This window comes from Panicum virgatum, chromosome 9K (genome assembly GCF_016808335.1).
Source record: "Panicum virgatum strain AP13 chromosome 9K, P.virgatum_v5, whole genome shotgun sequence".
Taxonomy (NCBI): Eukaryota; Viridiplantae; Streptophyta; class Magnoliopsida; order Poales; family Poaceae; genus Panicum; species Panicum virgatum.
The window spans coordinates 10,263,822-10,324,769 of NC_053144.1; the positions used below are offsets into that span (position 1 = coordinate 10,263,822).

General features: G+C 44.8%; 5 protein-coding genes and 2 long non-coding RNA genes across 9 annotated transcripts; 6 read left to right on the forward strand and 1 right to left on the reverse strand.

The window, feature by feature from the left end:
* Positions 1-2,971: 2,971 nt before the first annotated feature.
* Positions 2,972-4,645, forward strand: LOC120650027. The gene is made up of 4 exons (XR_005665444.1): positions 2,972-3,064; positions 3,776-3,862; positions 3,946-3,977; positions 4,505-4,645. It is a non-coding gene; the product is annotated as an uncharacterized LOC120650027 (long non-coding RNA).
* Positions 4,646-4,662: 17 nt separating this feature from the next.
* Positions 4,663-6,760, forward strand: LOC120650026. Of its 2 annotated transcripts, XR_005665443.1 has the most exons (4): positions 4,663-4,914; positions 5,000-5,205; positions 5,468-5,681; positions 6,295-6,760. It is a non-coding gene; the product is annotated as an uncharacterized LOC120650026 (long non-coding RNA). The 2 variants fall into 2 exon arrangements; XR_005665442.1 differs by having other exon boundaries at positions 4,670-5,205.
* A 21,031-nt stretch (positions 6,761-27,791) lies between these two features.
* LOC120650029 (microsomal glutathione S-transferase 3-like) lies at positions 27,792-30,227 on the forward strand. Its single transcript, XM_039926987.1, has 4 exons — positions 27,792-27,983; positions 28,090-28,165; positions 28,291-28,463; positions 29,840-30,227. Exons 1-4 carry the CDS (start codon positions 27,871-27,873, stop codon positions 29,922-29,924), a joined length of 447 nt encoding a protein of 148 aa, XP_039782921.1. The 5' UTR covers positions 27,792-27,870; the 3' UTR covers positions 29,925-30,227.
* A 142-nt stretch (positions 30,228-30,369) lies between these two features.
* Positions 30,370-32,519, forward strand: LOC120650030 (microsomal glutathione S-transferase 3-like). Its single transcript, XM_039926988.1, has 3 exons — positions 30,370-31,047; positions 31,143-31,303; positions 32,235-32,519. The coding sequence occupies exons 1-3, from the start codon at positions 30,859-30,861 to the stop codon at positions 32,320-32,322; spliced, it is 438 nt and encodes a 145-aa protein (XP_039782922.1). The 5' UTR covers positions 30,370-30,858; the 3' UTR covers positions 32,323-32,519.
* On the reverse strand, positions 32,510-37,442 carry LOC120650028 (zinc finger protein VAR3, chloroplastic-like). The gene is made up of 6 exons (XM_039926986.1): positions 36,918-37,442; positions 36,202-36,319; positions 35,685-36,055; positions 33,661-33,777; positions 33,234-33,332; positions 32,510-33,157 (listed from the first exon to the last, which is right to left on the reverse strand). The coding sequence occupies exons 1-6, from the start codon at positions 37,355-37,357 to the stop codon at positions 32,857-32,859; spliced, it is 1,446 nt and encodes a 481-aa protein (XP_039782920.1). The 5' UTR covers positions 37,358-37,442; the 3' UTR covers positions 32,510-32,856.
* A 2,417-nt stretch (positions 37,443-39,859) lies between these two features.
* LOC120650031 (probable transcription factor At4g00390) lies at positions 39,860-41,477 on the forward strand. Its single transcript, XM_039926989.1, has one exon. It carries the CDS (start codon positions 40,000-40,002, stop codon positions 41,098-41,100), a length of 1,101 nt encoding a protein of 366 aa, XP_039782923.1. The 5' UTR covers positions 39,860-39,999; the 3' UTR covers positions 41,101-41,477.
* Positions 41,478-47,662: 6,185 nt separating this feature from the next.
* On the forward strand, positions 47,663-52,769 carry LOC120650033 (myosin-binding protein 2-like). 2 transcript variants are annotated; one of them, XM_039926990.1, is made up of 4 exons: positions 47,663-49,226; positions 49,738-50,265; positions 50,381-51,734; positions 52,037-52,769. In XM_039926990.1, the coding sequence occupies exons 1-3, from the start codon at positions 48,215-48,217 to the stop codon at positions 51,730-51,732; spliced, it is 2,892 nt and encodes a 963-aa protein (XP_039782924.1). In that variant the 5' UTR covers positions 47,663-48,214; the 3' UTR covers positions 51,733-51,734; positions 52,037-52,769. The 2 variants fall into 2 exon arrangements, with proteins under 2 accessions (XP_039782924.1, XP_039782925.1); XM_039926991.1 differs by having other exon boundaries at positions 52,042-52,769.
* Positions 52,770-60,948: the final 8,179 nt, after the last annotated feature.

Genomic DNA, 60,948 nt, shown 5'->3' on the forward strand with positions numbered 1-60,948 from the left:
CGGTCTGCCTACGGCTGCGCCCGCCTCCCCGCCGCTTGGCCGCGGCAGCACGCACGAGCCGCTGCTGGGCCACGCGCGCGGCTCCCCGGCGAGAGAACCTTGATGTCACCTGCTAGGGATGAAGAGGCGCGTCGCGGCGCACGCAGGCAGCAGCCAACGAGCGGGAGAAGCCTCCGCGACGCGGTGGCGCTCCGGCGAGCCAGCCGAGGCCGTGTGCTTGTTGCAACGACAGGGGGTGGACGGTATTTCAAACACCGTCCACCCCCTCAGCCTTATCTGACCGTCGGATGGAATATATGCGGACGAGATTGGCCTGCCGCGCGTATCTCTATCTCTATATACAAATCCTGGATCAAGCCGCGGGCGCCCGATAAGGCCACGTAGCCTGTTAACCTGATAGCCGTCAGATCCAGCCAAGACACGATGTGGATCGTCCGATCGGGTTCGTAGCGGGTGTCACACCCGTTAAGCCATGGTTGCGAATTCTCTCGAACCCGCTCGTGGCCCGCACCTCCTTCCTCCCGGTGCGGGCATCGCCGCCGCAGGCGCTGCGTTCCCAGCCATCCCGGCGTGACCACGCTGGTGACAGCCCAACGGCCCCTGGCGACCTCGGCGTAGACAGGGTGCGGGCGCGGCGAACCCGGCCGCTCCAGTCCCGGCCATCCTGGCGCGCGGGTGGGGCGGGGGCCCATCGGCCACTGCGACCTTGGCGCGGCCGACGGTGCGGGCGTGCTCGACCTCCACAGCTTTCCCCAACTGTGCTGCAGGTTCAGCTACCTTGCTGTTGGCCAGACCCTGCGACTCGCTCGCCAATCTTCGACCTCCACCCAGCATGAAGCCCATGGGTGTTGAGGAGCATCAGATGGCGTTGCCTCTCCCTGTTTATTTCTATATCTTTATTTGCGCACCGCTCCGCGGCCTCCCAGACCGTCCACGATAGCAAAAATAATTTGGACCGATGGATGGGCATCGCGTAGTGCGCGACGCATCCTACCGATGTCTCTCTTTTGCTGCTGGAAACTTTTGGATCCCATGCACGCGTGAGCTCTCTCCTTCCTCTGCTCTTCTGCTTCCTCTGGCTGCCCTTCCCCTCTCGCCCCCTTTTCCCTTGTCGTCTTGGTCATCATCGATCCCTTCTCTGCGCCTGGCGCTTGTCATCTGCCGCGTCGCCGTCATTGCTGTTGCTACGCTTTCTTCCTACGCTTTCTCCCTCCTCCACCTCAGGCCGAACCGAGCTCTCCCTTCGCCGGTCGATTTCGGGCATCTCTGACAGCCCCTCCTCAATTCCCTCCGCGAGCACCTTCCTCACCACCCCCTCCATCTTCCCCTGCCCCTCGCCGAGCTCCTCCCAGGCCGAATCGGCCGTAATAAACCCTGCGACCGCCGGCCGCCATTACAGCTTCGCCCGGAGCTCCGGCCTTCCATCGATGACCCTCTTCTGGTGCTCCTCCTCGCCCTCCGACCTGCAAAATCGAATCCCCAGTGAGCCCTCGATCCGTCCGTCCTGTTTCCCCTCCATTTCGCGCATCACCGGCGCTGGAACGCGGCTGCGCCGGCGCGGCCGTCCCGCCGCCGTGGCGCGCTCGTCGGGGGCTTCGAGTATGCAGCGCCGTGCCGAGCCGCCGAGCGCGCCGACCTCTCCCAGTCTTGCTGGCCGCAGGCCTACCCTGCCCTACCCCGCCGCCGGCCACCGGCTCGCCCTGCCCTGCAACCGGCCGTGGCCATGGCATGGTCCGGGACTACTCCCTCCTGAACAGCGGGTCCCTGCAGTCAGTCTCTAGTTAGGATTTAGGGATTTGTGAATTTGTTTGTTCCAGCCAATGAGAATGACACTAGCAGGCAATTGAAATCTCCTCGTAAAAAAAATGAAACCTGAATTCCTTATTCAGCTTGAGAATGACACTAACTGAAGCACATGATTCTGCAAGCATCTGGAGAGCAATATCATCTGTCATTAGATGCGCTTTACAGATTTTCCCGCCCACGTACTGTCATCGGAACAGTTAAGTCATGTTTCTATTTTTCATGCATTTAGATGAATCTCCAGTGTGCAGCATCTTTTGATGACTCTAGCATTTGCTTGTATTGTTTTCCCTTGTCTCTTTATTGATCCATGACATTTTCTAGTTTAAGTAGGCATTAAGCATAGTCTCATTTTCCCTTCTAGCTATCTAGAGCTTTTCTGATATATCCCCTTTGTTACTCACTGATTTGCTGGAGGTAGTAAAACTTTGAACATCGCTCTCCTTGTACAAATAAAAAAAAAGTATGGTTTCATTTTGCTGCATTTGTTCTCTTCATAGGCAGTGGTAGCAGCTCTTTTCATGAACATTTATATTGTTGGACTGAACCAGTTATTCGGCATTGAGACAGACTAGGTATTTTGAATTCACTGTAACCTTCATTATAGTAAATGCCTTCTACTACCTTATTTACTGCTGGATTTTTTTTTGACAGCCTAGGCTAACAAGCCAACTCTTCCAATGACATCTGGGGAATATACCTCTGCAACTGGGGTTGCAATAGTATCGGTCTTTGCTGCTATGATAACTATGCTCTTTCAGTATGGAAGAAATTGGAACTTCAGTCATGTTTTATTTTCACTATCCTTTTGCAGGTTAGATAGATCCTAAACCTGAAATATCTAAAAGTGGTGTCCCAAACTAAGTGATATCCCCTTTGGGGTATTCTTGTTAAAGTCTTGAGTATTAGTCTTTTGATTATTGGTGCTCAGTCTCAGCTAGTGAGATTGAGCAAACTTCGACTTCTAATGAATTACGAATATGTATCGTAAAACTGTAGTTCCAGGATCTCCATTTAGTAACTTATATAAAACTATAAGATGTGATCATTTATGCTAATGGGTTTGTAGATTTCTGGTAATATCGATCAGGACCTTTATTAAATAATTATTATTCTGAATTTCATCGGTTATAGTCTATCAGGCTGACAGCATGTGCAATTTATATTACAGACCTGTGGCCTTGGATAGGCTGTTGGATCACAACCTCTGTTTTGGGCTCTTTTCATAAGCTTTGTTCTGGGAACTGCATACTCAATCAATGTAAGAGTCCATATCTCTGGACTTGGGCCTGGTACTACCATTTCAAATTTAACTAGGGCTTTTAGAATAAGTTCAAATCCCTAGGCTCATTTATGAAATTTGCTAATGTAGTTAGTGGTTCTCTTCTGCATTGCAAAGGTTTTCATTGTGTAATTTGCAACTTCATTAGCAGGCCATGACTTCCAGATAAGTCTAAAGGGGGTTTTCTTTTAGTTACAGTGTTGGCTAACTCAGATGCAAACAGGCAAATTCTCGCAGCATGATTAGATCATTATTGTCTGAAAGATGCGCACTACTCTATTTACACTCTTGTGAACTATTTGATTTGAACTGAAAGAAAATTAAAACCTGCAAGTGATTTTGCACTTGCAGTTCTTCCATTTTTGATACGTAACGATTTTGCTTCCTCTGGTTGTTGGTCAAGCCATTGGGGGCCCTTTACTTTCATCTGTAATTTTGTTTTCTAAGTTTATACTTGCATTATGACACTTTACTCTTGTCTATGTATATGTATGCAAAAATGCAACGTGATAGTATATTTGTATATGGAAATAGGAATCTCAACCCTCTTTTTTTTTTTGAGATACTCTTTGCTACTTTGCATGCTACATCATTGCCTATCACCTATAATCCAACCCAATGTAATTTGGATGTTAGGTGCACATGCTTTTTACAAGACTATAACTATCTTTAGTTCTTCCTTACATGCAGAACATATCGTTGCTTGATAGTTGATCCTTCTGCTATTGGCGGCACAGAACAACATGCGCTGAAGCCAGCAGAGCTAAGGAAATAAAGGTAAATGTAATCATCATGTGATTCAACCAAAATTCAATTTCCTTTTCCCATCATCTCTATTTGCTCTATTAATGCAATTGCAGGACGTGACAGACCCAAATCCAAGAATTACAAGGTACGAGCATCTATTGCAATTAACTCTTCAACTTCCTTATACCAATGCAATTCAAGATCTGGAACTCCCTTCTATTGCAGCATCTCTCGGCAATTGGGATATTTTGTATCAACACTATGCATGTAGCTTGGTGTAATGCACCTGCACTGAAAAACTTTTGATCTCAAACCACAAAGTACTATTCACGGAAAGAATTTGAAACAGCTAAATTACAAGGGATTTCGTCCTATAGTTTCCTTTATTTGAAATCACTTTCTCAAGATGGAACAAAAGTTTTGATCAATCCAATAAATTCTATAGCATCACACATAAATGAGCAGTCCTTACGGTGCGTCTCATTTGAGTCATGCCTTCTTGCTTTAGCACTTCAGGATGTACCTCGATGCATCTTAGAGGTGAATCATTTTGTGTTTATTTAGGATTTTTAAATTCAGCAAGAGGCACAATACTTGCTAAAATATGAATGGTTCATCGTTATATCCATATTCCAACTTTTTCTTTCATGCTAACAAAGTGTTTTGATACAGACTTGCAACTTTTCCTCGTCATTTACAATTGTCAACTTTTTGACCAGAACTGAAAACTTCTTTACTCAGTCTGGAAAAAAATGTTAACATTTTGATAACATGGGGCTCCTAGAGAACCTACTGAGAGGCATCTATGCCTGTGGTATGCCAAAAAATCTATACTTTTTTATGTTCCTTCAATGGTTACAGTTCCGCTCTGCTCTATATACATTTTTTTACTTCATCTGCACCTTTTGAGAATCCATCAGCTCGATGTGAGTCAGCAAGCTCAGTCTAGAATAAAGAAAATAGCTATGTTCTATTTTGGAATTTTACAGAAGCTTGATTATGGATTGGTTGTGTGCCGGACATTGGTTCTTCCTCTAACCCATGAGCCAGTATAGCAAATTGAGAAGGTCATGCGCATCGATGTTTGTTCTTCCCAACACCGTTCTTCCCAAAATTATTTTTGTTCAGGTCTAACCCATGCCTTTCTTCTTTTCATTCTTTAATCAGAGCACATTTGAGTTCTTTGATTGTACCTGTAGTTTGATTTTGAGCTATGCAAGGGCAATATGAGGATTTATATATCTTTGTGGCTTATTTATTCACTTTGTGTCTTGCCACCCTTTTTCCCCTGGAGGATATTCGTACAAATTATTTACTTAGGAAGAAGTCTTCTCGAATTGCTGATCTCTTCCAGAACAACTACCACCTGTTTGGTATGTTACTACTTCTACCGCAACCTATTCTTAATTTACCTTTCAGTATATGTTTCCCTAAGCAGTAGCGGATAGACATTGTAAATTAAAGATGCCTACTGGGGTTGCTTAATGTTCTAGATTGTAGATTAATTCATGCATAAACAGCATTTACAGACCGAAGTCATTACAATTAATTTTAATGTGACCGTGAATGCCATGGTGTTTGTCCTGGCGTTTAATTTGATTTACTAATGAAATTTGTTTACTTAATACTTGGCAGGGCATATTGAAATTGATATTAGTTTTACTGCACATATACACTTTAGCTACAAAAAAAATGCCCTCTGGTTCAGCTTCTGCCTTCCCGGAACAAGAACACAAGGGTCTTCGCCCTATAGTTTTTTTAATTTGAGATCACTGGCTTAAGACGGAAGAAGAATTTTTTGTCAATCGAGTGAATTCTAAAGCATCACAAATAAACGAGCAGACCTTGGGTGAGTCTCATTTCAATCATGCCTTGCTTGTTTTAGACCTTCAGGCTGTAGCCTCATGCATCTCAAAGGTGAATTGTTTTATGTTTATTTAGAATTTTGAGATTCAGCAAGAGCCACGGTACCCATTGGTTCCGCTTGACCAAATTATGAAAGGGACGATGTGAGTTCATGCTACCTGAAGCTAAATGTCAACATAGGATCCTTAACCCTTATAATTTTTTTGATATGCTCTTTGCTACTTTCTGCATGCTACATCATTGCCTATAGCTTAGAATCCAAATCAATGTAATATGGATGCAAGTTATACATACTTTTTACAAAGATTATAACTATCTTGAATTCTTTCATACATGGAGACCATATCACTGCTTGGCAGTTAGTCCTTTTTTCTTTCATACTGAAGCTAACAGAATTATTAACCACTCACTTCCCAATTTGTTTTTCTTATTTTGCAATCCCAACAGGGATTCCTTTCACTGACCTTGAAGCTTCAAATACAAAACATCTCATTAGTGCCTTAGTTTCAATTCCCGCTTGACTGGACTATTTGATTTAGAATAAACATTTAAGAAGTATTACGAAAGTGAAATACCTTGATGCCATTTCTGTGCAGACTATTTTCCAATGAATTCAAGGTCAGATGGAGTACTTCAATGACCTATATCGTCATGCATCTTATTTATCAGGACACTAAGTACCTGACATATTTTGACAGTCAGGTAGGGAACCAACTTATCAGTGCATAAAACAACCTTGCCATGAAGAATCAAAGAACAGCAAGAACTATGAATTTCTAATATGTCTTTGTAAGATTGTAGCTGTGGCCATCAACACTGAAGGTATTGTTAGAGTTCACTTCTTTCTCAAGTTTCATTGTGTGTGGTAGTGTATTCAGAACATTTCGAGCTTCTACCATCTTATCCTAATCCTTTGATGTACAATATATGTCATGCCTTAAGCAATTGACCACTTCTCTTGAAAAAATAATCTGGCAGTGGACGCTGTAGCATTAAGTTCCTCATCTAATCATTATAAGGTTTCAGAGAAATTCCATCAATATAAGGTTTCCCTGCATTTTATTTATGTTTCTCCTATACGTTGTGACCTCTATCATGCTTGCTTCTGAAATACCGTATGTTTCTTCAACCAATAGCAGTAGCAGCAAATGCTTATTGGTGGTAACTTTTAACTAAAATTTAACATTCCTACAACAATAGATTCGTAACATTCAATCTGAATTCCTTATCTGCTTCCTGGTAATTTTTCCACAGATCAATGGTCTTGCGCGATACAGATCGAATTGTTGTGCGTGTAACCTAACATCATCTAGATTTGTTATCTTTTGCATTTCAATTTTTGTTAGATACATTTCCTTGTCAGAGTACTTTTCGCCAACTCCTCTTCGCAAATGTTTTGTTTTGGTCGATCCTTTCCCCATCTATTTTTATTCTTTGGACCTATGTTCGTATCTTTGTTCCGTACCCTTCAATATTCTAGGAATGATCTTCGTACCTGATTACAAACTAATACTAAATATATCATCTCGAGTGACTAACCTTTTACCTCTCTTTCTTCTTCCATATTTTCTGGCTTCCGCCGTTTCTTCCAGAAGAGGTCCCAATTGGTCATTAAGTGCTACGCCAAAGTCGCCGGCGACAACTAAATCCAGCATCCATTTCTTATACACACACTAATTACACGCAAAAGCTATTAAACTTCGCTTACCTCATAAAAAACAACACGAGGGCGCGCCAAGGCGCGCGCAAAGTACTCGTATAAGTACATACGCCGGCACCGCGAGTGGATGTGCATGGCTACCTCAATCACGCTAATGTCTGCTGCGTCACTACCCCAAATGCTTGAACCGACAAGTACAAACAGTGTGCTTAAAGTCTTCAACCCTCCATCTCCATAGATAATTTGTTCCTCCTTCGATTTGTTACAAGGAAATTGCATATACATTATTCCTCTGAATTCCACTATCCAACACTGTCAAAGATTGCTGTTCAGAACTTCAGACGCAGGCATGCAACTGTTGTATTCAGCTTATAAAACAAAATTTGCCTTCCTTTGAAATGTTGAGACCTAAATCTCCTATGCTACAGTAGTACAATAAAATTTCTTATTGTACTGATGGTTTAAGTTATTCATAATGACATATTGTTCCAAACTGCGTTGAGTAAGAAAGAGAGTTCTCATTGTGACATTAAAGAATGTATATTTTGAAGCCAGCTCCTTTAAAATATTTTTAACTTTTAATTTCCATATATTGCTTTAAGAATTAAATTCATATTAACTTCATGTCTTCTAATTTTGATATACTACAAACACATTGACGTTTGAACTATAACAGCAGATATGTGCTTACTCTTGTAAGCATATCTTCATTCCAAAACTTATAACTAGCTAGATAGTGCTTATTCTAAATCACAAACCGAAAGTACATAAACACACTTAGTCCCCGACTGCTTCATGATAAAAAATAAATATATAATACTCGAACATTAAAAAATACAACATCAGGGTCATACTAGGTATTCATTTCTAAACCCTAATTTGCATATCACATTATCATATTGTCAACAAACCTATCCATTACGTACGGGTAAAATAGGAATGATGCCACCTTACCTTGTTACCATGAAAAATCAAACCCATGTTATTTACCATTGAGTTTAATAGCCAGTGATTATCCAACAATATTAGATTGACATGCTGAAACCTCATAACTTCAGGTTTCTGCTCTTCAGGCCTTTTTGATGTTTGGTACAGTTCTAGGTGCTGATATTTCTTGCCTCATGAGAGAGCTTACGAAATCATTTTTCTGCTCTAATTAATAAGATATGCATTCCCCTGCCGACGAGAAATGACGACTATACTTTTTCACATCCAAAAATTAAACACTCAGATTCACTTTGCAATTTGTGTCTACACTCTGCAGTGATAACAAAGCCAATAGAAGATTACAGCTAATTAAATTACCAGTACACAATATGTTTGTTTCCATGTAAAGCTGGCCAGAAACTGACCCAACGCAGGTAGTTCGAGAGTCATGGCATCCGGTCACTCGTCAGGGCGGTCAGGCAGGCGCGGGTAGCTCGGCGGCGGCGCCATGGGCCGGCCCATGTCGGAGGGCCCAGGCCCATTGTACCACGAGACCTGCCGCCGTGGCAGCCCAGCCGGAGTCCGAATGGCATCCGCATGTGGAGAAGCTAAACTCATTGGCTCATTGCCATGGCTCGTCAGGTTAGTGTTGCTTTTCTTTTTTCCAGCATTTGTAAGCTGATAGATCCTACCTTTCATCCAGTTAAACAAATCTTGGTTTTGTATTTGTTTGATCACAATTTTTCTGCAGCCTGCAGAAGCGAAGAAATTGGTTAGCGTACAAACTCAAATGGGGTTCTGGGATCGATTCAGGTACTAGGTAGGAACTCTAGCCTGAATGGCCTTGCGCTGTGGAGACATTACTTGTGTTATTGGATGAATCAGAGGTAATTGCAGAACTAATCTCTTGGAACTACTACTGTTGGATGGGGAGATTACAGATCTGTAAGGGTAGGCATTTACATGGGATGGCAGATGATCAAGTGTGCAGCATCAGATTTAGTTTCAGAATCCTTAACTTCAAAGAGCCCTGTACAGTCTTATTGTTATAAAGAACATGGAACTGGTCTACTGAAATTTGAACCGGCATTTGGGGTACTTGTATACATCAGAAAACATGTTAGAAAAAATACATCATAATTTTTTATCATTAGTTTGATAGGTTAGGATATTTAATAGTAAATTAATAATTGGAGTTCAATATTGTATGAAAAACAATGATGAAAAATTATAAGATTTTTTTAAATGTATTGTGATGTTCACTACTACCCTGCAAAATTTGAAACAAAAATTCAACTTGTGTATAGAGCAACCAAAAGACAAATTGTATTATGGGGTAAATTTTTTGAAATGTCTATTATGAGGTAAAATGAACTAAATGGCATAGTTTAGGGGGGTAAATTGAGTAAGTTATAGTTTATGGGGTAAATTGAGTGAATCCAACAATTATGTTTATGGTTCTGGTAGCATGGACATTAATAAAAACTCAATTTGAGGTATGAAGCTGCTTATGCAAAAGACATTCCAGAGGTGATTAGTAGAGATGCATTTTTAGAGAAATTATGGAGTCACAGTGGCACAGTGACAATTATTGGTTCTAAAAAAAATCTTACGGTATGTTTGGGATTAAGAAATGCAAAACAGAGAAAAGGGAGAAAATATAGGATATGAAAACTTCCGTGTGGGTTACATATCTCCACCAGATTATTTGTTTCATAACTACCAGGTTCGTTTTCCTAAATTTAATCTTTTATGAAGGAACCATTTCAAATCATTGTTCTTTACCTAAAACATGCTGCTATGGCATGCACCGAGTGCCATCCAAAGTTCCAGAACATTCTAATTGCCCCAAGAAACTAAAACCTCTGCAACTAATGTCCGTATTCCCCTCTACTGAAGAATTTATGCAGTACAATATGCTCGGTGATTTTAATCTTGACTTTCTTATAATTCTGTTCTGTACACCTTCAAAACACTGTTAGCAGCAGGCAATACGGATGAATCCGCCAACGAGGTTAACTGTGTAAGTATAAAGTTGAGGAAGTTGTACAAGCATTGAAAAGCATCCGGTGCACCAGGCGATGCATGCACACCCGCCCAGACATGCAACACGTGGATGTTGACATTCGTGACCAAGCCATGTTCACTACTGATAATACCGATTGTTAACAAAAGTACTCAATCAACCAAGGCAGCATGTGCCCACCCTTGAGGGGGGAAGGTTAAGCATGCAGATCGTTAGATGTGTGCCGGCATGCGAGCCATTTTCAAAAACTTTGATTGCGTTCGTATTATTGGTGTCATTTGAACTAATTTTTTTGCTTCTGTGTCCCGCTATTCAAAAGTTTGGCCTGTGTACTATCACATCAACAAAAAAAAAGAGGACAACTGGGAGGGGGGCAATTAGGTTCACATGCGCCTGCAACTGTGCCCTGTGGGTGAATCAGACATCATTGTTGCTTGCAAGGGGAAAAGGAGCTCGCTTTTGAGTATAGTAATTATTATTTATTTGGACCAGTGCAAATTCAGGGTCCCCAAAAATTATTGTCCATGAAAGTAAAAAAGTAATTCGGGAAGCTTAATGTACCACCAGAACTGGCAATATTTGGGAAACAAATTCAACTTTTTTATCTCTTTCTTTTTGAGTTCCACATTCCACCTGTCAGAGTTAAGGCAACAACGAATAATGACCAGTCGTTGCTATTTGCATTAGAACATACTATATTTGTTCTCGAGCAACTTTTTACATGTCCAGTTTCTTTAGTTTTTCTTTTCTCTAGTTGATGTTTCAGAAATCACCCTGACCAAACAATCCAAACGAGATGACTGAAGGTCAACTGCAATTTTAATTTGATCAAATCCCAAAAGATTAAACAGAGGTCAACCGGATATTTTTTTCCTGCGATCTAGAGATAACATTGGGTAAAGAACCCAATATTTGTATGTAGTAAACATTATGTCCATGAAGACCAAGCACATGTTACTCACTTGGTTAGTTTAATTTGCTGCATTACTATGCACGTCTCTCGGTGCCTCCACACTACAAAGGCATATGAGCAGGTCGACAAATTTCATACTATATATAAGCGGAGTGCAAAAGTCTCATACCTTCCAAAAGGTCAAGGATCGCCCATACTCAGCCGGGAAAAAAAATTTGGTGCAGCGACGGTGGCAGGCGCGGCGGCGGAGGCGGTCGGTGTAGCGACGAGGTGCGGTTTGCAATGAGATGCTCAGAAATGGAATTATCAAGAGCCAGCCATTTTCCGAATCTTCTCCCAAATCATTTTTTTACTACAACCTCGGATAATACAATACCACAACCTTAAGTAGTAGGTTGATTACTTAGCAAGACGACACTTCATCTTCTCCTGTGACGGAGCCAGAAAATTTTTATGAGGGGGTGTAGGGTCGAGATGGCGGACTAGAGGAGAGGTGAATATTTCTTTCTAAGGCTAATTGCGCCGGCTAATCGAAACTTATGCGGAATTAAAACTATTCGCTTAGCCAAGACTTTACCCCTCTAACTATGACTCTAAGGCACCTCCAAAAAGATCCTACACAAAATAAATAGAGTGCCAAACTAGCAAGAGCTCTCCTAACAATTCTAATGCCAAGCCACACAAGGCTAAGTACTAGTACTTCACAAACCGGGGGAGCTCATACACAATTCTAATGAGCAAAAGCACAAAGCCAAACCTAAACTCACTAGATGCTCAAGGATAAAGATACACAATCCAAACCCAAGAGTTCAACTTGCTTAGCTACACAATCTAAGCAAGAGCAACTAATTAAGCTACACAAACTAACTAGTTACACTAGGATATCTACTTCTAGCTACACAAGCAAGAAGATGATTAGCAAGCTACACAAGCTAACTAATCACTAGAGAGCAACTACACAAGCACAAGGTATATATGAATATAAATACAAGACTTGTGATTTGGAGAATGCAAACCACTGAGAAGAGATGAACACATTAACACGGTGATTTTTATCCCGAGGTTCACTTAGTTGCCACCAAGCTAATCCCCGTTGAGACAAACTCCAAGGTTGCCGCCGATCCTCTTGCTAGTGGTGACTCTCAAGTCACACTCTCCCACGTGGATTGCTCACACCGAGCTCTATCACATGATCCGGCCGGACCACTTGTTGCTGTTCACGTCTCGCTCAACTAGAGTTGCTCTTCACGGCTCCCGCGGGGTGAGCACAATACCCCTCACAATCTCTTCTCCGAAGCACCGCACAATCTTCTTGCGGGCTTCAACGGAGCCTCTTGCCACCAAGCCGTCTAGGAGGTGGCAACCTCCAAGAGTAACAAGCACAACGGCTTGCAACAGGATCACCTAGTGCCACTCAATGCAATCTCTCAAAGCAATCGCACTAGAATCGCTCTCTCACTCGATCGGATGATTACTATCTGTAACGTCCCGCCTCCCCGAGGCCGGGCCCGCTTACATCTGACAGCTTTCTAGGACATAGACTGCCCTCACAGACCAACACATATCTTTTCTGCACACTTTGTCCTCACTCGTGCGCACCCGGGAATAACTTCCCGGTCGGTCACCCATCCCCAAATTGCTCCGGGCCAAGCAAGCTGAACCTCGGAGTTCTTTGGAAACCGGCTTCCGAAAAAAAAAGTTGCAACTTGTTGGTATGAGTATCCTATTAATCCTATTAAGCCCTGGGCCGGGGTGTCACACTATCAAGTTAGAGTGAGTAGAGAGCTCTCAAGCACTCTCACACAAGGACACCAAGTCCCCAAGGTGCTCAGCTACCTCAAATGGCCGGCCACACCTTCTATTTATAGAGGGAGGCCCCAAACTAGCCGTTAGCTCAAATCCCCGTCGAAACAGAGCACTCGCGGACTGTCCGCCTCACAAAAACCAGACTGTCCGCCATTCAAACCCAACGACTAGATCTGTAATGATTATGTGTCAGAGTCGACTGTTAGAGCCTTTCGCGGACAGTCCGTGCCCTATTGGCGGACCGTCCGCCGTTCAGACACTCCGAACACTCAGAGAGACAGCGTCTCTGGACAAACTTAAAGTTTGAGGGTGAAATGAAATGCCCTACAAATTATACCTTTGCCTTGCGCATTCCATTTCATCTTTGATGCCACACAAGCACCAAACTCCATCAAGTCTTTTGATCATCATCATGAGTCAACACTTAGCTTGATCTTCCTTGAATGATATGATCCACTCCATATCATCACATGACCTCTTTGGTCTATCGATCTTGACCTTGCCCGCTCTTCACCGTTGCCTCGGTCCATCGGTGCCAAGTCTAGCTCAAGCTTCACCTCCACGCGGTCCCTCACTTCAAAGCCTTGACTTGTCCTTCACCATTGCAACCGATTCATCAAGCCAAGTCTTGTCTTGATCTTCTCCACTTTGGTCACATGACTCCATGTCATGTCTCATATGCAATGAGTTCCTTCATCACACTATATGAGCGTAGCATCAACCTTTAGTCATTTCTCCTCCATGGCACATGTTGCTCGTACTAGTGTATTTGTGTGGACTAATCATCTGTGTATCTCAACATAAACACTTATTAGTCCACCTAAGTTGTCACTCAATTACCAAAACCAAATAAGGGCCTTTCAATCTCCTCCTTTTTAGTAATTGATGACAACTCTATAAAGATATGGAAATTAAGCATATTCCAAGCTAGCACTTCACACACGTGTAAAAGCTAACTTGGTTTGGATTTTATGTTTCTTATTCACCATTAAGACCACTTGTGAAAGATTGGATAAGCACCATAAAAATCCGACTTGGTAGTGATAACTCCCCCTATATGTGTGCCCAAGAAATTTGGTATTAAACTCAAACACATGCATAAATATAAAATTTATGGGATTGTTATCACTACTAAGTGATGCTAAGTTATATAGCATAAACCTTTGAAGCGTGATACCAATTTGAGTTGCATCCTTGAAGTTCATTCCTTAGCATCAATGAGTAACTAGACATGCATCAAAAACTCAAGATACCCCATGAGATCAACATTATTAGCAAGGCTCTTGATTCACTTGTAAAAATAACATGTCTAGCTACAATCTATGCATGCTAGTTATGAAATCATCAATCAAATTCTATGACTAGCATACATCACACACGAGCATTGCATATATAAAATTTAAAACTTATGCAAATGCAAGCAAGCACATGAATGTGCACATATCAAATGCAAACAACCAAGTTCATGAGCTTGCTCCCCCTACTTGTGTGCTCCTCTTGTCCAAAAATATCGATCTTCCTCAATATTGCTCCTCTTGTCCAAGAATATCGATCTTCCTCAATATTGCTCCTCTTGATCCATGTCCATGATCGCACTCTCATCTCATTTCCCCCTTTGTCATCCAAGGATAATTCATATATTTGTTCATTCCTCTCCCCTTTGTCATCAATGACCATAAAAAGGGCCAAAACCACATGAAATTTATCATGTGAAGATCAATGGCTACCACTTGAAATTGTACCTCTTGTACTTGTAGGGTTACCACTTGAATACCCCTTGTTGGCAATCATATGAAGCACTAGTGGTTTGATACAAAGAGTTGGACTTGGGTAGATGGTTGAGTCTTGAATCTTCATTTTTGATGGACACTTTCAATTTGATTGGAATTGACACCACTTGTAACAACAACATGTGGAAGCATGAAGACCACCTTAAAATGCCACATGTAGGACACTAGTAGAATCCTTGACCTTGATACTTTGTAGTGGGGTTCCTCCCCCTATGTCAAAGTGTTTGTCAATCCACATGAATCTTGAGCTCTTCTTGGTGAGGGTAGCTTTCTTGATTTGAATTGATCACTTAAAGTTGAGGATCACTTGTGGAACCACCATTGTTGCACTAGATCCACTTGAGTGAATATACCACTTGTATGATCATGTGTACCAAGTGTAGAATATAATACCACTTGTAGGAATGATGATGGACCACTTGATGAATTTGAAAAATATAACCAATTCTTGAATTAGATTATTTTCATGAGCTTCTTTCTCTTTGACTTGATCTAGATTACTTGCCCAAATGATCTAACTCGGTTTGAACCAATGACAAACTTCTTCACGCCTCATTCTTACTATGTTGAGTAGAGGATAGTCATTAGATTCCAATTTAACTCCGCAATAGTAATATGAAGTCCAATTCAATAGCTTGGTGAAGACCAATAAATACCAATATGAATTCCATACTTCACCCATATGAAATGAGAACCACTTATAATCAAGTGCACTTATCTTGTTGTGGTTGGCTTCCTTCATCTTTGATCTTTGCTTTTTTGAGAGAATATCATTTGAATATCACTTGAATTATCATGAATATCTTTCTATTTGGATGTTGCTTTCTTTTCTTGATAAACCCATTAGATGGCTTCAGCTAAGCATCTCCTTGATGTCCTTTAGATAACCACTTCCTTGGAACACATGCATAAAAACCTTCGGCTTCCTGGGCCTGCTTGAAATCTGCTGTGGCGGACTGACCGCGATCCCCTAGCGGACCGTCCACAAGTGTCTTGCTGGCACCTTTTGTTCCACTTACTGCACATCGGAGTAACTGATGCTTATCAGATTGACCGACGCCAGGCGCGGACCGTCCGCGTGACCTAGGCAGACCATCTGCCAGTGCCATGTCGCAGTTAAATCAATGTGCCGATGCCCCTATTCCGGTGTAACCGATCCCATGCGGACCGTCCGCAGATATGGAGAAGACCGTCCGCCTTACATTTCAGCTGCCAACACCGTTTCTGCAGAGCCTCTGACTAAAATTCTTCACACTTGCGGACTGTCCGCCTCTTACCCGCGGACTGTCCGCATTACACTTTCCAGACAGCTCAGAATTCTAGTGAAAGTCCTCGAGTTGAATTTGAATTTAGGATCATAGCTCATAAATACTTTCAAAAATTGCAAAATCAGCATGAACACCATCCATTAAGCAATAAAAACATGTTGTATCAAGAAATTTTGATAAAACACTCAAGATCATTATAAAATCAAAAGTAGCTCAAAAATGCACTAAAAATGCTAGAAATGCAAACCAAAAGATGCATAAGAGAGCCAAATAGCACATGCACTAGATTTCAAGCCACATTTGTGAAGTCAATGACACTTAGCTCATTTCTCAACTTGCAAAACCGATTTTCATCCAAAGGTTTGGTCTTGATCATCAATCTTGAGTACTAAATGTGTTCCAAATATACACCTCAATCAAATGGCATTATACTCATAGGTTGTCATGCTTCTAGCTCAATTCAAAACCAAACATAGGTGCCTCAATCACTTATAATCATGATTCCAACTTGAGGACCGTTTAATTAAAGTGACTCTTGATCAATCCAATAATTTTCACTTATATAGCAGATTTTATACTTTTCAAGGAATAAATCATATCTCCCAAAGTACATATCCAATTGTCATGAAATTTGGTGGAGATGTGTAACACCAAGTCATCCACCAGTCATAAAAATTTGAGCTTCATTGGACTTCTAGATTGCTACCAGATTTCACATCTTTCCACACTATTATATGCTGAAAACTGTTGTACATAGTTGACAAGTTTCACTCCAAAACCGAAGTATCTCTTATCCAATTCTCATGAAATTTTGCACAACCATTATACTATAAGTGTAGATCATGCATACCAAATTTCAAGAAAATCCAAATAGATTTGATCATCTAAATGTGGCTAACTTCTCAGCTCACTCATATTTTCAATAAATGACAGATTTGAGCAATTGAGATATACTTCAACAAATATGAATCAAACTCGATGCTAACTTGTTTGAATACTATCACAAGACATATATCCATTCATACCACATTCTAAATGTCATCTCATGATCATATCCATTCAAACTAACTCAAAATTTGATTGCTAATCATTAAATACATTTAATCATCTCATAGCAAGCAACATGTGTATATTTCCAATTCAATCAACTCATATACACCCAACTGAAATGATCAACACATAATCATACCTTGATAGCTCATGATCATCCAAAAGCAAGATTCAACTCAAATATTTGCAAGCCATCAAATATATCCAATGAATCACCCACAACGAGATAATTGCACTTGTATGTTGAAAGCACTTTGGACTTCATTAGTTTGTCATGGCATTGGGTTGTATATACGCAAAAAGCTTCAATTTCTTGATTCAATCATAAGATAAAAAATATGAATTTTATTTGAATCAAGCCTCCAATGCCTTTGATACCTACACACATTCATCCACGTTTTGATGGTACCCAAACTAGGTTGGGTCCTCTCAAGTTAGAAGTAACATACTTATGCAATGCCTTAGTATGAATAGCGGGATATTTTGCAATAGCAACCAATGAGGTACCATTACCATCCTTTCTAAGCATAATATTTGCATCAATTAAAATTGGCTTAGAATTCTTACCTAGGGGACATGAATTAGCCATGTGTCCCATTTTCCGACATAAGTAGCATCTTCTCTTTTATTGAGCCTTTTCTTCTTTGCTCATTTGATGCTTCTCATTGTTTGTTTGAGCCTTCTTCTCAAACTTGTTTGGGCAACCCGAAGCTAGGTGGCCCAATTTTGCACAACTATGGCACTTGATGTGAGCAACTTCCTTCATCTTTTCTTGAATCTTGTTCTTGCTCATCATCTTGGCATCTTGGATATGCATTTGATGCCTTGCTCTTTTTCCACCCCTTCTCGTTCTCTTCTTCTTCATCTTCAAGTCATCAATTTGATTTTCATGGATGATCTTGACTTGATCTTGGGGTGCCTTCTCTTGCTCAACTTGTGGCTTTGGTTGAGGTTCTTGTTGCTTCACCAATTGCTTGGTTGGGCACATTGAGGTGAGGTGACCCCAAGTTCGGCACTTGAAGCATTTACCATGTTTAAGCTTTTCTTCTTCCTTCTTCAACTTGAGCTTTTCTTTGTTGGGGCAACTATTTGCAAGATGTACCATCTTATGGCATTGAAAGCACATGAAATGAGATAGCTTTATTTTTTCTTGCTTCTTTATCTTCCTATTATATTTATTCTTGCCCCATTTATTGCCTTTGACTTTGCTCTTGTTGGAACCAATGCCACTCATGTCACCGAAGCTTCTTTGATTTTTTATTATACTTTCAAGGGTGACTTTTGATTTTGTTCACCTCTCTATCTTGTTGCTCAAATACTTCACTTCATTTTTAAGTTTATTGTTCTCCTTCAAGAGTTTAGTCTCACAAGACATAGAAGTAGAACAAACATCTAATTGTAAAGAATATGGCATAGATAATAAATCATCACATGAGGTGGATACATGCTTCTTGCCTACATCACAAGGATTAGCAATATTTTGCAATTGATCCTTTGACCCATGTGATGAGCTCTCACTAGTTTTAATTCTTTTACTAGAAAGCTTGTTAGTGAGTAAAGCATGGTCTAATACCAAATTCTCATGAGCAACACTAAACTCCTCATGAGTCAATTTTAACTCCTCATGTGAACAACTTATGACATAAAGTAGATGCTTTTGCTGTTCACATGTGTCTTTGAGAAAGGAGTTTTCTTTTTCTAATTTGATTGTTTTGGCTAACACTTCTCAAATAATTTGGTCATGCTAGCATATCTACTCAAGAGCTCATCATATGAATTAAAATCAATCACATTGCAATTTGATATCTTTGTGTCATCTTGTGACATGAAGCAATGTGGTGATAAAGATGAGCTTGAGGTAGCAATATCATCCATGCATGAACCAACTTGATCATCAAGTGTGATTGGAGTAGAATCATCACTTGCACCACTTGAATTAACATCATCAATCATGTCAAGTGAGCTTGTTGTAGATTGATCATCATCATCATCACTTGACCATGAGGTAGATCGATCTTCCACAACCACCACGTGGTGCATGTGCTCACCATCCTCATGCACTTCCTCATTGGCCTTAAAATCATCATCATCATCATCATCGGAGGCCGCCCCATATTTCTCATTGAGATAACTCCAAATCTCGTGGGCAGTTTTCATATCCATGATTTCACCAAGTATGCAATCATACAAAGATCTAAATAATATATTAGTAGCTTGGATGTCTAGATCTAGGCATTTCTCTTGTGTTTGAGTTAGATTTTCTTCAACCAACACATGAGAAAAATCTACATCCACCATCCACCACATTTGAGGGCAAATAAACTTAAAATTGCATATCATCCAATTTTTCTACCGTGCAAAGTGTGTGCCATAAAAAAATGTGTGGACACTCAATATCTAGCCCATAAGTCGCCATCCTCTCGGGTCGGTAAGGACCCCAAATGAGAGATCTCGGCTCTGATACCACTTGTAGGGTCGAGATGGCGGACTAGAGGGGGGTGAATAGTCTTTCTAAAGCTAATTGCGCCGGCTAACCGAAATTTATGCGGAATTGAAACTATTCGCTTAGTTAAGACTTCCCCCTCTAACTATGACTCTAAGACACCTCCAAAAAGATCCTACACAAAGCAAATGGAGTGCCAAGCTAGTAAGAGCTCTCCTAACAATTCTAATGCCAAGCCTGTCACACCCTGAAATTTTTGGATTTCAGGATGTGATTAAAATTAAAAATAAAACAATAATTTTCTCATAATTTTAAAATTTTCGCAACATTTATGTTCCTTCGCAGGGAATTTAGTAAGAATAAATAAAAATTGGTTGTTTTTCTAAATGTAAATGAGGTTGTTTGTTTGCATTCATGCAGCTTTGCATTATTCTATTGCTTGTGGTTTGATTTGAATTTGAGTTTGTGGGGTTTAAAATTCAAATCGAATTTGTTGAATCTTTTTGCAAAAAAAAAATTTCGGCCCAAACCAGCAGTCCGGCCCTTTTTTTCTCCGCAGCCCGATCCGCGCAGGCCGAGTCCCGCCGTTTTTCTTGACGCGCAAGCCAAAGATCCCCTCTCCACCTCTATATAAACACCGCGCCCCTTTTCTTTTGCATCTGCAGCCGCCGCCGGCCCTGGCCCCCTCCTTTTTCTCCTCTTGGGCGCTGCCTCTGCTCCCTGCGCGCAGCTACCCCTTGCATGCGCCATGTACCGCGCAGGTCTGCCTCCTGCGCCGCCTGCCCCCAGGCGCCCAGGCAGTAGGGCACTACCCCCCTCACCCCCCCCCCCCCGCGCCAGCCCCCACCTGTCCTCTGCCTCTGCATGCAGCGCCCCCTGCTGCTGCCTCCAGCGCATCTGCACCTGCCGCCCTGTGCTGTGCCTGCAGGAGGCTGCCGCCTCCCTGCTGTTCCTGCGCTGCTACGTGGCTGCCGCCGTTTCTTCCGATTTCGATTCCCATCACCACGATTCATCTCTACCTTGGGTAAGCGGTAAAACGGTTTCCCCTCGATCTCACCGTTTTAGGTCTGTTTTCGTTCGTTCTTGTTGCGTTAGTTTTGTTTAAACGTAAGCTATCGTTTAGTAGTGCTTTTATATCGTAGATCTTGTTTTAAAATAAATATAGAATTAATTTGATAAATAACTATTTGAAACTAGTCTTTCTAATTAAAATTAAATTAGAGCTCTATACCGGTTTCCACTAATTAATGTTAATTCGATTAAATATCAACTTAAATGCATCTTTTATATAACTTGTTTAGTTCAAGACCATGTATCATAAAATTTTACACTTAGATGCTCTCACTTATCTTTTATTTGCTAGTTAAATAATTAATTGGTATAAGTTATACATAAACTTTATAAATAAAATTTGATTAAGTGCAACTTCATCTTTCTGATATAAATTCACATGAATTATTTATAATTTGGATATTTCTTTCAAATATCCTTTACATGTGTTTTTCTTAATTAAAATAAATCCAACTTATAGTTTTTTTCTGTTATAATATAAATCTTTCGGTTACTGTACCTTTTCAACGTTAGTTCCGTTTTCCGTGTTTTTTGTGCTCTCGTAATGTAACAGCGAGCCTTATCCTTTAGTACGCTCTTTTTAAAACCTTTCTTTTGTATTGGTGTATTGTTCTTAGTTGTACTTGTTGTTTGCTTTGTATGGTTGCTCGTTGATTGCTCCGAGTAGAAGTATCGATGTTCGAAGATTAAAGATCAAGTTTTCCATGCGAGCAAGAGCTAAAGAGCAGTAAGAGTAGCTTTTCGTTGCAGAAAGGCAAGTGACCCTAACCATACTTCTATCTATGCTTTATTTACAAGAGTACTATGATTTAATTGGAATATGGAGAACCACCCAAGAATACAGTACAACCACAATACTATATGGCTCTGGTCTTGGCTAAGTAACTAGATAATCTATATGTCGTGCTGGGGCGGTGATTGGTGGATTTTTCGGGTTATCGTGCTTTGAGGAGCGGGTGAAGGAAGCTTCGTCTTCTGAGGCACCGCAGAAAAAGGGACCAGTGCGTACATATAGTGATTCTTTGGAAAGGCCTCATAGCGTCCCTATGCAATCACACCTCGGAAGTGTGGTATTGTGCCTAGCTAGCACATTGCGTGGTTGGGTTCAAAGTTCTTCGGAACTTTTACGTGAATTGTGGTGAAAGTGTACTACCTCTGTAGAGTTAAAAATAACCGGTTAGCCATGCTCACGGTCAAGAGCGGCTTGGACCCTCACATGATTAATAAACTTAAAGATGGATATAAATCACATTCTGGTTATTTTTTGTGGCCTTGCTGAGTACCAACCATAAGTGTACTCACCCTTGCTTACTGCTGCTCAGAAGGAGAAGGTGTATAAAGATTTCTGAATATGTTGCTGAGTTCTAGACGTACGCAACCCCCAGTCGATTGCCTGTGAAGTTTGGAGTCTCCGTTTCCAGGATAAGCTGTATAACTCTGATAGTCTTTTATTTGTTGTATTTCTCTTTTTCGTGATATTATTACTGATTATTCACTTATGATGTCTCTATATGTATGAAACTTGATCATGGCATGCATATAGCTATGCATTCGGTTTTGTCCTTAAAATCGGGTGTGACAAAGCCACACAAGCCTAAGCACTAGTACTTCACAAACCGGGGGAGCTCCTATACAATTCTAATGAGCAAAAGCACAAAGACAAACCTAAGCTCACTAGATGCTCAAGGACAAGGATACACAATCCAAACCCAAGAGCTCAACTTGCTTAGCTACACAATTTAAGTAAGAGCAACTAATTAAGCTACACAAGCTAACTAGTTACACTAGGATCTCTACTTCTAGCTACACAAGCAAGAAGATGATTAGCAAGCTACACAAACTAACTAATCACTAGAGAGCAACTACACAAGCACAAGGTATATATGAATGTAAATACAAGGCTTGTGATTTGGAGAATGCAAACCACCGAGAAGAGATGAACACGTTGACACGGTGATTTTTATCCCGATGTTCACTTGGTTGCCACCAAGCTAATCCCCGTTGAGACAAGCTCCAAGGTTGCCGCCGATCACATCATGCAACCCACCAGAAGCGAAAATGTCTCTGGTCATTTTCTCAACTGACCGGCGGGCCGTCCTTACCCTAGGGGCGGACCGTCCGCCCTTCACTCTTAAATCCCACCAGAGACCCAACACGTCTCTGGTCAATTTGTTAAGTGACCTGCGGACCGTCCGCGTCCCTGGGCCGGACCGTCCGCAGTCCAACCTTTCAACTCAATCCAGAGAAACAACCTCTCTGGACGCTTTTTTTTAAAACACCTGCTCCTTTGCAAAAGTGCCAACACCACCAAGTGTACACCACCATGTGCATGTGTGTTAGCATTTTCACAATTATTTTCAAAGGATTTTCACTTGATCTCACCACGCCACTCGATCCTAGCAACATCGCAATGTTAGATCGCTTAAGTGGCACTAGATGACCGATATGCAAACAAGTTTACCCCTCTTGATAGTACGGTCATCTATCCTAAATCCGGTCATGTACTTCTCTACACAACCTTTGATCGGTGAAATGAAATGCCTTACAAGTCATACCTTTGCCTTGCGCATTCCATTTCATCTTTGATGCCACACAAGCACCAAACTCCATCAAACCTTTTGATCATCATCATGAGTCAACACTTGGCTTAATCTTCCTTGAATGATATGATCCACTCCATATCATCACATGACCTCTTTGGTGTATCGATCTTGACCTTGCCCGCTCTTCACCGTTGCCTCGATCCATCGGTGCCAAGTCTAGCTCAAGCTTCACCGCCACACGGTCCCTCGCTTCAAAGTCTTGACTTGCTCTTCACCATTGCAACCGATCCATCAAGCCAAGTCTTGTCTTGATCTTCTCCACTTTGGTCACATGACTCCATGTCATGTCTCATATGCAATGAGTTCCTTCATCACACTATATGAGCATAGCATCAACCTTTAGCCATTTCTCCTCCATGGCACATGTTGCTCATACTAGTGTCTTTGTGTGGACTAATTACCTGTGTATCTCAACATAAATACTTATTAGTCCACCTAAGTTATCACTCAATTACCAAAACCAAATAAGGGCCTTTCAGGGGGCCGAACAAACGTAATGGTATCTAAGAAATCAGAATATATACTATAAAAAAATCTACATAAAACTAATTGTATGCATGCTACTTTTTTCTTATTTACAAATTTAAAACCCGTTTGGGAGGTATTGACTCTATCTTCATATCTTTTACACAATCGAAGCATTGGAGAGTGAAAATCATTTTACAAATTGAGAAAGCAAAGTGAAGCTAAATTCTTTAATTTTACTGATGAATCGGTTTTGGAAGAAACCCTCATTTTGACCCTTTACTAAGGATTTAGATAATAAAAATCTCATAATAGGAGTAAAACCTATAGAGATGAAGATTTCACATGAGAGAATAATCAATAAATAGTTGTACTAGTGCACCCGTACCATGAGATTGGTCGTCCGCATGTAAGCATCCTACAAACGATAGATACTAAACGCAGATAAGTTATAGTCAGTTAACACTCAATTCCTCAATAAATCAATTTTCTTGCGTTTCCAGTGAATTAATTGCTTCTTTAGATCATCCATCTCATACAAATTGACAAAAAATAATTACTGACTCTAAAGACTCTAAGATCTACTGGGTAGCTAGCTATTTTTCTCTCTGAACTTATGTATTTGACTGCACGTTTGCACTTTAAAATTATTATTGCGCTGGAGGATATAAAAAAATTAGGGGGGGGGGGGCAAGGCCCCTGCTAGCCCTCCCATGATCTTCTCCCAACTCATTTTGTTACTACAATCTCGATCCATACAATACCATGACATTAAGTAGCAGTTTGATTTATTTAGCAAGACGACAATGTACTACTCCATCTCGATCACACCTACTCAGAAAAATGCCTCCTCAGCGAGTTGCGCGCAGGACGATTCCACACACTTAATGAAGGCCCCAATGATCACCTGCAGTGCCCAAACGCGGCGGCGGCGGCAGCCTCCAGTTCCCTTCCTCCACCTACGGCAGAGCACCACAACTGCGGCCAATGCAGTCATGGATATCACACCACCGGCACCGCAGAGACCCCCAAGAAGGGTCCCCTTCTTCGTCATGGCTGTCATGCATTGCAGATAGCCCACGAAGGGGTCGCGTGCCCCCCCCACCCTCCCCACCACCACGCCACGCGCACCGGTGGTTTGGGTGGGAAAATGGAAACTTCCCGCCCGTATCACCACTAAGGCGGCCCCGCGTTGTCAGTGACCCGCAGAGCAGAGCCGCGCCAAGCCAAGGCCAATGAAAAAATTTTGGTGCAGGAGGGCTGCAAAGTGCCTTTCGTGCAGCCCCTCCTTGGATGGTTGGCGCGTCGACAGTCCATGTATCTAGCGGCAGACAGAGAAAGCAGCTCCTCCTCCTAGTACGATGCAATCTATGAGGCTCAGTGCACGTGCGCTCGGCTCAACATGTGGGTGCGGCTCGGCTCGGAAGAAGATGCAATCACTCCTTTCTGCTCATTGTCGCCACCGCCTCCGTCGTTTACCACTGTCCCTCTCGCTCACCAACGTGGTTACCTTGTTCTCCACCGCCGTCCCCCTCTCATCCACCGTACCGGCACAGTCTTCTTGTCCAGAGCCATCCCTCTCATCCGCCGGCCATCGGGGCGCAACTTCCCTGGCGCACTGTCTCTGCATGGTGTACGATACCAGAATAAATTAACAAGCCAATAAGGGAGCTAAACTGCTCTTGTGCAGAGAAAAAAATAACTTTGCATACTCAACGCAACTTACAAACATGACAACCCACGACTCCCTGGCGCCACAACGCCGGCTCCATTGATGGCATTGCATGACTGATGAACTGGAACATGATTGATCCACGGACAGCAGAAACCAGAGCGCGCAAGAAGATCCTTTCTCCCGGAGCTTGTGCAGCAGTGCATGAGGAATTGAGCACCACGGAACCGAGGAAGGCGGTGGGGGCGTGGCGGGCGCCGAGCGGCGGCAAGCGTAAGAGGCAGCATCGGCAAATGAGCAAGACAATCCAGAGACCAGAGCCGTCCACAAACATATTGGCTTGCTATGCCTGAAGCCGCGTCAGATACTTCGGGCGAGCTTGAGCTTCGCGTCATCCGAAGAAGCCGCCTCGTCACCAGCGTTGGATGCAAAAAGGTGCCAAGCATCGGCCGTCGAGTCCAGGCTGCACGGAGGGCGCTTTACAGCCCTCCTGCACCAGGGCCATGTTTGGTTACTGCGAAAAAATTTCGCGCACGTTTTTCGAAAAGAGAATCTCGTATGCATATAGTACTAAATGAAGTCTATTTGTAAAACCTTTTCAGGAATGGGTGTAACTTTTCGAGACGAATCTAATAGCGGTAATTAATTGATGATTTGCTACAGTAATACTACAGTAACCATCCTATAATCGCGCGGTCAAAGGCCTCATTAGATTCGTCTCGCGATTTACACGAGGGTTGTGGAGGTGGTTTTGTAATTAGACTTCGTTTGCTACTCTAAATTTTTAGTCAAAAGTGGTACAGTAAATCCACGAAAACTAACCAAACACGGCCCAGATTTTTGTTCCGCTACCGAGTCCCGTGAAACAAATAGGACATTGCACAACGCGACAGGTCCGGTTAGGAACGATCTGCATGCACAACCCTTGTCAATGTCTGGGTGTGTATGTGTCGCCAGGTGCACCGGATGTTTTTCAATTTTTCTTCGCATAATTTTGGGCACAACAGCTACAACGTGTGTGACTTCGGTTGTGTAGGGACATGTTTTCCTCTGAGTTTCGTTAACTTAGGGTGTGTTTAGTTTATTTTGCAAAATTGTGTAAAGATATAAAGAGGGCATTTGAAATACTAAATGAAGTTTATTTGCAAAACTTTTTGCATAGATGGGTTGTAAATCGCGAGACGAATCTAATGATGCTAATTAATTCATGGTTAATCAATAATTAGTGGATGATTACTGTAGCATCACTGTTGCAAATCATGAATTAAGTAGGCTCATTAGAATCATCTCGCGATTTACAGCCCATCCATGCAAAAAAATTTGTAAATAGACTTCATTTAGTACTTCAAATTAACAAGATTTCGTTTCACTTTAATGTATTTACGGTTTTTTTGAAAAAAAACTGTAAAGATCTAAACAGTGCCTTATCAGCGCAGCGTCGTCTTCATCCCCGGCTTCGGGGGCTGCTGCTCCCCCACGCAGCACGCTAGCAGCCAGCGCGATTCGAGGCCTCCGAGTCTGCGCCGCACTGGCCCTGTGTGCGCCTTCCTGATCAGTATGCAGCTGGGGTGTGTTTAGATACCACAAAACTCCAAAATTTCCATCACATCTCCATCACATCAAAACATTAAATATAGCAAATGACTCATGCATGAAGTACTAAATGTAGGTAAATAAAAAAACTAATTGCATAGTTTTGATGTACGTTGCGAGACGAATCTTTTGAAACTAGTTAGGTCATAGTAGAACAATATTTACTACAAACAAACAAAAAATATTACAGTGTGCTAATGAATCTAAACACAGCCCTAATCAATCTCTCTGCCGCTGACAGCGTTTAGGATCAGTAGACTGGCATCATGGATGACGTAAGTAGCTAATGAATCTCTCAACGTTGACTGTAATTAATCAACCCCCCTGCCCTTGAAGTCAAGAAAGAAAAAGAAACGATTCTTTTCTTTGAGCACAGCGGAATACTAAAATAAAGTGGCCCAATGAGAATCCTACGGCCCAGATGATCACGAGCAAGGAATCAGTCAAAGCTTTCTTGGGCCGGAGGGAAGTTTTAGATTCTAGAACCTTCTAGTCGCCGCCTGCAGCACTATAAAGGATATCTATCCAACCAACAGCGATCCGGCTTGTCTGACTTGCTGAAGCAAAGTCAGCAAAAGCTACAGTAAATTGTGTCTGGATGAATAGTAGTCTACCGTTATTTAGCATATTTACTGTGCCGATTTTCACTGTTCATAGAGTACTGTAGCATGACACTGTAGCAATAAATCTCATCCATCTATCTGCAATCAAGCGGCCGGGAACGGATCGAAAAGCACCGCTACAGTGATTCCCTGACTTGCCTTCAGCAAGTCAGGGAATCCCGATTGAACCAACCGATCCGGCTTGGCCTCGCCAAACCATAAGCGCCCCTTGTTTCCCCGACCCGATCTCCATTTCCAAGAGCAAGAACCCGAGGAAGCAGCCATGGCGGTGTCGATCGAGCTCACCAAGGAGTACGGGTACGTCGTGCTGGTGCTGGTGGCCTACGCCTTCCTCAACTTCTGGATGGGCTTCCAGGTCGGCAAGGCCCGCAGAAAGTAAGCCCTCCGGAATCCGAATCGCTCGTCGCCGTGGCTGTTCTTATGCGCCTCCGCCCATTTCGTCTCCGGATGCTTGATGGGTTTCGCGGTGATTCTTCCTTAGGTACAAGGTGTTCTACCCCACCATGTACGCCGTCGAGTCGGAGAACAAGGACGCCAAGCTCTTCAACTGCGTGCAGGTGCGCCCAAGATTCCGCCATCCTCTCCCCGTGTGGTTAATTGCTCTTGTGCGGGGTTGAATTCGTTGGGAGGAAGAGGAGTGGGCTCTGAATTCCTGCCGGTTCGTGTGTCCTTGCGAGTGCAGAGGGGGCATCAGAACTCGCTGGAGATGATGCCCATGTTCTTCGTCATGCTGCTGCTCGGCGGTCTGCAGCACCCGACCATCGCCGCCGGACTGGGCGCCTTCTACACGGTCGCGAGGTTCTTCTACTTCAAGGGATATGCCACCGGTGTCCCGGACAACCGTCTCAAGATTGGGTAAGTTTGCATTCCTAGTGGGGCCAGTGTCAGATGCACAAGATTTCTGATAAAATGATATCAAAGCACGGAATTTTTTTCCCTTTTTTTGTGCACTTGCAGAAAACACAAATCATGTATGGGAGAATTAATAGAGGCTAACTGATTTCTTTTTAAAGAAAAAACTGAGGTTGACTGATTTCTATGCTTTGGTTTGTTAGGACATACTATAACAAAATATAATGTCTGCTTCATTTTTTTTTATGTGGTTCAAAACTTCTGTTGTATTCTATGGATACCTGAATGCTGGTAGGGGGTAGGTAGCCATTGCTCGGTAGTCAGTAGTCAGTATAGCATAGTCCACTTAAAATGACAGAAGTGTGTTTGTTGGTGCTCAGCAACTTGGCGTGGAGTAGGTGTCAAAGAGATTCTTTAACTTGTGCTCATTGTTTAGGATTTTAGATGAACCTTTTGTGCTGAGCCCTGCACAACCGAGTTATTCAAGGCCCTAGCTACTCGCCTGCACAAGTTTTCAAACTTCTCAGTTCAGTGTTCACTTAAGCTGTTACTGTGGGCTAAGAACTTGGCTGGTTGGTTAATTGCAATTCACATTGCATGGGTCATTGCAGATTCGCTATGGCCTATGGCGTTAACTGCTGATAAGCGGGGTCAGTAGGCACGGATAATTGTTTGTCCTATACAAGGTTTTTCTGACCCTAATAAAACATAGTACTCTGAAACGAGTACAAAAAGGGTTGTGTGTTTATACTGAAAGTTGTGGCAGATGCCATTGGTTGGCTCTCAGCTAATGGCGTGGAGTAGCCATAAATATTTGTTGAACATATTGTGCATTTTTTTAGTTGACCATTGTGCTTCTGTTCTCATTTCGGCATTGACCATTTTGAGCTACGCCAACAGCTACCTGCTACTGCTGGACAACTCTGTCCAAATTTTCCAGTGTTCACATAACTAACTGTCATAGGCAGATCTTCAAAAAGACTGTCACAGGCAGATCTCCGGTAGGTGTGGTTTGTTCACATTGTGTATGTCTTAAGGTCGTCTGTTCTGGATGTATTTTTTGACAATTTATAACTAAAGCACTACCAATTTTCTACCCAATCTTTTACAAGCCTACGTCGCCTCCTAAGTTATTATCAAATAGAAAGACCTTCATTGTAAGGTTTGTTCACAATTGCAAGTTGTAGGCAGCCATTGATTGTTAGGTCTTGTGAATCTAATCCCACCTGCCTTTATAAGTGACAATCGAGAAGCCCTTAAACGGCCAGCATGAAGGTCACTTTAACGAGGCTTATCTGCACTTGCAGCTTATGCATCTTTTATTAATAATGATTACGAATTTTTACTTGACTGAGATGCTTGCGGTGTGTGTTCTGTAGGGGGCTCAACTTCCTCGCTGTGTTTGGGCTGATCATCTGCACGGCATCTTTCGGCATCAACCTGGTCATCAGGGAGACGCTCTGAAGTTCAGGTTTACACGTGATCTGCAGACTGGATTAACGGGACAAATTACTTCTTGTGGCCTGGGTAGTGAAACTTTGTGACATGACAGTTATCTAGGTTTGTGTAGTCGTATACTCGCATCTTTCTTTTCATCTTGATATGCAAAGTAGCAGATGTGCGCGTTTGTGTCACTTTTGTTAATGCCGGAATAAGAGATGGAGATGGCTTGAAGCGTGAATCTTACAGTTCATGCTGCTTGCTAGTTGTTACTCTGTTTTCGCCGTAAAGGATTGTCAATGGATTGTGCCTCATTGTTTGCAGTAATTTTTTTATGGAGGTAAAATCGGCTGGCAACAGCTCTGCTTTATCTGAGGGGTTTGTCGATAATATACGAGGCAACTAGCTGGTGACAGTTCTGCATTAGAAAATGCCCTTATGGCCGTATACAGAAAATGCCCTGCGATCAATCTGGCGGTTGTCCATTTCTTACAAAATGCTTGTGCTCGTGATCAGTTCCGATTTTATGCTAAAGAAAAAAACCGTTCATGAGAGCATTACAAACAGTTTCCACTTTCCAAACAAGAAACATGGACCGTTGGACGTCTCTATGCCCATGGAGGCATGGACCATGGTTCCTACGAGCAGAACGAAATTTAGTGCCCAGCAGGCAGATGCGTTCAACGGTGATCTTAAGAGATAGTTTTACGTCAATTATAAACCATCTGGTGGATTCTTAATATTATTATTGGATCAGTAGACAAACATCACGGATGACGTTGTACGAAGTTGTCGAATTTCTCTCATTTTTTTTAATAGTGAATTTCTCTCGTTGACTCTACTGAAGTCTGCATCTCTCCCAGCAAGATAGAATTTTCTCTCTCTGCTTACCAATTCCTCACAGCCTCCGGCGTCAAAAAAAAAATCAGGAAAGAACAGAAGGAGGAAGCAGCTAGCCATGGCGACGTCGATCGAGCTGACCAGGGAGTACGGCTACGTGGTGCTGGTGCTCGTGGCCTACTCCTTCCTCAACCTCTGGATGGGCATCCAGGTCGGCAAGGCCCGCAGGAAGTACAAGGTGCCCTACCCCACCATGTATGCCGTCGAGTCGGAGAACAAGGACGCCAAGCTCTTCAACTGCATCCAGGTACGCGCGCCCGCCCATCCCAAGATCGATCATCCCGCCGCCGCCGCTAACCTTTGGCTCGATCGAATCCCCCTGCCGCCGCTCCGCGAGAGCAGAGAGGGCACCAGAACTCGCTGGAGGTGATGCCGCTCTTCTTCGCCATTCTGCTGCTCGGCGGCCTGCGGCACCCGGCCGCCGCCGCCGGGCTGGGCGCCCTCTACATCTTCTACTTCACCGGGTACGCCACGGGCGTCCCCCGCAACCGCATGAGGATTGGGTACGTCGAGTGAGATTAAATTGTTAGCTTCGGTAGCTGGGCAGGACTGATTGTTCGGGATAGGGATGAAAACGTCGGAAATCGGTGGAAGGCTCCACCACTTTCACTTTTATATTTTTTTATCGGAAACGGTACGATATTATCATAAATAAAAACGACATCAGTAATATGATAATTTCGGAAATAAAAATATACGGTCGAGAACATATCGAAAACGATCGAAACCATCGAAACGATATTTTGAAAAAGATAAATATGCCAAAATATAGAGCACAACACTGACCATATAATTTGACATATTTCATACACAAGTACTAATGGTTAAGATATTAGTCCAAGTATCAGTCAATCCATAACATGTATATGATTTCATAATACTAAAATTTTAGACATTAATCTCATCATCCATGAAACTATACAGTCCCATGAATTCAGGTCGCAAGGTTGTGATTTAGAGTTAGGATAATGAGTCATGACTCCCTAAAAATATAGATATAATATTTTAAAAATATAGATAGCAGGGTGTGCTGACATTGTACGTGAATACGGTATTTCTATCGATAAAATATGGTAGAATACCGCAAAAATACAATATTTCTCGAAAACGACCGGAAGATGCTCAAATCACTTTCGTTTTCATATTTTTTACCATTTTCGTTTTCATTTTTTTTGGTAATTATTTTCATTTTAGTTTAGCCTTAAAAGTCGGTAAAATCTCGAAAACGATCATCGAAAATCAGTAACTACCATTTTCATTTTCATCCCTAGTTCGGGAAGCCTTGACGGCACGCGCGTCCCGTGCATGCAATGCTGCAGGGTGCGGCTCAGCATCGTAAAACGATCATCGAAAATCAGTAACTACCATTTTCATTTTCATCCCTAGTTCGGGAAGCCTTGACGGCACGCGCGTCCCGTGCATGCAATGCTGCAGGGTGCGGCTCAGCATCGTGGCGGGGGTTGGGCTGATCGGCTGCACGGCGTCGTTCGGCGTCAGCCTGGTCGTCAGGAAGACGCCCTGAAGTTCTAAAGCTCCATGGGACTTGTGCTTTGTAGGCATTGGATTATACGTAATCCGTTCTGCCAGACTGCCACACCGAAATTGTACATGATTCTCAGCTGTGAATCCACGGAAATTTCGATGTTGTAAAGCCCCAGAACAATGATCATTGCATGCTACGTCGTACAGAAATGGACACAACGGAAACCTTGTCAACAACCAGCTGAATACTGCTGTGATTTCTATAATAATCTATATAATAACGGTACAAATAAGAACATGTTTTTGTCCCTCGTCTGCGCATAGGCAGAGCGAACGACGTTGTCAAAATTGTTTATAGATTCCAGGCACCCTATTATTTCACGAGTCCTCTACCAAATAGCATGGGTCCCGCGAAATGTTATAAAGCGGAAGCGGAGACACCAAAGCTCCAAGCTGCCGGGTATTCTCACTGGTTTCAGGCAGCTGCGAACTTCTTCGGACTCAGCGTTGCCCTTCTGCTCACACATGCTGGTGCTTCGTATGAAGAGATGTCTTTGTCCTCGTCTTCCTCAGATTATAAGCTTCTAGGCTTGGCAGTGAGGAGACCATCATCCAAATCAACAACGCCTCTCCTCTTGGCAGAGGTTCTCCGGTCTGGTTCCCGCCTCATGCCTGCCACATGTTTGCGGAACCCTTTGTAGGGTGGGGCATCACCATCATTGTCAATGTCCTGATCAATAAAGTCAAAACTTCTACTCTTGCCACCACCTCTCGTGTTCCTCAGTGGCAGCTCGTTATCCTGGGTATCATCCTCAGGGCGGTCCTGGCTGCACTTCTTGCAGATCCTGTTGCGTCGGAAGTTAAGAAAGTTGCATCTGTTAAGGGAGACAATGGCTCATTAGCATGTCAAGAGTTGAGAACATTCATAAATAGTATTAGGTTGGCACATACGAGGGGCATTCCCACTCTCCAGGATTGAGCTGCCTCTTCGGACGAGGTTCTTCACATTTAAAGCATATCTTGTTGCGAGAGAAGTTCATAAAGTGACACCTAGAAAAGAACAGAGTAACGCAATTCAAACAGGGTTGGTGTAGCAAAAGAATAAAAAAGCTACAACCTCTGTTCCTAAACGTTTGACACTGCTGACTTCTAGACACGAAGTTTGACCACTCATCTTATTAGAAAAACTATGTCAGTATCATTTTTTCTTGTTGTAGCATGTTTTATCATTAAAGGTACTTTAAGCATGACTTATATTCTTGAATATTTGCACTAATTTTTTTTAGTAAGATGAATGGTCAAAGGTAGTGACAACAAGTCAATGGTGTCAAACATTTTGAATAATGGAGGGAGTATCATTCACAGGTTAGAGGATTACTGTGTACATATCCAGTCACCCATTTTCATTTCAGTTGTGGCTGCTGCTATCTTCTTCGGTCCATCTGCTTTGCATTCAAGGCATTGTCGATTTCGAGCAAAATTTAAGAAATTGCAACTGCCAAAATAAGGTGTGTTTCAGAACATAACACAATTTAGCAAATGTTCTGTTATGAAGAATAGCAAGAAATAAAAAGCTACCAACCAACACATGCAGATGAACAAATGAAACAATAAAACAATGACGTGAACATGACAAGAGCCCACGAATTTGTATAACCATTTGTAATGCAACTTAGGTAACCAAGGGGTGTATTCCCTCCACCATCAAATATAGATCGCCACAAGATTCTTGCGGTCAAATTTCGGAACATGAACTAATGGTATGATGGTGAAGCCTAAACCCTAAAGTATGTGGAATGACCAAATAAACATGGTCATCATGTCTTGTGGAATTTGACCGCAAGAATCTTGTGGGACCAAATATGTGGAATGACCAAATAAACATGGTCATCATGTCTTGTGGAATTTGACCGCAAGAATCTTGTGGGACCAAATATGTGGAATGACCTAAACCCTAAAAGCAAAAGTATGTGGAATGACCAAATAAACATGGCCATCATGTCTAATGAGCATATACACATCCAGATCTGCATGTTGATTCACACATCCAGATACTTCACATAACATCTTCAAATTATTTAGACATTATGGTTGGAATTTCTAACAACATTAGGTATGGTTACTGGTTCACCTACTTCAAACTTGGACTAATGATATGGCTATATTATTCACCAAGGACAGCTTGAGGAAGACAGGATCTCACCCTCACGCTGGAGGCTCCTGAGATTATCCTGCTACTTCTTGCTTGATTACAAAAAGTACCTGCCGGGTTCTTAAATAAGGATGGCCCTAACAAACCAAACAATATCCCTAACAAATAACCGATTGTTTTAACTAATAACTAACTTAAGAAACGAACTAAAGGATCAAGAATCCTGCTGCTTCTTATGCCTGCACGAGTAAACCACCTTGCCAATATATTGATGACGCTTCTGAACTTTGTTAGAGCTTCTACACATATACTGTTATCGCACAAGCAGATATACCTTGCTAACAGTGAAACTCGAATATCTGAGAATGCTACAGAGGAATGCTTCAGGATTGAAATTACTAAAAGTCTACGAGATGACACAGAAATTACTAAAATCAATATGTAAATGTACATTTTAATTTCACGAAATCAAACACAGAAAATAGATATATTGAAACATACAGGAGCTGACAGAAAGTTTAATAAGAATGCTAAGCTGGAATTTCTGTAGAAAGGTCTATGGAATATCACAGAATGCTACACAGGAATGCTTCAGCATTGAAATTACAAAAATTCTACAAGATAACACAGACATTACTAAAATTAATATGTAAGTGTACATTTTAATTCATGAAATCAAATACAGAAAAGATGTGTATGGAACATACAGGAACCAACATAAAGTTCAATAAGAATGCTAAAAAAATGGGTGTCGCAAAATGAATAGAAGAACTTGTGCACAGAAGAGAATATTGCATTGACTGTGACCATAAGAAATGCCTTACGTAGTTACGGAAACTGAAAATCTAAAGCACGGCAAGTCATGAATAAGCATAGCAACCATGGAATATAGAACTACTACTTTTTTTTGAGGAATAGAACTACTACTTTTAATGCATGTTGATGATGTTCCAGCAGAAATTAGAAATCAATAACCAACATAATAAATGTATAAAACAGCCTTATGTAGAATGATGTGAAGTAAAATGTCATGCTCTTCTAATGGTTGCAAGCACACCTAGCACAATCACACAGCTCAATACAGTTAAATTCATGCAGGAATAACACATGCTAATAACGGTCGCTAGCTTACACTTTCTACAGGTCGAGAGAAATCACGAACAACATAGGACTACAAAACTAACCCTTGATCCCTGCACTCACATGAACATGTCATCAGAGACTCAATTTGCATAGCATAAAGAACTTACTTCGTGCACAGCCAATCACCCATCTTCATTTCAGCTGCGGTTGTTTCTCTCCCCTTCCCAACCGAGCCCCGAGCCCCTTTGCTCTTGTCAGACAGTTTGGTTGATGACTGCTGCTTACTAGAGGTTTGAAATACAGGTTTAGGAACAGATGGATCAATTGCTGTGTCACTTAGTATAATAAGCTTGGAGAGAAGCTTTCTTGCAGATTCTTGCACGCTTTCGCTAACAGAGTTTTCTCCTGAAAGGTTTTTTGTATCCATTGCATACTCTAGCAGTATGCGAACAACATTAACAGTCCTAACTCCTTCCTCGGCCTTTGGAACTAGATAAGCTCTATCACAAGATTCACGAAATTTGCAAACTCCGCATGCCTGGTATTGGGGCACAATACAATGACACTGTTATTGTGTGATCAAATTGAACACTGAAGTGGGAAAGCTATTATATGGTGGAAAAAACAACACAATCATCAAAGGAACTGGAAGAAACAATGTTTAGAAATAACAGCTAAGCTTACATCTTTTTCTTCGACCTGGAGAAACTCTCTCAGCTTTTTCGCAGCATTGACAGGTTTTCTATTGGTATTAGGACAGCCGCACTTGACAATAGCTTGAATATCCTTCTCTGGAAGGGAACTGCAGCGTAAAGGACTCAAATGAAAATCCAGTTTAGCAAGAAAATATACAATACTTGTGGCCAGGTCATAGACATGAACAGACTAAAGACTCGGTTACTGACTGAATCACTGATGACAACCATGACCTAAATGATGATGTTTTAACAAGCATTGTGGTTTCTGTGCATACCAATTAATTGTGTTAACAAAAAATTGGCAAGTAGGAAGGGTTCCATAATTCAAGGCTATCATAATCAGCAACCGCTTTACCAAACATGCTCATATGTAGGGCAGAGATGTAGCGGAAATTCTTCAGCCAAGTAACTAAAATGCAGAAAGACTAACTAAAATGCAGAAAGTAGAACAATGGATGCCATGCAAATGAGGCCTTATTCGATATTTCTGTTTGAATCCTAATTCAGGACGACGCCAAAGCCCCAATAAGCAACGCTGCATTCGCACTAATTCACTGGTAGGACCATTTGTATAGCCTCCAACAAATCGAATTCGACGATATAAATAACGCAGAAACCACGGCTACTAAGCAGAGTGCGCGAAAGAAAGCGAGATGATTTCCATATAGATGCAAAGCACAAAAGATTCGATGTTTCCTCCACCTTAGGAGATCGTAGCGTTCGCGCGCGAATATGAGGCACGCGTTCTTCACCCTGTTGTGCTCCCTGGAAGGATAAGTGGCGACGTTATCTGCAGCAGCCGCTGCTGCGTTATCAGACGCAGTCGCCTCCCCACCTCCGGCGGCGTCCTCGCCAGCGCTCATGCCGGAGGCGGGCACAACTTGCTTGAAGTACCCCTTGGCCCGCAGCTTGTCGAGGAACTCGACCCACTCCGGCCACGGGTGGCCGGCGGATACAGAAGCCACGGTAGGGTCGGCGGCGACAACGACAGCAGCGGGGGCGGCGGAGCAGAGGCGGAAGGAGAGGAGTGGCCCCGGCTGGCAGCGAGAAGCGGTCGGGAGGAGGGAGGAAGAAGTGAGACGGCAGGAGCGGAGGAAAGAGGAGCACAGGGTGCGGCTTAGGAGCTTGGAGGAGGAGGCCATGGCGGACGGGTAGTGGCGGCCGAGGAGGTCAGGCGAGCATGGAGGCTGGGTGGGTGGGGCAGGGGAGAACCGTTCAGCCGGAGAGGGGAATGGGTGGAGGTTAGGGTTTTCAGGGTTTAACCGGTAAGAACATTTTTGTCAGTGTATACGAACAAAACTTTTGGACTGTTTATTAGAACTAGTAGAATGCACCTGCGCCGCACGTGTTTGCATAATAATATTGCGAGAAAATACATACACTAAATTTTGTTTGCAATATGATATAAAAAATATATTATGCAGACAATAAGCAATGAGATTTTTGTTTCCAAATATCAAAACGCCAAGTAGAATTTATGAAAATTACATTGCCTATTAATGCTGAGAACTGGGCAATCAATTGGTTCATCTACTCATTGCCATTCCCATGATCAGCTAAAACATGTATCGCAATTTGCAACAAATGAATAATACCTTTCGGTATTGGTGATTGAATCCAAATGCTCGCACACGTGTTAGGTAGCCCTATGTGTGAAAATCAATGTACGCTTGGGAGATTGCGAAAACATAAAAAAGGAGGCTAACTCACAAGATCAGCTTGGGCGACGCTGCGCCCGCGATGAACGATCAGAGATGGAGACTATGCATGGCCGATCGGAGCTCACGACGATGGCCAGACGATGCTCGCGACGGTGACCTTTTGGAGATTGCGATATGGCCGGAGCGCTCTCGCGACGATGGCTGGACGGCGCTCGCGGTGGTGTCTCTTCGCCGATCTCAATGTGGCCGGATGACCCGGTAGTTGGACGACGCTCGCGAGATAGCCGGACGATGGTACCGATGGTGGCCGGACGACGCTCGCGACGGTTGCCGTTCGGAGATCTCGATGTGCCCGTACGGCACAATGGCTGGACGACACTCGCGATGGTGGTCCCAACGGTGGTCGGATGACGCTCGATGATGGCCGGGCGGAGCTCTCGGGCGACAATGGCCACAGTGCTGGAGAAGACGGGGCGTTCGGCAAAAGATGCAGGAGGTTTTGCAATTGGGTGTGCGTGCTTGACGGGTTTAAGGAAGGAAAGAGCAAGGACTCACTAAATTAAAGGAAGGAAACGTGGTACTGCTTGACGGGCTTAAGGAAGGAAAGAACAAGGGCTACCTAAATTAAAGGAACGAAACGTGCATGGTAAAAAAAGAAACTGACGTGGTTGTCGGGTGAATTCACAACGGGCGGGTACCGTTTTTGGCTGTGAAAAAAGTTCCGCCAAAATTGCAGAAACATTTTGCAGGATGCTGTTTTTTTTCTCCCGTGAAACTTTCTACCACTTCAATGCTGTCAGGTGGGGTCATTGTGAGGAGTAAAGGGATGTTTTTTAGGTGAAAAATATTATCAATTGTTTTGGTTCTTTATAGTGTAGATTTTCTGTTTCCAAGAGACAGGCTCACCATTCTATAAAAGCAAATCATATGTGTACTATGATTTTTTTAGATTGTGATATTGCTTTTAAGTGAACTTTGCATTTCTTAAGTGCGATTGAGTTTAACCTGTTATTTTATAGAAATATGTATATAACATCTTTGTATAAGAAAGTTCTAAAATTAATTTTCTAATCCAATTTAAACAAATTAGTAGATTCAATAATGGATTTAATATTTTATTAGTGCCTTTTTTCTTAAAATTATTATGGTCAATACATATTGTTCGGTATCTAAAATACATCTTAATCGCTCATCAATGCAGATGATATAAAAGTTAAAGAGGGTTGGATAGATGTAGATGTAGAAGTCATTCGCGGATGATTTAGGAGCCATGCGTGATATCGTGATACAATAAAGAAAAATAGTTAAAAGGAAATTAAGAAAGAAGTTGATTCATTTCAAAGCAAAAATAGTATTTTAGATTATACTAAAATTTAATATAAAATTCATCACAAGGTGTTTATTGCACGCTAAAGGTATTGGCCAAGAAATATGACGGAAAGAATAGATATACGAATCTAAGAAAATACTTAACTAGCTAAGAAAATACTATACAGATGCATACAATTGTTACAGGTTTTTGACGGGCACTCCAGAATATAAATCTATATCTTTTTTTTTGCAAATTTCACGCCACGAGAAAAATCGCATGAAAAAACGGCTAAATGAAAGCCAGTCACCACTCACCATCAAGGAGTTTTTTTTTTAAGAATCACCACCAGGGAGTTGCCTGAGTACCTGACCCCGCGTTCTGCACGCCGCAGAAGACACGTCTCTCCCCAAAGACCGAGCCCAACGCGACCCCTCGCACCGCGCCCCACACCCACTGGCCCGCGTGTCAGTCAGCCACCCGAGCACGCTTGCCGGTCTCGCCCACCGGGCCGACGAGGCCAGCCAGAGTCCAGACTCCAGAGGCGACAGAACCCACGGATTCCGGGCGAGCCAACCAATCCGCCCCCAACCTAACCCAATCGACCGCCCCCTTCTCCCCGCCCCGTCCCAGCCGTCTCCATCCCACCACCCCCCCCCCCCCCCCCCCCCCGCCCGTCCGCGTCCGCGTCCGGCCGCGCCGCGCCGTGCGCGACGACCCAATCCACCACGCCACTTCGCCCCCCGTCCCGTCTCGTTCTCGTCGCACCTCGCCTCGGCCTCGCCCCCGCCCGCGCTCGATCCGTGCGCGCGCCATGGCCTCGGGCCAACAGGCCCTCCCGGTCCCTGCCCCCGTCCCGCCCAACCCTAACCCGACCGCACCAGCCGACCCGACCCCGCCCGCCGGGGCGCGCAAGCTCCCCATCAAGCGCCGCTCCCCGCGGCCGTCCTCCTCGCCCCCGTCCTCCTCCTCCCCGGCCTCCTCCGACCCGCTCCGCGCCCCCGGCGGCGGCGGCGCCGGCGCCGGATCCGACCAGCAGCAGCCGCCCTTCAAGTTCCAGCGGATCTGGTCCGAGTCCGACGAGCTCCGCTTCCTGCAGGGCCTCCTCGGCTGCGGCGCGCAGGGCCTCGTCTTCCCACGCGACCTCAACGTCTTCTACGACCGCTTCTCCGAGTCCATGCCCCAGCCCTACACCCGCGCCCAGCTCTCCGAGAAGCTCCGCCGCCTCAAGAACAAGTACCGCAGCGTCTCCGCGCGCGTCGCCGGGGGCCTCGACCCGGCCCGCCTCGCGCCGCACGACCGCGACGTGCTCCACCTCTGCTCCAGGCTCTGGGACCCCGCCAACGCCGCCACCTCGCCTTTCGCCTCCAGCGCGGGGGCCTCCGGGAACAAGCGCCGCCGCTCCAACCCGCGGGGCACGCAGCTCCTGCCCCCGGATGCGTCCGGGGATAGCAACCCCCATGACTACAATGGGATTAGTTCCTCTGCCCCGGGCTTGTTTCCGGATGTTTCCAATGCCGAGGATGTGTTCTACCTTGAGCAGGAAAGCGGGCACCTAGGCGACCACGAGGGTGCCACCCTCGATAGCAAATTTGGTGTTATTGTGCAGGAGCAGCCTGAGGCCGTGGCTGCTCTCCCCAATGGAAACAATGGAATTGACAATGAAATTGAAGACCACAAAGTGGTGGTGCCTCGTAGCGACGAGCATCGAATGGCAAATGCTGTGCTGGATGTGTTTGAGGAGTGCCTGAGGGAGGCGAAGGCTAGCGGGATTATCAATGGTGGCAACGTGGGTGGGAGTGCTGAGGAAAGCGAGCTTGCAAAGCGGTGGAGAGTGCAGAGGATAGATGAGCTTGATGTCTTAAGCCGGAGGCTGAGGTTGCTCGTTGAGGATGCTGCAGCGGCTGGGCACTGAAGCAGAGATTTTGGTGGTATTGGTGATGTGCTTCCACCCTTTGCATCATTTGTATAGAAGCTAGTAGGTTATTGTGCTATGCTTTGTAATGTTTTCGCAGCTTGACCCTTTGCCTCTAGAAAGCCTACTATATTTGCCTTTGTCTACGGATGTTATTGTCGAGTTTAATAATTTGAGCAGCATAATAATCTATGATATTTTAGCATTGTTCTTATCATGTTTCATGCTGTTGATGTAGTAGATGATAACTATGTTCATGTAGCTTCAGGCTTTCACATTACATTTTCCAATTAGAAGCTGCTGTGACTGTACTATTAGAAGCTGTTGTACCTGTAACTAGTGGGCAATGAAAGAAAAAACTTCTTTTTCTTTGTCAACCACTTGTATTCTGAATGATTTTTCCCAACATCCTATTGGTTCTATTAAAAAGCTTTACTTTACTCAGTTACTGTCTGCATCCAGCCTGCTAAGCTGAGCATGAATTGTGGGACTGGGGGATATTGTTAAGGTACAAGACTAAGGAATGCTGCACCTTGTCAAAATATGCTGTTGTTACCAAAAATATCCTTCGCCCGAGAGTCGAAAATAGAGCAAAGATGATTATTAAAGTTTGGTCTTTTCATTAGGTTGTCATATGGTCTTTGCTTTAGTCTTGAGCACTGATGGCTGATGCCATGCAATAAAGGTGTTGCTAATACAATATATACCGCATCTTTGCAGTTCTTGTTTGGGTTCTAATAGAATATGTTGCCACGATAGTTTTTGGTGTATAGTGTTTCTTCTTCTTCTGGTTTTTCGTGTGCTAGTGAAAGAGAGCAGTGGTGCAATAGCAATACCAACAGCATAGAGCCATAGCCTATTCTGAGTACTGTCAATTGGAATGTTGGATGCATCTGCTGGATAGCATCCTGTGACCCAATTAGTAGAAGTACATGGGATACAGAATTTGGGGTGGGGCAGGGATACTTCAATAGTGATTGCTCCGCAGATATGCATGTCTTCTTTTGTGTTCTGAACTTACTATTTTATCATCGTCATCATAAATAGCTTATTTGCAGAAATGTCTTTTGTCAGTGACGTATGATGCTGGTTGTTTGGTATTGACCTGCTATACAATATATCTTGTTTGGTGACGTATGATGCTGGTTGTTGTGTTCCTTGCAGTTTCGAACCGATGATAGGGCTAGGCACTTGTCCTGGTGTTAATTTTTTTGATAATGCATGATGCACGTGTCTGATTTGGAAGGAGACAGTCGAGGTGAGTTGCTAGGCCTTCAGATAAGACTGTGAGTTGATGGGCCTTGTGGAGACTAGTACATCATCAAGTGAACAGGCTTGATCGGCCCGTAGGCGTGCATTGGCTGGCCCATGTTTTAATCAATTCGACTCCCATTTTAGTTAAATATCGTATATCTTCAGATGGGACGCTTGTGTTTGCGTGTTGCGCCCCGACTGGGAGATGCTGCAATTGCAAGCGAGTGCTCTATTCTTTACTGATTATCTCTGTGGGGAGTAGACGTCGCGGCAATACACGGGAGGAGCCGAGGAGGTCGCCTCATGTATGGCTGGTCTTCATCACCTCAAGCCGGTCTACATGAGTGGGTACCGCCGCTTGTATGTTCTGTTTCTTAAATGTTCAGGAAAATACAATTCTTTCCACGTTCTGAATTCTATTTCTAATCAGAGGAATAAGCTTCACAATCCAGTCGGTACTGGAGGCTGGTGGTCATAGTATTAGGAAATTCTGGGCGTTTGGTGATAGTATTAGGAAACTCTGTTTCTTAAATGATTTGCCAGGTTCCCTGGCACCATTCTTTTATTTTAGATATTAGCTGTCCATTGTTTGAGCCTACACGTGCAGGCGCACTACCGTTGGAGGTAATCATATGTTTCACGACATCTTTGCCCGGCTCCGTCCTTAAAACGCCCAAAGAATTGTGCGAGATGATGCAGATTCTTCTGTGATCATGCCTTCATAATTTTTTAAAAAAGCAGGGGTACGTGCGTCTGCTAGCAAAGGAAAGGGGAGCTTTAGAAAGTTCATTAACGTTGCTAGTAAACACTTGTTATCTCAAAAAAAAAAGTAAACACTTGTCACGCACGCCTAGATGGATAGCCGAAAGCAAAAGCTGAGCTCATTCGGGGCGCCCGGGCACACACCTCACATCAGTTTCTTGCAAGTCTGACTCTCTCTAACCGATTTTGCCTGTCCTATACAAAACTAATGCTGAAACATTTGCAATTTATTGTAAGATTTTCTTGTGTCTGGTACTGCTGCATGCTTTGATGAATAAATTCGGCCTCTTTTCTCAGGGGCATGGCAAGCTACTGTAACAAAAAGCTTTGAAATCAGGATGCGTGTGCCTAGCACTAGAGTCCATGCCCCCACTGCATTCCCCCGCTGTTTTTGTTTGTGCCAGCACGAGCAAGGTGTGCTTTTCTGTTGCCCTTTCGGCCGCGTACGCCGCCCTGACCACCGCATTCAAATGTCAGGGGGGTCTTGAGCTGTCGCGTCGCATTATTGGAAAAATCCTGGTGTCGCACCGCGGATTTATCCGCTGAGGGTACCGGAGTGCGTGTGTATATAGGTATGTGGTGTGTGTGCGTATGTAAACTTCGACAAGCGCATTTTTGGATTTTTCGGTAGCCCATCTACGTTGAGCGCGCGGTCAGCATGAGTGTCCAATTAAATTCTTATATGATTCCCTAGTGCTTTTGGTGCTTTCAAAAAAAACTCGTGATCCTTTTGAGAATTGCGACCGAACTGCCCAACACCTGAATTCGGCTCCTTCCTTCAAAAAAAAGAAGAAGAAGAATTCGGCGCCTCTCTGGCTAGCGACTAGCGTCATCGTCAGGTCGATGCCAGTGTTTCAGTTGGCTTAGCATTTTGGAAATTGATTTCCTGGAATGATCCGCTACTCCACGTCAAGCCTGATGGCGACCGAGCAGAGAGAGCATAGCACGTCGTGTGCACGGCACGGCCGTGTTGACCAACCGTGGTTTACGTTAGGTTTTGGAGTTCATCCGAACTAAACATACCCTCAGGAGTCAGGAAGAGAGGACTCTTGTATGTTCTTGATTGTTTTCAACTGCTGAACAAAAATATGCGTGATCCAGTGGCAACGGTTCGTGTCGTGATTATACTAGTTGTACCCAAGCGGATTGGACGGCCCACATGTGCAATTACGTTCCTACTGATACGATCCGGAACGGCCGTGCAGGCGAGTGGAAAATGTTAATTGCGCTGCCGTGGTCAGAGCATCTCTGTCCCTCTCCGAGCACGGTCTTTCTGTCTCTGTCTCCGGCTCTCCGCTCTCGCTCCCTCGGCAAATGGAGAATCTTTCGGCCTCCCGGCAAACGGAGATGGGCACCCGAAATCATAAACAAGTTGTTTGTACGATGGAATCGTTAGTTTCTCAAGACAATGCTATACTAGTTCGAGAAAAAAAATGGTTTCTTGTCCAACATGGCACAGATGCTCGCGTGCTTACAGTACCGGACGACGATGAACAACCACGCGACACATCCACCTCGTCATCCGGAACACTCCTCTTAACCTCTTTAAACAATGAACAATCATTTTCAAAAAAAAAAACAATGAACAATCTACACTTGACCTGCTGCTACCTGGTGTGCCCCATTGCCGATATTCTTATGACCTGGTGTGCCCCCATTGCCGATATTCTTGTGACCTCGTGCAGAGGTCTCGTGAAACTCACGGTGAGCACTAAGAGCACGTTTGGTGGAGCGGGTGGAGCTTCCGCTCCTGCTCCTGCTCCTGCCCGTGCCACGCCAGCTTCGGAGCCGGAGTTCTACCAAACGAGCGGGATGGTGAAGCGATTTCTGCTACCATGCTACCGTGGCAGAGGCAGGGTTTACGTTTCCGTCGGGAAGCGCTTTCCCGCCTGAGTCCGGGAACGGGAAACCGGCCGGTTCCCGGTGAAAACCGCTAGAAACCGGACGGGATGACACTTCAAATTCAAAAATCGGGAAACCGGTTTTCCCGACCGGGAACCGGTGTTTTTTGACCGGGAAACCGGTCACAGCTGCCGGGAATTAAAAAAACAGGTGCAGTGAAGCCAAATTTTACAAAGAAATGACTCCATTTGAACAATTGACATGTCGTAAGATATTTTGAAGACATATATAATGTTTTAATGTATATAATGGACATAGCATTGCATAGTTAGTACGAACAATGAAAATTTTGGCAGCATTTCAGTGCAAATTGAATACATGACATGGCACAAACATATATAAGATACATATATACATGTCACACACATATATAGACATGTCACAGCATATGTTTTACACATATAGCGCCTTACAAATACAAGTCATATAGCACCGTTGAATTTGACCGAAAAATGTCGTCGGCTGCGGTGAAAATAAAATTTTTTAACAGCATTTCCCCCTAATTTTGTAAAAAGCATTGCACAAAATATACATCGAGCAATTGTATATCATTGACACAGAGATAATGTATATAAATAGAAGTTCATACACACTAGTTCATACAAATCATCAAATACATAACCAAAGTCCATGCTCCATAGTACACATTATTCCACATGATACATACAAATAACATGATGTGTATTTGATGATTTGTATGGACTATGGATATGAAGTTTGGATGGACTATTGTTGTGATTTATGGACTACTCATGCGAACACAACATTTATATGTATATGAACTTCTATTTATATGTTTATCTCCCTGTCAATGATACATAAATGCTTGATATATACTTTGTGCAATGCTATTTACAAAATTACGGGGAAATGTTGCCAAAATTTTTAATTTTCCCCTCGGCCGACGGCATTTCCCGGTCAAAATCAACGGAAACCGGTCGGGAAACGTCGGTTCCCACTCGGGATGCAACGGTTACCGTTCATACAAATTTTTTAAAAATTTTTAAAGTTTGGCGAAATTTTTCGGGAAATTCTAGCGGTTTCCAATCCCGGATAGTTCCGGGAACGGGAAATTTTTCCGGTTTCCGGCGGATCCCGGACGGGAAGTGAAACCTGGGGCAGAGGAGCTGAGCCATTTCTGCCGTGCATGCGGGAGCCGGAGAAACCCGCTTCCCGCAGGCGGCTCCGGCTTCGCACGCAGAGCAGTGTGCACGTAGTGCGAGAAGCCCCACCAAACGTGCCCTAAAGTCTCCTCCAAAGGTTTCGTCAGTTGCGTGTGATACCGCTGGTTCACGTGGAGGATGGAAGTAGTAAAAAAAAGAAAACACAAAGCATTAAATGGCAACAGAGAGATAGTTTTTTGAAAAATATGCGCGACCAGCGATTGCAGGCTCGCTAGCGAGAGATTTTTTTCACGCTCTCTCTTCCACGTCAGAGAATATCTGACACAAGCAGGCGATTTCGATGGCCGTTGGAGAAGACCTGAGTGCCTAGTCCCCCCCTATCTCTCTCTTAAAAATTAGAAAAAAATCGTCGTGATCAGGAAGCTAATTCCGTCGTATCCCATGCAACCCAACGCCATCCCCTGTTTGCTGAATCTGAACCCCTGCAGTTTGTGAACGCCGACGCGCTACCTGGGTTACGAACGAAACAGATCGGGGGCTGGCGACTTTGGCTGGGTCAAACGCGCCATGGCCGGGCCTCCATCCACCAGTAGTGCCGCCACGTTTTGCGCTCCAGCCTCCGGCTCCCCTTCCAGAACGTGAGCCGGAGGCGGCGCCAGCGGCGGCTGTGGCACCGCCACGCACGAGCACGACCGGGCGGAGAGACCGAACCACACCCAACCGCCCCCGTATGAATGTCTCTGATGCTTGCTCTGATCGAATCCAAGTCATCTCCGTGGGGGCACCGAATAAACAAGCGCCGGTCCACGTCCCCGTGCCGAATTCCTCTCCGATGCCTTTCTTCTTCTTCTTCTCCCCTCCGATGGCGTCAAAAACAAGTGCCGGTCCACGTCCCCGTGGCGTTGCGGATTCGGAAAAACAAGAAGAAGGGGAAAAAAGGAAGCCGATGGAGCCCGTCGGTCCAAGCCGCATCGCGACGGCGACCGACCTACCAGGCCTTGCCGGCTCGCCGTCCGGCTGACGCCACGCCGGTGCCCGGGAAAACGACCGGCGAGTCGAGATCGGCCGCTACCCCACCGCAGAACCCCAGAAACAACACAAGGGAACGAAACGGAACGAGCTGGTCCTGCTACTTTTTTCTGAACGACGCTGCGTACTGCTAGCTACCAGCGCACGTACTCGAAGTGTTGGTGACGGGGCCGTCGTCATCGCTGCTGCCGCCGACGCCGCGTAATCTCGGAAGAACTCACTAATAACCTTTGAGGAAAGGAACCGTAATTTACATCCTCACCAGCGAGGTCGTGCCACTGCTCGTACGCCCACAGAGGCCTACGGCAGCGAAGCTGCTGCCGGTCTGGTCACTCCAACGGAATCGGCGGCAGCGGGTACTACGGCGTCATCCCAACGTTCCAATCTCGTCTGGAGCTGCTCAATCACGGTCATTAGGGCCCCACTAATGCGAATTACTCCTCCTCTTTTTTCTTTTCTTTTTTCGTTCTCGCGACGATATTTCTCGGCTTCCAAGTCGCGCTTCCCATCTCTATTTTTCCATCGGGTGTCCACCAAACGGCCCTTTCCCCCTTCCTCCCCTTCCTCCCTCCCCTCCTCCCCTTCCTCCCACTCTGTTCTTGTTAATAGCGCTCGTAATCCCGTCACTATCACTAGTCCCGCCCAACCTCCTCCTCCTCCTCTTCCCTGTAAAGATTTTGTCTGTTCGTCCTTGGGATTTCTGATCCCGTTCGCAGTCCCGATCTTATTTTGCCTGTGAAAATCTCGCTTTTGTGGCAATCTGCAGTAGGAGTGGGAAGGGAGGAGTTTGTGTAGAGTTTTCTTTCCTCTTTTTTGATCCGGAAGCGGAGTTCTTGTTGTGGCTACTTGCCACTAAAGAGTAAAGAATCGCGCTTGGATTGCGTTCTCCGGCTCCGCTCCAATCCAATTTGTGTCGCTGGAGGCGTGATTCGGGGCGAAAGGCACTGTTTTGTGCTTTCTTGGATTCCACGGCAAAGCCCGGCTGCGAGGTCGGCGTCCCTCTCCGTCGCATTCCGCCGGTTGCCAAGGGCCGGGCTCCGGGGATGGTGCCGCAGGCGCCCATGGCCAGCGCCAACCTCACGGCGGCGCTGTGCAAGAAGAGCAACCGCGTCGCGCGGGTGCTCGCGTACGCGCTGCTGGAGTGGATCCTCATCGCGCTGCTCCTCGCCAACGGCGTCTTCTCCTACCTCATCTCCAGGTTCGCCGCTTTCTTCGGCCTCGCGCCGCCGTGCGCGCTCTGCTCCCGCCTCGGCGTCGACAGCCTCTTCGAGCGCCACGCACACCGTGGCGTCGGAGGGGGCGGGGGCGGCGCCGAGCCCCTGCGCCGCGTGCTGTGCGACGCGCACGCCGCCGAGCTGTCGCGCCTCGGCTACTGCAGCGCGCACCGCTGGCTCGCGGACGCTGGGGACATGTGCGAGGACTGCGCCGCGGCGGCGGCTCCCGGGAAGGCGCTGCTGTCGTGGATGGGCCGGAGCGAGCTCGGCGAGCGGGACCTCGCCTGCGCCTGCTGCGGCGTCGCACTCGAGAGCGGCTTCTACTCGCCACCGTTCTTGCTCCCAACGCCGGCGCCGCGTGGCTCAGATTGTGGCCACAAGGAAGAGGAAGAGACAGCGAGGCCAAATGGAGACGTGGTCTTTGTGTCCGAGGAAGGCCCTGTGATCGAGCTCTTTGATGAGAAACCGGTGCTGCGGGATGACTCGATAAATGTATTGGCTCAGGGTGCTGAGATTGTTGCCAATGTTGAGCGTCTGGTGCCTCTTGAATCCATCGACTCATTGGCTGTCCACATGGCTTCAGTGTCATCCCAATCTTGTGTTGAGAGGAAGGAAGCGGTTGATCATGTAAGGCAGAACGATGTGGTCACAGAGAACAAGGTTAATGCCAATGAGGAGAAAATTGTGTTGACATCTGATGATTACAAGGGTGATGGTGTGGTTGATCAGCTGATTGCTGAACAGATTGCTGACGTAGCCCTTGTGTCGGCTTGTATGGAAGGTACATTTGATGATGGGATAAATGCAGGTGAAACCATTGAGGGCTTTGATGATCAGGAGAGTAAGTCACTCCCTCTCTGATAAATTACCTTTTCCGCAAGTCATTATCTTTTGGCATTCCAGTTTAATGATGATGTGGCTATGGGTGTGAATATCACCAGCTTTTGCAATTACTTCACTGCATATGTATTTATTGTGCTTGTGCCCATTGCCGCATTTATGTTTATTCTGCTAGCCACCTAAGTAATTAACTAGAATTTAGTTTTCTCTTCTTAACAGAATCATTTTGCTCGGGTGTTTATTGAGCTTCATTACTGCTCCTTTAATTATATTAGATTTACACAGTACTGGTATATCCACTGTACTTTTGCTGTCATATTTGATATGGTGAATCTATAGTCGAACTGAAGAAAAAAAGTACTATAAGAAAGTTAAAAGGATGAAATGGACCTCTTAACGAAATGGAAGGCAACACGTCACTTATTGTCCTTGAAGTTGTTCCGTGCTGATGTTTTTTTTTCCTTTTTAAAGCTACTAAGCCATATACCTTGTTTTCAAAATATGAAATGCAGCTCCTGAGGATGACAGTGGATTGAAAGATAAGGATATGAAAATATCAATTGAGGATGAGATATCTGAGGATGATCAAGTTGAACAGGTTGTTCCACAGCATAAATTATACACCATGCCAAGAGATCCCAGTGACCATGAATTTGTTGAGAAGTTAGACAGAAGTGTTGAGGTGGAGCATTTTCAACAGGCTGATTTGAAGCAAAAACTGAACTTGATGCCAATGGAAGCTTCTGTGCGTGTCTCTGCAACTCAGCCTGAGGAGAAGGTTCAACAAGCAGAGGTGAATCAGGAGTTGGCTTCAATACCAATACATCCCAGGGAGCATTCTGGTGAAGAACTTGAAGGAGAGATAACTGCACAGGCTGGGCTGGAACAAGAGTGGGACTCTGTGCCAGTTGATTCCATGACTTCATATGCTTATACTGATGATGAGCAGGCTGAGAGGAAGCAGAAAATCACTTCTGTGAAGGAAGATGTTCTGGAGTATGCAGCAGACACTTTTAATGATGACACAAACACATGGAAAGGTAAGATGCTGAGATCTTAAGAATCCTTTGTTTATTCCCACCAGTTAATGCATTCTGGTTGTTATTTCTATTATGATTGTGTAAATTTTTAATTTTGTTCTTACATATTGAACAGGAGATATTGAAGAGGATCCAACTGAAGCTACTCTAACAAGCATACATGAAATATCTTATGAACCTTTGACAATCTTGGATAAGTTCGCTCACGATCATAGTGTTATAGAAGAAGAGAGAGCCCCTGAGACACCAACTCATATTGAAGGTATATCTTATTCGCAAGAATTGCTGGATTCTAAAGCAGCTGTTTCTGATCGTAAATCCATAGATGCAAGTGTTGCTACTATGTCTACTGATCTGGAAAGCACTGAATTTGTGAGCGTTGATCAACTAAGATCTGCTTTGGCATCTGCACGCAAGTCATTGAACAGCCTATATGCTGAACTCGAAAATGAGAGGAATGCTGCTGCTATAGCTGCTGATGAAACCATGGCAATGATAAACCGCTTGCAAGAACAGAAAGCTGCAATGCAGATGGAGGCGATCCAATACCAGCGTCTTATGGAGGAACAGTCGGAGTATGATCAAGAAGCATTGCAGAGGCTGAATGAACTAGTTGTGAAGAGAGAGAAGGAGAAGCAAGATCTGGAGAGAGAACTCGAGATGTATCGTCACAAGGTTCATCTCTATGAGGCAAAGGCGAGGAAAATGTCCAGACACAAGGCCGATGACCAGAATGGGTCATCGTCAGCTTCATCAAGTGCTGAGGACAGTGATGACCTTTCGCAAAGTTTCTATGAAGGGGATGAATCTGCCCATGGTCTCAACGGAAGCAATGGGAGTAGCCCTACAGATGTTGTCCTACACGAAACTGCCAGACATCTAGTTACCCTTGATGGCTCACTAGCTGATTTTGAGGAAGAGAGACTCTCCATACTGGAACAACTTAAAGTGCTAGAGGATAAACTTTTTGACCTCGATGATGAAGAATCCGATAACATGAAGACAGACAAGCATTTCTCAGAAGAAAACCATGTAAGCGGTTCCTCAAATGGTTTCTCTGATGATGATAGCTGCTTTAAACTTCATGACAAAAGAAAAAGCGTAACCTATAGAGGAAAGAAGCTCCTTCCACTGTTTGACGATGCTACTGTGGAAGCTAGAAATATCCTTCTAAATAAGCAAGGTGATGATGCAGATCAGTTGACAGAAGTCACATTGGACCTTGCTAGAGAGCAAGATAAACTTGCAATCGCCAATGAAATTGATCAAGTCCATGAAAGGCTGCATGCTCTTGAGGCAGATAGGGAATATATAAAACAGTGTGTGAGGTCTTTGAAAAAGGGAGGCAAAGGGTTCGATCTTCTTCAGGAGATCTTACAGCATCTTCGAGACCTGAGAAGGATTGAGCAGCGTGCAAGGAACTCTGGAGAGCTTTCACCTCACTATTTACATCTTTACACGGATTAAAGGTAACATGCTAGACTTAGTATTGAATATTGATGGCCGTCTGAATTTTCTTTTCAACATGGAGATGGTGATACAATCATTGTTCTTTAGATTCCAAGGAAATTAGTTCATCGTTATTCCATTCCAGCATTCCTTACATGATGAATAAACAAAATTCTACTTTCTACTTTCTTAAAGTAGCTATGCACCCCACATGTCCTTTTGCGCAGTATTAAATTTTGCACCAAACTTTTGTGCCTAACAATACCATATTCTATCCTGATTTGATTCTACCAGAACCCTAATTCTTGCTTGCTGGTTCTAGATCAGCTGCAGGCCCCAGTGCTCAAGTCTGACCAATCTAGCTCGAAGACGGAGAACATACAACAATGATAAGAAAAAAAGGATTGCCGGCTAGCTAGTATTGCTGCTCACAGTCGGTTCATTCCTGGATTGGAAAATTTTGGTTCATTCCCGGAGAGAAAGGAGCTCCTCCAGGAAACGCCATCACAGTCGGTTTGGCGGCACCATCCGGAAGGCAGATCATGGAGCAATTCTGCCTTCCAAGGTCCAGGGTTTTTGTGGACCACTTTGCACGTTCCCGCTTTGTTTTTGTTGGTTTATTAGTTATCCCCGGGTTGGCTTCCAAGCTTTTGAACAAGGACAAGAGGTTGGTTGGTGAGCCGCCCGGGGCCATGGGGTGTGTTTGTGGGTTGTGGCGGCAATCATGGCCTTGTGCAAGCTTTGGAATTCATTTAGCAGAAAACATGCCGCTGCCAGCTTTGCCGCCAGGTATAGAGTGAGTATAAAAAGAGGTAGTCCCGGTGGGCTTCACTAGTTTTTGTTTTTGTTTGTTTTCTAAATTCTTTTCCTGTAAATCTTCTAGCTGTATGTAATGCGCTTTCGGCTTTTGGAATGGTGAGGTGTTGGGTGCGTGTGTGCGGAGCATGATTGCTGTTTGATGGGAGCATCGCTGTGCCGGCCCTTTCCTTTTTTTTCTTATTTTTTCTCCTTTATTGTGGACATGCTACAAAACTAGTAGAGTCCTTTTGGTGCAAGTGCTGCTTAGTTTTTTTTTTTGGGAACATAGCTTCTTCATTGATTAAGCAGCATCATTACAATCATTTAGCAGGCAGTGCTGCAAGAAGCTAGGGGGTTGCTCAACCCAAACTAAAGCCGAACTAGAATTACATCCATTTCTAGAGCATAAATGAGCAGCAAAGTTTGCTGATCTCCTCACATGAACAAGCTCAAAAGAGGTAAATGTTGCTGCAAGATCCTGAACGTCAGAGAAGATTGCAGTTAGTTCAGACCTGTCCTCTCCGTGTGATCGCCAAAGAGACCAGCTCCTGAGAATCTGTCTCGGCTGTCACCCGCTCCAATGTTCCCTGAGGAATTAACCGAAGATCATCTCGCAGAGCTTCAGCTTCTGTAAGCAAGGCAGAAGCAACAAAGTCCAGACGCCATGCCGATGCTGCAATGAAGGAGCCATCCGCCCTGCGGATTACCGCCCCTGTGCCGCCTGAAAAATCTGAAGCTGTATAAGCTCAGTCAGTGTTAACTTTTATATGGCCACTGGCCGGTTGTGCTGCTTAGTTATTAAGCCCTGAAACTGAAAGCAACCGGCGTCATGCGCTGATGCATGATTGGTTTAGCTGTCAAGGATCGTGAGATGACCACTTGATCGCTGGCCAGAACGCCGATGCAGCTCATCAAACAGTCTGTTGGGTGGGGTGGACCTGCCCTACCATGTTCCGATGCTGCTCGCCAGTGCTTGACATTGTTGGCCCTGTCCTGTGCAAATACCATCTCTGCTCCGGTACTGGTACTACTAGGTTGTCAGCTGTCAGCAACAGCTTCCCCGGCTTTAATCGAAGGCCACACCCGTCGATCGATCTCCTAGCTTTGGCTGGTCCGGGCAGTGGCCGGAGCGGATCTGTCCGTAGCCGTGCAGCTTTGGCCGGGGGCGAGGGTGAGGGAGGAGCCGAGGAGGTGTGTTGGATGGTTGCCAAGGGCCGGGGGCGAGGGTGTGACCTGCGAGATGCATCGCATCGCATCCAGTGAAGTGATGGCGCAAGGGTGGTGCTGTCAGCTTGCTTTACCTCTAATCATGGATGGGGGCAGCAAGGTTATTGTTGAATAATCAGGCAACTGCATGATTAAATTTTAAAATAAACAAATCATAATCATGACTAGATCTAGCATGAACAACTCTATCATACTAGTATCAAGACAATCAGATCATGATCATCTCAGAGTTTTAGCCTTTGGAAATACAAACGGCGCTGACGGGACGAAGATGGTCCTGCGAACGGAGGGCAGCAGATGACGTCGCAGACGACGATATGCCGCAGCACCAGACTTAGACGCAGGGCGAGCCGTGGCGAAGATCGTTGAGCAGTCGCGCTAGGCGCTTCCCAAAAACCTTATTCGCCCTCTCCCGATGCAGGATCCCAAAGGCGAAAGGTTCCGGAGACTTGCTCTCCCGTTCGCCAGTGCACGCCGACGCTCGGGATGGAGAAGACTACGGTGGCGGCGCAGCAGCAAGAAAGAGTCAAAACTCTAGCTTGAATTTAGGGTCAGTTGGATCCATGCCACTACAATTTCACGATTTTTGATTTCATGTTGAAATCGATGCCATTGAGTGGCATGATTTTCAACGTGAAACCCAATTTCACGGAGTTGTGGTGGCATGAATCGAATTTTCCCTTGAATTTATGATTCTCTGGTGCAGCCTATGTGTTAGATATATAGGAGAGCCACATGATCTCCTCAACTTCCCCAAGTAATGTGAGATTAAAGGTTTGCACCACAGGGCATTTGAGATTTATTTGGAATAACTGAAATACTTAATGGGTCAAGTCCAAATTCCAACAATCCCCTGTCAGATCTCAAATGCCCATTTAAAGATTTGTCTGTTTCTCACTACCATTTGATATACTAGCGTTTCAGTGAGGACTGTTAAGTTGAACACTCACCTAGACCTTCAAGCTACACTTATCCACAACTTGAACAATGGACTACACCTTGAATTGCAAGTTTGGTGCGAACAAATTTCACTCAAAGTCATAACCAGTACACGGCTGCCAGTAGCCTACTCCGCGAATGGAGCATATACGTCATACTTCCTGGTCTCTTCATGAGCTTGCTAGAGATTACCCAAATCTCATAGACTGCGACGTTAAACAGTCGGGCTTATATAGGTGTGTTTCTTTCAAGAATACTCTGTAGAACAACATCTTTGCTTAATCTAGCCAACAAAAACACATTAAGGCACATAGCCAACCTACCATACAGCATTTGAGAGTATTGCATCTTCACTAAGAGAGGGTTCAAAAGAAAGTTACTCTTCTCAGTTAACCGATAGCTTGTTCTTCCCATATCCTAATTCAGGGATCTCCGATCACATAGGTTGGGTTACCACTATGGCAACTATATAGGTCTCAAATCCATCTCCCTCGATGCACTTTCTATCACATTCCGTGATAGCCCTTTTGTAAAGGGATCTGCCAGGTTTTTGTCTATTTGAATATAAGTCACACTTATCACTCCGGAGTTTCTCATCTTTCTGACAGACTTCAGTCGTCTTTTGACATGTCTTGATGACTTTGCATTATCCTTAGCACTGTTCACTTTGACTATCACTATTTGATTGTCACAGTTCATAAGGATAGCCGGCACTGGTTTCTCAACCATAGGCAAGTCCATCAAGAGTTGACGCAGCCACTCTGCCTCAACAGTGACTATATCCAAAGCAGTAAGTTCTGCTTCCATGGTTGACCTCGTCAAAATGGTCTGTTTGCAAGACCTCTATGATATCGCACCACCTCCAAGGGTAAACACGTACCCACTAGTGGCATAAAGGTCACCAGCATCAGATATGCAGTTCGAATCACTATATCCCTCTAGCACAGCCGGGTGCCCATAATAGTGAATCACATAACTCATAGTACCAACTAAATAGCGCACAACCCTTTCAAGTGCATGCCAATGATCAGTACCCGGGTGTTGTCGACCGAAACCCACCGGCGAGCAACGACGGGCAACACGAAGAGCCGGGAGGTTGCTGGTGCGCTGGCAAGCACTGCTCCCTCGTCGACGGCCCGCAAATTCCGTCACGCGCCCGGAGGATGTGTGAAAGCCGGGCGTGCCACCTGACCTATACCCGATCAGGAGGGTGTAGACGTGCCCCGAACAGTTTTCTGCATACAAAGACACGTGTAAACGTAAGTCCGAGCCGTGGTCGGCTCCCCGGGACGACTCTTGCATCGGCTTTGAAGAGCCGATCGAGTCCCGGTGTCAGACGGGATCTGATTGCATCCGGATATGATAAATAGAGCAAATCACTATAAAACTGCTTCAATCAAGTCCAATTAATCTTAACCCACGATGGTAACAGCCTCACTGCTAGATTGGAACATCCTACACGTGACTGGGCCTAGCGAACGTAACAGACAACTAAACCACAACCTAAAACAGAGGCCTAAGAACTAGCAAGAGCCGATTCCCGGAACAATCCCTATCAAGGCTAAGATAAAGCATCTACTACGCCACCGGATCATCCAATCCGTTTGCAAGGCCTAACCCAGCAGATATTATGCCAACTCTTAAGATAAGAGCAAACCATAACAGATCGGATCTACTAAACATGAAAGAAGCAGGGTGTTGTCCCTGTGCGACTAGTTCTACGCGATAAGAACTAGCGAGAGATTGAAACGTGACTACACAGAGACAGCATGATATTCGCAGATGATAAACAACAAAGCACAAAAGATCTACTAAAAGCCATGCTACGAACATTATGATAACTAGTACTACTCGCCATCAAAAACGCTTCAGTACGAGTAATACCAAGGTAAAAGCAAGAACAATACTGCCCTGATCGCAAGAAGCGATCAGGGCAGCATGGCACTTACTTGGTTGAAACCCTAGGATTAGGGGTGGCGATGCGCCGAGAGTTGTTGTTTGCGAGTCGTGATGACGCTCTCCTTTACAAATAACAAAGGATACATATTTATAGTCCGGAGACTTGGGAAACAATCTAAACTAATCTTGTCCCGATTGGACTCTATCTCTAATCTTGAACTAAATCTAGGGATACACGGCCAATGTGGCCCATACGCTCACGCAGGAGCCGATTTACAAGCCTTCCTCAATCTTCTGCTTTAAGCCCATCTTGCTTTCGGCCCATAAATTAACCCTGTTAATTTATGGCGATAACACATGCCCCCTGGTTTTGGCAACGATAGTTCCAAAACCAATCCGTCGCTTCATCTTCCCGTTAATGCTCATTGATCATACTGCAACCACCAAGGAAGACGCACCATCTCTGCAACTGGCTCCTCGTAAAATGTGAAACTGCCGATCCATCTTCTATCTTCTTACTATTTAACCTCCCTCTGCATCGGCTCCTCTTCACAGCAAAACTCCATCTTCTTCCCAATGCCAGTAGCACAGAAACCACCCCAATCCTCCAACAACCATGGCCATCTCTTCCTCCTCCGGCTCCAACTCGTTCAGAGACTCTTCTTCTTCCTCTTCCCCTTCTTCTTCTTCTTCCCTCTCGGCCTCCTCCATCGACTCCATCCCAGAGAGCCGAGAGCCGTCCCCTGAGTGGGACCCAACAGCGGCCTACGAGGCGCTGGCTCCTCTGCACTGGGACGCAGAGGAGTTCGACTTCGGGGTCGCCTCCGAGGAGGACGAACCCACAACTGAGGGGGAGGAAAACCTCCAGTTCCTGCTCCATGAGGAACTAGAAAGCAGCGAGGACGATACCTTCTCCTGGGAAGGAGCCGACTCCTTCGAAGAGATCGGCTCTTCCACCAGTGACGACACGGTGGCAGGGGAAACCCCCACCAACTCCTCAAGGCCCCCTTGGAGGGGAACGAAGAAGGAAGCAGCAGCAGCAGCGGACGAAGCAGCAGCAGCGCCGAGGACGATGGCAGCAGCAGCGGCGACGACGGCGATGATGATGACGACGATGGTGGAGACGCACCGTCGCGAAGCCCGAAGCGCCGTAGGTGCTCAGACACCTACGACTGGTAGATATAGGTAGCATCATAAGAATAGGACCTCAAAGCCGAAGGATTGATTCCTTTGTAGAATCGGCTTTCCTTGTAATGATCTTTCCTTTTTAATGAAATCGAGTTTCCCCAATTTCGCATGTCTTCATTTATTTCCCAAAAAGCCGATGGCAACGCATCAGGCTTCCATAAATATCCGAGAGCCGACGAAATTCAAACTAGGAGCAACCCGCACAAGAGTAGAATATCGCTTCCAGCTTGAACCGAACTCGACGAACTCTCAAATTCGAGTGTAATTCGAAAACCAAACTCTACAAATCCGAGCAAAAAACTCTCCAGGCAGCCGGAATTCGAACCAGAATCTCCAACAACCAAACCCTAAGTCCACAGATCTGTGACCATGGCGGATTCTGCAATTCAGACAACAAGTTCTAACGATGCGGCAATCCATGGCCTGAAGGTAATATTCGGCCTAATCTTTTAGTTTTCTTCAGCTCACTAAGCTTCTGAAACTGAAACTCTGAAACATGACACCAAATGCATATTTCTGAACTTCTGAACTTCAGGTATCAGACATCCTTCTGCCGCATCCCTCCAATCCAAAATCTTTCTGTCTTGGCCCACAAACCCATGAAACCCCCACAGATTTGATCTCTTGTGAAGCTAATAGGATCCCTTTCATGAGTCAAAACATTGATTTGAACCTCTGGGCCGACTGCTTAAGAGCCTGGCCTAATCCACCTGAAAGCTGGATAACATGGTATAACAGAGTAGCAAAAGCCCACATGCCCTTGTGGCAAGATTTGAACATAGCCGATGCACTTAGCTTATCACTGTCACCCCTTGACAAAGATGAAAATCTTCTGAAAACCATCGACTATTTCTGGTCTGATGCTCTGAATTGTTTCCTTTTTGGTCATGGACCCATGACCCCTACTCTGCTAGATGTTGTCATGATCACCGGACTAGACATTAGCTCTTCTAACCCTGCTGCTCACAAAATGGCAGAAGTCTCCTTTAAACTTTCTTCCAAAGTCAATTGCACAAACTGGGGTACTTACATGAGTCAGCACATGAAAACAAAAGGTCCAGTGACTGAGAAGGAACACACAACATTTTTAAATCTTTGGCTAGAGCATTTCATTTTCTGTGGCCCTTCTTTAGCTCCAACTAAGAACTATCTCCCCTTAGCCTATCACCTGGCCCACGGTAATCACACTGGCCTAGGCAAACTTTTTCTTGGAGAAACATATAGATATCTCCACTTAATGACATCCAATCTGCTCAACCACAAGAAACTGAGAACTGGAGGCCCTTGGTGGTTCATTCAGTTATGGGCACAGCTGTACTTCCAGCATCATATTCCCAACTTCCAAGGCCTGACCAAGAACTCTTTCCCTGACGAGAGTGGCAAACCAATTAGATGCACAAGCTATGGCCAAGCTTTATTCAGTCTTCCTGGCAGTAAACTAAATTCAGCAGATGCAGCAAACTGGTTCAGAGTCTTCTATAAAGGACTAGATAATCCCCTATATTTCTCATTTACTGAATCTGAATCCTTCGAAAACCCAACTGCCTTTAGATTAGATAACTTTGCCGATGACGACAGCACTCGGCATCTGTATTCTTTGATGACTCGACCTAGCTTCCTTCCTATTGGCATCAGCACTTCTAATAGAATTATCAAGCCAGGCTATGAATCTTACCAGCCAGTCGTAGCAGCCCGGCAACTTGGTCTAGGACAGGTCCCTCCCCACTTCCATATTCACCACTTGGTGGAGAGCAGAGCCGATCTGCCCGATGGTATCACCAGTTCAAGATGCTACAGCATGTTTGATGACCTCTGTCGGTACCCCAGGACTGGGGTACCCCCTCTTGCTGTGGCTAGGCAAGAGCCTTAGTAGTCATCCTTGACTACAACCAAACAGCCGGACCCCTGCAGTCCGAAGTCCTGTCCTCCCGACAAAGGTCCGGACCTGTTCCGCGGCCGGGGAAGGTCTGGGAACGCCACGTGTCCCAGGAAAAACAGGCGCTCAAGCGCAAGCAGCCAGGGCTCCGGACCTCCCAAGGAATCCAGACCCCCGCGGGGTCCCGGACCCCTCATAGGGTCCTGGATAGCAACCGGACCCCTCTCGAAGGGAAAGTTTGGACGCCCCGCCTCAGGGCGGTCCGGGGCCGACACGTGTATGAAGTCCTTGGTCTCCATATTGAGGTCCACCTACCTTCGCATTCATTGCAGTAGGTGGACGTCCACTTTGATATAGTGGAAGCCGAGGCGTTTGACTGACCAGGGGGCACTATTGATCGCGTATTGCCAAGGCAGTGGAGCCGATGGCGCCGCCCATGCCGCGTCTGCCAGTCTGCCGTAACAGTCGGATACGACGGCTCGGCTTCACCCATTATGACGCTACATAATAGCCTCAGCAGGCCACGCCGCAAGCTACGCTACTCCAACGGGCACCTAGCTGATGGAACAAGAGAAGACCCCTGTGACAGGAGAGCAGCAGTACGCATATCGAAGGAAAGATTCGCTACCACTGTAGCCGCATTCACGTTGGGCCCACCTGTCGGGGCATCGACGTCCTATGTATCCGCTCCCCCTTGATCTATAAAAGGAGGGAGCGCCGCTAGAAAACCTCAGGCTGAGCAAGAGCCAAGGCCAGCAGAGGATAGGTTCACTCACACAACCAAGACAATACATCTCCCAGTGGACGTAGGGTATTACGCTCCGGCGGCCCGAACCACTCTAAATCGAGTGTTCTTGAGTCCTTGTCTCAGCGAAGATCCAGCCCCATCGCCTAGTACTTCCCCGAGTACTCCCTCACTGGGAATAGGCGGGTGCGCTCCGCCACCCGGCTGTGGGTACCCCTAAAAATCCCCACAACATTTTGGCGCCGTCCGTGGGGAAGACAGGCGTTGGCTGGATCTTCAGGCCTCTAGGCTGTGTTCTCCCTCTGCAACGGCGAACTTGAAGATGAAGGAAGGCACACTCACTCCGCATGCTATGGCACCGGCACTCCGACGCCCTCGGTGCGGCGGCGCACGGCAGCGGCGCCTGCTGTGTGTCGCCACCGCGACACCTCAGAGCCGGCGTAGCAGCGCACAGCGGAGGCGCCGCTGCGCGCCGCTGCTCCTACGTCGACTCAAGGTTTTCTCTCAAGCAACGGCCACGCCTCCTCAGCGGTGGCATGGTGTCGGCTCAAGGCTTTCTCTC

What these genes read in the sequence shown, in the direction of transcription:
- LOC120650030 (XM_039926988.1), top strand. Translation starts at nt 30,859, where the DNA reads ATGGCGACGTCGATCGAGCTGACCAGGGAGTACGGCTACGTGGTGCTG. An exon ending in AGCTCTTCAACTGCATCCAG is followed by an intron (nt 31,048 to 31,142) that starts GTACGCGCGCCC and finishes CCGCGAGAGCAG; the next exon opens with AGAGGGCACCAGAACTCGCT. An exon ending in CGCAACCGCATGAGGATTGG is followed by an intron (nt 31,304 to 32,234) that starts GTACGTCGAGTG and finishes GCAATGCTGCAG; the next exon opens with GGTGCGGCTCAGCATCGTGG.
- LOC120650031 (XM_039926989.1), top strand. Translation starts at nt 40,000, where the DNA reads ATGGCCTCGGGCCAACAGGCCCTCCCGGTCCCTGCCCCCGTCCCGCCC.
- LOC120650028 (XM_039926986.1), bottom strand. Translation starts at nt 37,357, where the DNA reads ATGGCCTCCTCCTCCAAGCTCCTAAGCCGCACCCTGTGCTCCTCTTTC. An exon ending in GAACGCTACGATCTCCTAAG is followed by an intron (nt 36,320 to 36,917) that starts GTGGAGGAAACA and finishes TTTACGCTGCAG; the next exon opens with TTCCCTTCCAGAGAAGGATA. An exon ending in GGTGACTGGATATGTACACA is followed by an intron (nt 33,333 to 33,660) that starts GTAATCCTCTAA and finishes GTTCTTTTCTAG; the next exon opens with GTGTCACTTTATGAACTTCT.
- LOC120650029 (XM_039926987.1), top strand. Translation starts at nt 27,871, where the DNA reads ATGGCGGTGTCGATCGAGCTCACCAAGGAGTACGGGTACGTCGTGCTG. An exon ending in GTCGGCAAGGCCCGCAGAAA is followed by an intron (nt 27,984 to 28,089) that starts GTAAGCCCTCCG and finishes ATTCTTCCTTAG; the next exon opens with GTACAAGGTGTTCTACCCCA. An exon ending in GACAACCGTCTCAAGATTGG is followed by an intron (nt 28,464 to 29,839) that starts GTAAGTTTGCAT and finishes TGTGTTCTGTAG; the next exon opens with GGGGCTCAACTTCCTCGCTG.
- LOC120650033 (XM_039926990.1), top strand. Translation starts at nt 48,215, where the DNA reads ATGGTGCCGCAGGCGCCCATGGCCAGCGCCAACCTCACGGCGGCGCTG. An exon ending in GGGCTTTGATGATCAGGAGA is followed by an intron (nt 49,227 to 49,737) that starts GTAAGTCACTCC and finishes TATGAAATGCAG; the next exon opens with CTCCTGAGGATGACAGTGGA. An exon ending in TGACACAAACACATGGAAAG is followed by an intron (nt 50,266 to 50,380) that starts GTAAGATGCTGA and finishes CATATTGAACAG; the next exon opens with GAGATATTGAAGAGGATCCA.